Source organism: Coregonus clupeaformis, unplaced genomic scaffold, assembly GCF_020615455.1.
Source record: "Coregonus clupeaformis isolate EN_2021a unplaced genomic scaffold, ASM2061545v1 scaf0242, whole genome shotgun sequence".
Lineage (NCBI taxonomy): Eukaryota > Metazoa > Chordata > Actinopteri > Salmoniformes > Salmonidae > Coregonus > Coregonus clupeaformis.
The window spans coordinates 55015-127103 of NW_025533697.1; the positions used below are offsets into that span (position 1 = coordinate 55015).

The following is a 72089-nucleotide window of genomic DNA, read 5'->3' on the forward strand; positions in this document are numbered from 1 at the left end:
CGCCTCAAAAGAGGATATTCAACCCTAAGCTAACAAAACACACCAAAACTGACCAGGTGAACACTGATCAGTAAAGTAAAGAGAGGTTAACATTCTATAACACTCCCTTTCCTTTGCACAGTTCTCTCACAGTGAGAAACAATAGGATTACACTAGTGTCCTACGCTTTCTTCATTTGATCCAATTCAGCGTTGCTAATTATTTTATGAGATGAGAATTAAGTGGAGTGACTAATCTTAGCTGGTCTGAGAGAACTGATGAGGATTTCACCTTTATACATTGGTGTCGTTTTAAAATGGCCCAATCTGTAAAATCTCGTCTCACAGTCAGTGCAGTGATGAGGCTTCTCTCCAGTGTGTATCCGTTGGTGTGTTTTTACGTTGCCCAAATCAGGATAAACTCTTGCCACATTAAGATCAGTGGTAAGGCTTATCTCCTTTATGTTTACCTTGGTGTCTTTTTAAGTTGCCCAGTTGAGAGAAACTCGCCCCACAGTCAGAGCAGAAGTAAGGCTTCTCTCCTGTGTGTATATGTTCATGTTGTTTTAAGGTGCCCATTTGCGAGAAACTCTTTCCACAGTCTGAGCAGGAGTAAGGCTTCTCTCCTGTGTGTGTTCTCTGATGAACTTTTAGCTCAGTTGATGTTGTAAAGCATTTTACACAATCAGAGCAGGAGTAAGGCTTCTCTCCTGTATGTGTTCTCTGATTAACTTTTAGCTTAGTTGATGTTGTGAAGCATTTTACACACTCAGAGCAGGAGTAAGCCTTCTCTCCTGTATGTATACGTTCATGTGTTTTTAAGTGGTCCAGTCGAGAGAAACGCTTTCCACAGTCAGAGCAGGAGTAAGGCTTCTCTCCTGTGTGTTTTTCTTGGTGTCTTTTTAAGGTGGCCATTTGCGAGAAACTCTTTCCACAGTCTGAGCAGGAGTAAGGCTTCTCTCCTGTGTGTGTTCTCTGATGAGCTTTTAGATCAGTTGATGTTGTGAAGCGTTTTACACAGTCAGAGCAGGAGTAAGGCTTCTCTCCTGTATGTATATGTTGATGTTGTTTTAAGTTGCCCAGTCGAGAGAAACTTGCCCCGCAGTCAAAGCAGGAGTAAGGCTTTTCTCCTGTATGTATAGGTCCATGTTGTTTTAAGTGGCCCAGTTGAGAGAAACTTGCCCCACAGTCAGAGCAGGAGTAAGGCTTCTCTCCTGTGTGTGTTCTCTGATGAGCTTTTAGATCAGTTGATGTTGTGAAGCGTTTTACACAGTCAGAGCAGGAGTAAGGCTTCTCTCCTGTATGTATACGTTGATGTTGTTTTAAGTTGCCAGGTTGAGAGAAACTTGCCCCACAGTCAAAGCAGGAGTAAGGCTTCTCTCCTGTGTGTATCCTTTGGTGCGATTTTAAGCTTTCCTGTCGAGAGAAATTCTTCCCACAGTCAGAGCAGGAGTACGGCTTCTCTCCTGTGTGTATTCTCTGATGAACTTTTAGCTCAAATGATGTTTTGAAGCACTTTACACAGTCAGAGCAGGAGTAAGGCTTCTCTCCTGTGTGCAATCTCTGATGAACTGTCAGAGCCTTTGATGTTGTGAAATCTTTCACACAGTCAGTACAGGAATACAGATTCTCTCCTGTGTGTATTTGTAGGTGTATTTTTAACTTTGATAGAATTGAGAAAATCTCCTCACAATGTGGGCAGTGGTGAGACCTCTTAGCTCTGTGATCTTCCTGCTGTTGCTCTCTGGATGTAGAGAATGTCTCAACATGGTCTCCTGTGTGAACAACATCAGAAGAACCAGTCAGTTGGTGTGATATACATGTCAATCAAATGTATTTTATGAAGCCCTTTTTTACATCAGAACTTGTCACAAAGTGCTTTATAGAAACCCAGCCTAAAACCCCAAAGAGCAAGCAATGCAGATGTTAGAAGCCATATCATCCTCCACTCACTATCACAAGGGTTAGTAACTACACTGACTCCTTTAATAGAACTTTAAAACATTGGCAGTTTGTCTACTTCACTTCTTTAGTCTACTCTCTGATCACTCCAGATAGCCCAGTGAATAAAACAAATGCTGGCAATACTGGTGTCAAACCATGTAAGTGTCAGTAGCATGAAATAATATCTACCTTCTCATTGAAACAGTTAATCATGAAACAGTTCTACTGCAACTTTTCATGCACAGTGAGAAGTTGGAATGAATAACACAAACTTAGATAGATAGAACCTGCTCTTACCATGAGAAACAGATTTCCCAATCTTCTCCTCCTCTTCCTCTTCTTCATCTTTAATGTTGACATTCAGCTCCAGTGTTTGACTGCAGTCTTCCAGCTTCACTGATGCCATCTCTGGATCCTGCATAGCAAACTGGGCTCCACTGTCACAATCAGGACCAAATGACTGTAGGTTTGGACTCAGTGTGGAAGGAGAGAGGCTGGCTGGGTTTGTCCTCACTATTGATGATACCGGCATCAGATTTAATTCTAGTCGTCCTGTAGTAAAATTGAGAAACAGACACAAAAAGTTAGTGTCTTGACAGTTCTTGCACTTTCTTTATTCTCTAAAAATATATTATATTTCTTCTTGTTAAATTATCTAATTCAGTGCTTGACTTGGGCTGAAATAGGTGCCGGTACTCATTTTGGGTGCCGGTACTGTTTATATTTAGGTGCAGGAGCTCCACAATACTGTTGAGCTAACATTCTATTTAAGGAACAGGAGCTCAAGCGCTAGATATTTGAGGTGCCGGAACTTAACCTATAGCAGATTTTCCCAAATTCTTTATTTTTACTATTTTCTACATTGTAGAATACAAAGATTCTACAAAGCTGTCATCATGGCAAAGGATGGCTACTTTGAAGAATCTAAAATATATTTGATTTGTTTAACACCTTTATGGTTACTACATGACTCCATATGTGTTATTTCATACTTTAGATGTCTTCACTATTATTCTACAATGTAGAAAATAGTAAAAATTAAGAAAAACCCTTGAATGAGTAGGTGTCCAAACTTTTGACTGGTACTGTAAATGCATAAATGACAAAAGCCATTTAGTACAAGGTCACTGTTTGTTTTAGGCAGCACTATGTACTATTTTCCTGAATAACCGTGTCTTCACTGTATTACTTCAATCAAAAACCAATTGTATTTTCCGTTCACACAATAGTAACATTTATCGATAAATACAGAAACAACTGAATGTGTCTGAATATTAGTACACATGTCGGAAACTTATAATCATTACATTCAGCTTCAAAACAGTAGTGCAACCGTGAAATAGTCTCTCTGCTGCACTGAAATCCGTTGATGCTGACCGAGTGGGTGGCGCCATTTTACCAGCTCGTTAATTTGACACAAAACCAAAAATGCTAAACAAACTCGGAAATCTAAAATAAATTGATTCTTTATGAAATCACCTTGAGGAAATGATGTACATCCATTCAGACAAACCCAAAGTATCTAGCCATGTGACTTGTAAAATAGTTACCAGGTTTACTCAGTTTGACATAAAAATAACACATCAAACCTTTACCAAACATGATAATACCTTAATGGATTTGTTACCTAGCATGGTATGACATGTTCTTTCGATATTAGAACGTTTAAACATGTTATTACATACTGATATTACATATTTTATAAAGTATTAGTTAATGTTTGGAATATTGAGAGCTGCATAAGGATTTGGAGGATGACATACATTCCATGTATTTATTTCTGTCACTGGTGGGTGCCAGAAGGTATGCGGGCCAAGATAGCTGGAGGGCCACTGGTGCTAATCTTAGAAGGAGTACGTGATGGAATATCCTGACTAGGGTGCAACACGATACCATATAGGGTGATCCTATATGTGGCGAGGAGTGACACTCAATAATGGTTGGCAACTGTTGGATGGAATTAGCTCGGAAAAGCATTATATAAACTAAAAATTAGCTTTCTTTATACTGAAGAATGGTGTGTGCCTGCCTGGAACTTCCTGTTCCTCCACTACCACAGTGCAGCCACAGATAGAACAATAAGACAGATATTTCACTGGATGTATAATTGTGAAGCATCCGGTTGGTGTTTCCACTCACTACCAAATATGGTAGTGACAGGAAGCCCACTGGCCGGCAGTGGGAGAAGATGGAAGGAGATGGATTTTGGCCGACATTCTGCAAATGTTCTAATCGATGAAACATCTGATCTTAATACAGTTCTGTTCCCAAAACTAAAATCTGTTATGCACAGAGTGGACTAAGTTGTCGACTTACCTGTTGTAAATATTTTTTTAAATCACGTTATTTAGAAGGAACGCAACGGTGAATTGAGTTATTGCACACGAGCGCTTCACAGAGGAGGCAATCCCTAACAGAAATATGCAGATGTTTGCTAGAACACGCCAATAGGATCTCGCTAGCTCGTGCTTGGCTCTGCCCACTATGACTCATCTGTTCCCATTGGAAACGACCAGCTGTGGTCTATCTTGGTTTAGTTATAAAAAATATTTGGTGCGTTCAGGGATCCTTGGGATGGCCCTATCCCATTATATGAGAAGGGCGGTGCTTAATTTGAGCAGGATCCTCCGGTACCTCTCAGTTTTGTAGTCGTTCATTCCGGAACCCATTTGCCAGGATCAGGTAGCCTACCTCTTGTGGCATGAAAAATATTTTCCACTGTACAATGTAAAAATCCTAATAAAAGCAATCAGAGAAATTACATTTCGATTCCTCTGTAATTGTCATAACCCCTAAAAAAACAAGGCATGCCTAACGTGTGGCAAATCTGTCAGTTAACAGCATGCAGCCAAAACAGGCCTTTCGCAAATATTTATAATTCAATCGCTGGAAAACACAGGTTGTAAAGCAAATGGATCCTGCTGAAAATAAAATACTAATGTCTGTATGTTACTAAGTTAACAACTTCCAAATAGGCCTATTGAGCGAACAGCATTGTTTAAAAAAGTAAAGCAAGAGAGAGATAAGCTTTTGGCCGGTGAGTGAGCTGCACATCATTGGGTGAGTCAGTGAAACCGGAAAGCTTTTTTTAGGACTATATCTTCCTCCTCATATTGTACAATGTGTTTCTCTGCACACTTAGGGGCCTCGGCTATTGATGGATTCAAGACAAGGTCGTTTTTATTGATCTCAGATTCTCAGTGTCAAAGTAGCCTGTCATTTTGGTCATTTGTGAGGTATTAAAAAAGATTCTGCGAAAGTCTCCAGTCATCTAAAATTATGTAGAATTGCATGAAATCCATTTATAAAAAGAACACATTTTTCCCGGACTCTAGGCTACAAAAAATTGGTAACTTCTGCAAGCGGCTCCACACCACTGCTCTATGCCCGTACGCGAAAGCCATGATAATGCATGCAATGCTTTGTTATAAAGGTTGTTTGTTTTATCCGTTCTGGTACCTCAGAGCCCCCCAGGTCACCCCCTCTCGGGCTCACTTTTGGTTCCGCTCCGCCAATTTACAAATGAAGCACTGGAGAAGTGGGTAGCTGCCGCTGCCTCCTCCGGGACACTTCTCCTTTGCATAAAGTTAATCAGGCTGTTGATTGTGGAATGTTGTCCCACTCCTCTTCAATGGCTGTGCGAAATTCCTGGATATTGGTGGGAACTGGAAGAAGCTGTGGTAGACGTCGATCCAAACCATCCCAAACATGCTCAAAGGGTGACATGTCTCGTGAGTATACAGGCCATGGAAGAATTGGGACATTTTCAGCATGTTCAATTGTGTGCAGATCCTTGCGACATGGGGCCGTGCATTATCATGCTGAAACACGAGGTGATGGAGGTGAATGAATGGCAGGACAATGGGCCTCAGGATCTTGTCATGGCATCTCTGTGCATTCAAACTGCCATCGATAAAATGCAATTGTGTTAGTTGTCTGTAGCTTATGCCATCCCATTCCATAACCCCGATACCACCATGGGGCACTCTGTTCACAACATTGACATCAGCAAACCGCACGCCCACACAACACCATACACGGTGGTCAGCAGTTGTGAGGCTGGTTGGGCATACTGCAAAATTCGCTAAAACAACATTGGAGGCAGCTAATGGTAGAGAAATTAACCTAACATTCTCTGGCAACAGCTCTAGTGGACATTCCTGCAGTCAGCAGGCCAATTGCATGCACCCTCAAAACTTGAGACCTCTGTGGCATTGTGTTGTGTGAAAGAAACTGCACATTTTAGAGTGGCATTTTTGTATTCGTTAGGGATCCCCATTAGATGCTGCCAAGCACATACTCAGCTACTCTTGTCCCCAGCACAAGGTGCACCTGTGTAATGATGATCATGCTATTTAATCAGCTTCTTGATATGCCACACCTGTCAGGTGGATGGATTATCTTGGCAAAAGGAGAAATGCTCACTAACAGGGATGTAAACACATTTGTGCACAACATTTTAGAAATAAGTTTGTCTGGAACATTTCTGGGATCTTTTATTTCACCTCATGAAACATGGGACCAACACTTTACATGTTGCGTTTATATGTTTGTTCAGTGTATACAGTATATATTTTTTAAATCATACAAACTATCAATAACAACATTGAAATTAAATCAGCCTGCTTTTCTGTTCTAATCAGGTCCCTACACAGGCTCAGAAGGATCCTGTGACGGTGGAACATTTTCTGGCTACAGTAGACCTTGCAGGGCTTCTGCCGTGAAGTCTTGGAGGCCCAAAAACTTCTCAGCTGCAGATATAATTATGTCTAGCTTCTTGGACTTCTTGTGCAGTAAAATTATTAACTGTGGCTGTAAATACTAAAAAATCCACCTTCAAAATAAGTGTATCCAGATCACTTGATTGACGTACAACATTTGCAACTGGTTGCAGTGCATCCACCGCCATATCTTCTTCAGAACTGTGGCCTCTTGCTACTATAACTCTCTTCACCGCCTCCACATAGGAGATTTGCTGTACAGCCCTGATCCTTGACACCTCAACCTCTTTCACCCCTAACAGGGCACTCTGGGAATTCAGGAATATGACCCCCACCACAGTTACAACAGTTTACATTCACATGCTCTTCAATAACATATTCCTTCCAACTGCAAACACTTGACATGTGGCCAAACTTTTTACATTTCTTGCATTGCATCAGGTTTTACACAAACTCTCTTATGGGGTATATTATATATCCCAGCTTTACATAGGGTGGTAGATACTCTTCATCAAACATCAATAATAAAGATGAACTTTGCTCCTTTTTCACATTCTCCATATGGGTCAAGTGACGTGCATTTGCATCCTTCTTCTTCTTTGGGATTTGGTTGGCGGAGCGCATCCAACTTTTAGGTGCACACACCGCCACCTACTGTAATGGTGTGCGAGGCCAATCACAGACTACATACAATAAATTCATTGATACGGTAATTAATACAAAATTGCCCTGCCAAGTATTAGCCTGCTCTAAAAAATGTGAGGGAAAATGTTCTTGGTTCGTGCAGGTGACTGACCTTCTCAGACCAATTGGCAGTACGCCCAGAACATTGTTCTGGGAACCAAAAGGGATATCTCAGTTTCAAGGTCTCAGCTTGGAGAGAAGAAGCCTTGTGAGGTACTGGTCGGTCACATGCAGGAACCAAATGTTAATGATGAATTAATTATTAATAAAGCTAAAATCATGCAAATATAACTTGTCTGTGTAAGCAGTATATAGGACAACTAACGGGACTGCACCGGCAGAGCTTCCGACCGACGTGTACTATGGTGCTTTTAAGTTTGTTGGAACCTCTCCAGCTTGCTGATAAAAAATTATAATAATTGAGTCCCTTCGTGGCGATTTTCCACGACAAAAACCCACCACCCCATTCCACTATTTAACCCTATTTAGTCCTACGCCAGACCACTACCACTCAACACCCCCTGCAGCTGTTCTGCAGTAAATCCTCGCAATCCCAAGTACTTCTCTGCCGCTGTCTCGTGCAAGTTTTAAATTGACACAATACCTGTTAGCAAAGGTATCAGCTGGAAATGACGTGCTGGAGCTTGCAGTGATTTGTTGTTTTGCATAATGTCTACTTTGATGATAATTAGTGTTTTATAATCTGAGAGGAAATAGAGCCGAATATGTTGCTAAAAGTCACGCCAGGGTAAGCCTACACGATACACAGCCCTTATTTTAAGTGTTTCTAAAATGAATAAAAATGAAAAATGATTGGAACCATTTCCCTGTTTGACCGCTAGGTTTTATGACACCATTTTTGTTTCTCCTCTCATTCTCATGGTGTTATGGTTTTAATTCACTAATCTGTTCCGTTTCAAGTGGATACTATTATAACTGATAGAGCTGGCAGATACATTTTGATAGAGGAAACTATTTTGAATGAGCATATTAATCTGGTTAATGTTTATGGTCCTAATGATGATAATCCCAAATTCTTTGAGAATGTATTTATATTGATAGCCTCCATTCCTGGTAAGGTCCTAATGGCAGGGAACTTTAATTGCACTCTTGATCCTCATCTAGATCGCTCCTCTGGTTTAGACACTTCCCACTCGCAGAGTAGAAAAAATAACAGCATTTCATCATGTGAACCTTGGAGGACTCAGAACCCGAGTAAAAGGGAGTATTCATGTTACTCGTCAACATTTAAATAATATTCTCATGTAGACTACTTTTTAGTTTCTTGCTTATTGCTTCCCAATGTAGCAGGAAGTGGATATGATACTATTGTTTTGAATGGCCATTCCCTTGTGTGATTATTCTATAGGGATACAAAACTAGTAAAAGGATCCTCTTGATGGCGTTTTCATCTCAGATGGTTACAGGACCCAGACTTCTTACATTACGTTGGAGTGCCTATAGATGTTTATTTGACATTGAACACTGACCAAACGTCAGCGAGTACCAGATGGGAGGCTTTCATAGCACATATTTGGGGGCAAATTATACGTTTTACCAGTTTCAAATCAAATAAATCAGAAAAGGAGAGAGATGGACAGCAAAATCAGAGAATTGGAGAGGGAAGGTTTTTTGGATAACTCAGTAGAAGTAAACAAGGAATGATTTGGTCTTAAAGCTCAGTATGAAGAACTTCCCACCTCAAAGGCTGCAAACAGCTTAACTAGGCTGAAACAGTCCTATGATCAAGGTGATCATGGTTTAGACACTCGCAGAGTAGAAAGACATTTTGTAAATGTGATCGTTCAGTTTTTGCTTCATCATTATGGGGTATTGTGAGTAGATTGATGAGGGAAAAACAATTTAATCTATTTTACAATAAGGCTGTAACGTAACAAAATATCAAAAAAGTCCAGGGGTCTGAATACTTTCCGAATGCACTGTATATAGACAGGTGTGTGCCTTTCCAAATCATGTCCAACAAACTTAATTAGATAGAACCTGCTCTTACCCTGAGAAACAGATTTCCCAATCTTCTCCTCCTCTTCTTCATCTTTAATGTTGACATTCAGCTCCAGTGTTTGACTGCAGTCTTCCAGCTTCACTGATGCCATCTCTGGATATTGCGATGCAAACCGGGCTCCACTGTCACAATCAGGACCAAGTGACTGTAGGTGTAGCTCCTCCAGTGACAGGCATGAGGCAAGAGGTCTTGATTTGAATACAGGGCTTTAATGCTGGTCAACCCGTGAGAACTGGTTTAAAGAAAGAAAAAATACATTAACAAAATAATGCCATATGCATGTCTCACACATCTGGCGTTATAATCAAGCTCATACAGCTAGACACTTTATGTATATTTTACACCAAAAAATGACGCACGTAAACACAAACACCCTCATAGCAAAATAAATAGTCAACAAACCTCATTGCTGCTTATCACACAGAGGTGCTAAACATCCTTTTAAATGTCCTTTATCTTCTTCTGTATACTTTCTTTGTAAGTATGCACTTAAACACGATAACAGTGGAAAAATAATTCGCTTTTTGCGGTAAAGTTTCCTCGGTGCGTCGCTAAAGGCGCTCGGGTGACAACACTCGGGCGGAACCAATAATTAGTTCCGTCCTGCTGTAAACGTACAATTCAGAAGAAATTAAATAATAAATAGTGCAAATACATGAAATAACTAAAGTGCTAATACATGAAATAAACTGGCGACAGAGGCAGTTACAGTAGGTTTGGACTCAGTGCGGAAGGAGAGAGGCAGGCTGGGTTTGTCCTCACTGTTGATGTTACCGGCCTCAGACTGAATCGACCAGTAGTAATATAGAGAGCACAGACACAGAAGTTAGTGTTGACAGTTCTGGCACTTTCTTTATTCTCTAAAAATATTTTCACATTTTTCTTGTTCAATTATCTAATTCAGTGCTTGAATTGGACTGAAATAGGTGCTAATACTCATTTTGGGCGCGGTACTGTTTATATTAAGGTGCAGGAGCTCCACAATACTTTTGAGCGAATACCTAACCTATAGTAGATAAATGCATAAATGACTCAAAATCCATTTAGTACAAGGTTACAGTTTGTTTTAGACAGCACTGTGTGCTAATTTCCTTAAAACTTGTCTTCACTGTATTACTTCAATCAAAAACCAATTGTATTTCCTGGTCACACCATAGTAACATTTATTGATAAAGACAGAAACAACGTTATGTGTCTGAATATTAGTACACATGTAGAAAACTGATAATCATTACATTCTGCTTCAAAACAGTAGTCCGACCGTGAAATTGTCTCCGATGCACCCGCACTGTCCTCACTGAAGTCCGTTGACGCTGACCGAGAGTAGCCGCCATTTTACCAGCTTGGGAATTTTACACAAAACCAATAATATGCTAAACGAACACAGAAATCTCAAATAAATTGATTATTTATGAAATTACCATGAGAAAATTATGTACATCCACTCAGACAAACCCAAAGTCTCTAGCTATGTGACTTGTAAAATAGTTTTTATCACGTTCTCCACTTGGTTTGACACAAAAATAACACATCAAACCTTTACCAAACGTGATAATACCTTAACGGGTGTGTTACCTAGCATGGTATGACAGGTTCTTTCGACATTAGAAAGTTTAAACGTGCTATTACATACCTCTAGTAATAAATAGAAACGGACACAAAGGTTATCTTCTTGTCTGCACAGTTCAGACGCTTTCTTTATTGTGAAGAATGTTGCCCGCCTGCCCGGAACTTCCTGTTCCCCCACTACTAACGGTCCGTGCATTCCGAGATCAGATTACAACATTTCATTAAATTACTAAAAAAGTGTAAACTGTAGCAATTTATTTCCCTTTATAGTTTATTAGCCTAAGCATGACCTTCATCCAAATAATTTCTCTAGGGTTGGAACCGGTTCAGGGAACAGAACTGAAAAATAACGTTAAAAATAACCAGAAACTAAAGTGTTCTATACTTTTCAGGAACAGCAGTTATTTTAAAAGCATGTAATCCAGGTAATAACCTTATTTTACTTTCCGGGGATTTTTCTCCAGTCCCACAAAACCGCAACAAAGCTCACTCTAGAAACGTATTCCAGTTTCTGCCTGCCAGCTGGAATGGAAACCTTTGCCAGTGGGTGTGCGTGTGGAAACTACCGGCTCCTCCCCTCTGAAGCATAGGTTACTGTATCCTACTGACAACGTTACAAGCATGATTCAGAAATTAGGGAGATATGTTTAATTTGAGAAGAATGGATGAACTTTTTCAATGCTAGTTAAGGATACTATAGTCACCACGTTTTACATTGGATTTATTAACGACATAAAGGTAAGACCTGTTTTTAATTCTAGTGCTGCACTGCACAAACAAGGTTGTTAGCTAGCTAGCTAACATCTGCTCTTGTCCAACGTTAAACCAACTCTGAAGTTCAAAGACATTCAAAGTTCCTCCATAGAAGCCGCTCCTCCGTAGGTATAATTATGTGGGCCTAATTCAGTTAATGCAGGTCATAACACGATGCCCAGCTCTTCAATGCAAGCTTTCTCTATCCTCTAAGAGCTCTCCACACCCGCAAAATGTCGCACCTTACACTGTGATTGGCAGCACAGTTTGCTCTGAATGATTTTCTTATACAGATACTCTGTGGTGTGCTAGTGTATTTATTCTCCCACTTGGATGTCACTTCCACAAGCTTTAAATTGAGGGCCAGGTTGTCAGGATGGGTAATGTACTGTACACATTAATTACAAGTACTCCTAAAGAGACCTTCATTTTAACTAGCTAAATCCTGTGTAACAACTAGTAATTACATTGTACTTGGCTAACATTACATGTACTATGCTTTGAAATAGTGTCTTATTCTTCATCTGGGATTTGGATTTGTAAAATGTATTATAAAATGTATTTAATATATGTCTGATCAGGCTCAGGTAGCATCATGTTTGTATTTTCATGCTGATCAAAGCTCTAATCAAATCCAGACATTTATAAGCGTTATAATGCTTTTGAATGACACTTCCGGTTTTGGCGGGAAATGCCGGGTTACCCGGGAGAAGAGTGATTTATTCTCGGGATGGAACATTTGTATAATATCGAGGAAATATTAAACCCTGATGCGCATACCAGTTGATTCACAAGACACCAACTAAGTAACTTACATATACGGTATCTTCATTAGGCCTAATGGCATTTCATGTCCATGTAAAATAAAGACAGGCTATTTTTATTGTTCATATTATTTGCGTTGATGATGTATTGAAGTCAAGTGGTTCAACGTTCAAATGCGACGGTCAGTGGAACACTTGCGCCACCAAGTGGACAATTGCTCAGTTCCCTTGTGGCATCAACGCTACCAGAGATATTTGATATAAGATCAAATGTTATGTCAATATTATTATCTCTAAATTGATTCCCCCACCCGTATTTAATATATTATTATTACGATTTAGCTGTTAATCTGGATTTAATTTATAAACGCTTTCTGTCATTTCCGATTGGAGGGCAGATGACCACGTGACTTACGAACCTACAAATGTGTTACTTTGTAACAGTCAAAAGTGGTTATTCCCAACGTTGATCAACTCCCAATCTATGCCAAGATTTTTTTAAAGCATTATCTTTAAAGCATTATCACTGTACCATTTACACCCTGTATCCTGTGCATGTGACGAATAAACATTGATTTGATTAGATAATAATAATAATATGCCATTTAGCAGACGCTTTTATCCAAAGCGACTTACAGTCATGCGTGCATACATCTTTGTGTTTGGGTGGTCCCGGGGATCGAACCCACTACCTTGGCGTTACAAGCGCCGTGCTCTACCAGCTGAGCTACAGAGGACCACATAGATGATTAATGCACCATTCACATCAGCTATCATAGTCAATATAACAGTGACTGACTTCACCATCACTTTCTAGCCATCATTGCCATTGAGGATGGTCAAACGTGAAAATATAAAATACATCGTGATCCTAATGGAATATAACAAAGCAATTCTGTTGTCTTTGCCTGATTTATCTTTACAATGACAGGGGGTGCACCGTTCCTGGAGGTACTGCAATACCAGGTCGATGCGTGGAGTGGACGGAGCAAGCCCCTATTCCATCTCCCTGTTCCAAAAATCAATTTAATATATGGTCCCCAGATAGGGGACGTATCAGATATTAAACTGATAAGAACAGAATTTTTTTTTTTTTGTGGAAAAATAATGTTTATTTTCATTTCACATTCAAATACAAGTACAAATTCATTGCATAACGTTGTACATAACATGGATTTACAAAACAGTACCTTAACCATATCAAAATAGCAAAACTCTTTAAAAAAGTGCTGTTCTGAGGAACCTGACCAGCTAAAAGGCCTACATTCAAGAGAAGCATGTAAACAATTGCCTCTAACAATCTCCAAAAGCTGATCTTACAAAGGAATAAAAACAATTATAGAAATAAAAACATACACATATACCAAAGGGAACTCTGAACAAACCTCAGTGTATATCAAATATTTACAAAGGCTTAGCCTACATTTCAATTTACATGACAGAATACAGTTATACATAGGCCATATATAGGCTACAAAAACGTTTACAAAGAAGGGTATATCCCTTTCCATCTATGTTTAACAGATGTGATGCCCCACTTATCTATTTCGAATTGTATTTTTTTCCAAATTTCTTGTTTTATAAATTTAACCAATCCCGTCGGTGACCACTTGAGGGTGTCATTGACCGCACCACATCTGGCCTCCCAAAGTTTGGTCTTGATAAGGGACACCAGAGTCACTAATTCCAATAATTGCACTTTTTCCACATGTTTTAGTTCAAATTTTGCTACCCTTCATAATCAATGTTTTTTAAAATATTAAAATCCATTTTAATTTTCTTCCAAACTATTTGGGCAAAAGAGCATTCCCATAAAACATGGGGAATTGTTTCAATTACGAAACAGTTGTCCCTGGGACAAAATTTATTCAGGGTCAAATTATGATCATATAATGTTGAACGGACCGGAAGACGTCTGTGTAAAACAAGCCAATTAAAATCTTTCAGTCTGTTGTCTAAACCTTTTAATTGTGCCCGTAGCCAGGTGGAAGGTGATATTGGTAATCGGTCTCTAGGACAACAATTTTCTATCAATTTCACATATAGCAGTCTGTGGTTGATTACATTTTCTTTTACTTTGCAGACAGGGTTTTTCCTTGCCCATTCAACTATTTTCTTAAAAATGTAATGGGATAATTTCAGCTTTTGGCTTACTATTATCCCACTCCACCATAAACCTTAACGGTATGGACAGCTAGAATTTGATTAATATATGACATTTATGTACAGAAGACGACAAAAGACAACAAACGTTTGAGTAGAACAACGCATCTAGTTTGAGAGGAATATGAGGGGAAATCCCTTCCACCAGCCTCTATAGGCTGGTACATCCGATCTCTCCGGATGTACTCATATCCCCCCAAAAGAAATTAAACAGTACACGATGAACATTTTCCTTAGAGACACCGGCATGGGAAACACATATGCAAGGTGGAGTAATGAAGGCAGAATGTCCGCCTTCAGCACTAACACCTTGCCACTAAAAGATAGTCGCCTCACTTTCCACAGTCCCAATCTTTTATTAAAGCTAAAGTAGTTTTTCTTTCCAATTAACCATGTCATCTTTAATTTCATTTCCGAAAGATATCCCGAGCACTACCATTGGTCCTGTGCACACAGTCAAACCACATAACTGATCAGATCTCCATTTCCACTGTCCCATATATTTTATTTCAGTTTTATTCTTGTTAATCCTAGACCCGGAGGCAACAGAGAACTCATCAATGACTTTGATAACCTCTTTCAAGCTCAGGTCGTCTTGTAAATATAAAATGGTGTCGTCCGTGTATTGTGAAATTTTTTGAATATCCCCTCCAGGTAATAGAATGCCTTTGATGTTGTAATTTGTCCTAATTGCACATGCGAAAGGTTCAATATATAAAACATACAATAGCGCAGAGAGAGGGTCCCCCTGTCTGACACCTCGTAATTGCCTGATTACATTTCCAATATTCCCATTAATATTTACTCTGCTTCCCACATTACTATAAAGAATTTTTACCCATTTCATAAAATTATTTCCAAAACCACATTTTTTCAGAACTCTAAACAAAAACTCATGGTTTACCATGTCAAAGGCTTTTTCCTGGTCCAAATTTACAGTAATAGCTGGCAGGTGCCTTTCCTCTAAATATGCTTGAACGTCTCTGTGCAATTGCAAGTTCCAGGTTAACTTTCTCCCTACCACACCACATGTTTGGTCTAAACCAACAACATATGCCATGGCAGAAGACAGACGATTAGTTATGGCTTTACTTAATACTTTATAGTCTACACACAACATTGTTAAAGGTCTCCAATTTGCTAGTGTCTTGGGGTCTCCCTTTTTGTAAAGTAGCGAGATTACCCCTACGCACATTGAACCTCCCATATGCTCCAAACCAAAAATAACTCTAAATACTTCCAAAAGATGACATCCAATTAAATCCCCAAAAAACGATGTAAAACTCTTTAGAGAGCCCATCCACTCCTGGTACTTTGTTATCTTTCATGCTCTTCAGTGCCATATATATTTCATCTAAATTCAATTCCCCTTCTAATTGGTCTCTAATATCTAAAGGTATCTGCACATCCACACATTTTAAAAAAAGTAGTCCCCTTCTCATAATTAATTGTTTGCTTTTGGAATAGCTGAGAAAAGTGCTGGGTAGCGACACCAAGCATGCCATCTCCATCCTCAACCGTCTCCCGTCTTGATTCAATAAAGCCGAAATGGTCCTCCTCTTTCCCCGTGACTTAATTTGTTTGAAAAAATATGCAGAGCACTTCTCATCATTATCCCATTTATCTTGTTGACTTTTAAACATGAAATCTCGAGCTTTCTTTTCAAAAAAGGCCTGCTTTTTTCTGCAGGTTACACAATGTGTCTTTATCTAAACCACCACCATTCAAATTACCTTGGATGTGCATATCTTCTAGTTCGTTCTGCAACTTATAAAAATCTTTGTATTTTTACGTGCTTTATCTTTGCAATAATTCTGAATAAAAATCTTGATTCGTAATTTTGTGCTCTCCCACCAGTCTATGACAGTAGAATAAAAGGATTTCATGGTTACACAGCCCTGGAAAAAATACCTAAATCTAGTCTCAAATGTTTTGTCATGTAAAATACCATTATTAATTTTCCAATATCCTTTTCCAAATTCAATTGTTTTTAATTCTACTGTCACAGACAGGCAACTGTGGTCAGAATAAAAAACCGGAGTGACGCGTGCAGAGGACACACCGAGTCCACGCGGAACAAACACATAATCTATGCGGCTCCTCGCGCCCCTGCTGTTTCCCCAGGTGAAACCGGGATCATTTGCATGCGCCACTCTATAAGCATCAACCAAATTATATTTCTCTATTAGATTTTTTACAAGATGCCCTCCCAGATTACCTCGGTCATATGATACATTAAAATCTCCCCCCATAATAACCTGTCTGTTTGTCATAAAAAATAGCGTCTAGGTTGTTCAGCATTTCCCCTCCTTTCCTTGGGTGTCGATGGTGCATATACATTAATTAACCGAAGACATTTGCCCCTCCAATCAATATCTACTATTAAAACCCTCCCGTGTACTGCCGAAAAACGTCCCACTATTTTAAAATCCCTATTTCCACATTGAACACCAACCCCTGTAGAATGCACCCCGCCGACACTCCACCTTGACTCTCCCTGAACCCATTCCCTCGTAAATCTCTCCACATCATTTTGATCTTTTAAATGTACTTCTTGTAAAAAACACACAGAGAAGCAAATGGAGGACAAATGGGAAAAAACAGTCGCCCTTTTAACGGGGTTCCTAAGCCCTCTAGCGTTTATGCTAGCTATGTTAAAAAGGGACGACATGGGGAAAGGAGGGAAGCAGACAACTATCTAAATATGACATTAATTTCCAGACTCACTTTAAGTACAGTTCCTCGTTAGGAGGCCTGTCTGGGAAACGGTGGTCCCCAGGGGGAGGACAATCCACAAAGATAGGGGTCTGGAAAACACTTTCCTCCTCAATCAGTGTGGGTGCTGGAACACCGCTGGGTGCGAGACCGCTGCTGTCGGTAGAGCTCGCGCCTGACAGGGAAAGCAGAGTCTCCTCTGCGCTGCCCGGGTTTCCCGCGCTTTTCTCCTCAGACTCCCCGCTTGCAAAACAACTGAAACGATTCCCCCCCAGGGCGGACTCCTCCGTCGCCTCCATGCGGATGAGTGGGGAAACAGGGCTCATCTGCTTCCTCTTGACAGAGCACTTCCTCCTCTCTCCCACCGTGGTCCAGCTCTCCGGAGCAGAGGGCGCGGTGGGCTCTCCCGTGAGCCTCCTCCATTTGCTTGCTCCAGCTCCTGTCCCCCGCTCCGCTCTCTCATGAGGTGATGATGGCGCCTCACTCCCGCTCTCCTCAGACTCTCGCAGTTCTCTCTCCATCACTAGCTCCTTCACGACCTCCTCAATAGCGCGTAGCTCTATAACTTTTCCCTCATCTGCTCTTTTCCCGCTCAACGCTCTGGCGTAGGAGGGGGCTGCCTTTGGGCAGTGACGGAACAGGTGCTCCTCTGAGCTGCACAGACTGCAGCGCTTAGGCACGGTGCAATCCCTCATTACATGGCCGAGGGCCCCACAGTTTCTGCACCTTGTCTGGGTGCAGGCATCAGCGAGGTGCCCGTGTACGTGCTGCACTTCCTGCAAAAACGAGGCTGCCCAGCATACATGAGGTAACCCCTGTCTGCACCGATAGAAAAAGACGCGGGAGGATGGAGGTAGCCATCATGGCCGCTCTCGTCTTCCTTTAGCAGGACGCGAAACTGTCTCTTCCCTGTCCAGATGCCTAGGGCGTCCTTAATGTCTCTCACTCCTGGCAAGATGGTCACATACCGGCTGAGGTAGCACACTAGCGCTTCTTCAGTGACCCAGGGGTTGAACACGTGCACCGTTAGCACCCTCAGATTGTGCCTGCACAGGGACTCAACGATGACGACATCGCTCCACCTTTAGGATCGCCTTGGTACTGCACTTGATCTTGATTTTAGGCAAAAGGCCGAGAAGCGATACCGCAATGCTTTCGGGAGGAAGGTCCCGTTCTCGGACACGTCAAATTCGATGACGTTTACACAAAATGTAGCTCTGTAAACTGTCCGCCAAATATCAAAGATAATGATTTAAAGAAAATCTTGGCATAGATTGGGAGTTGATCAACGTTGGGAATAACCACTTTTGACTGTTACAAAGTAACAAATTGGTAAGATTGGAAGTCACGTGGTCATTTGACCTCCAATCGGAAATGACAGAAAGTGTTTATGAATTAAATCCAGATTAACAGCTAAATCGGAATAATAATATATAAAATATGGGTGGGGGTATCAATTTAGAGATAATAATATTGACATAACATTTGATCTTATATCACATATCTCTGGTAGCGTTGATGCCACAAGGGAACTGAAGCAATTGTCCACTTGGTAGCGCAAGTGTTCCACCGACCGTCTGCGTTTTCCAAGCAGTCCTGTGTGGTCCATCCAACTACATTTGAATGTTGAACCACTTGACTTCAATACATCATCAACGCAAATAATATGAACAATAAAAATAGCCTGTCTTTATTTTATATGTCTGTAGAGCCTTGTACGATAAGACCAGGGTGAATAGGCCTTCATAAAGTTGCCCTCCTAAATTACTAGAGGCCAAACTTCAAAGATGTCCATGGCACTGGACTGCAGTAAGAGCTAGGCCTACAGTGCGGCCTACGGAGCGGTCCTGGTGTATGGTCCTGGCTGCCTAAATGTTTCCTCCACATAATAAGCTGTACAAACATGGCACTTTAGAGGGTTACTTTTACAATTAGCCTTACTGAGTCACTACAACAAACTTCATATCATGGACATAAAATGCCATTAGGCCTAATGAAGATACCGTATATGTAAGTTACTTAGTTGGTGTCTTGTGAATAAACTGGTATGCGCATCAGGGTTTAATATTTCCACGGTGTTTTACAAATGTTCCATCCCGAGAATAAATCACTCTTCTCCCGTGTAACCCGATATTTTTCGCCAAAAAAGGAAGTGTCATTCAAAAGCATTATAACGCTTATAAATGTCTGGATTTGATTAGAGCTTTGATCAGCATGAAAATACAAACCTGATGCTACCGGAGCCTGATCAGACATATATTAAATACATTTTATAATACATTTTACAAATCCAAATCCCAGATGAAGAATAAGACACTATTTCAAAGCATAGTACATGTAATGTTAGCCAAGTACAATGTAATTACTAGTTGCTACACAGGATTTAGCTAGTTAAAATGAAGTGTATCTTTAGGAGTACTTGTAATTAATGTGTACAGTACATTACCCATCCTGACGAACTGGCCCTCAATTTAAAGCTTGTGGAAGTGACATCCAAGTGGGAGAATAAATACACTAGCACACCACAGAGTATCTGTATAGGAAAATCATTCAGAGCACACTGTGCTGCCAATCACAGTGTAAGGTGCGATATTTTGCGGGTGTGGAGAGCTCGTTAGAGGATGCTTGCATTGAAGAGCTGGGCATCGTGTTATGACCTGCATTATCTGAATTAGGCCCACATAATTATACCTACGGAGGAGCGGCTTCTATGGAGGAACTTTGAATGTCTTTAAACTTCAGAGTTGGTTTAACGTTGGAACAGAGCAGATGTTAGCTAGCTAGCTAACAACCTTGTTTGTGCAGTGTAGCACTATAATTAAAAACAGGTCGTACCTTTTTGTCGTTAATAAATCCAATGTGAAACGTGGTGACTATAGCATCCTTAACTAGCATTGAAAAAGTTCATCCATTCTTCTCAAATTAAACATATCTCCCTAATTTCTGAATCATGCTTGTAACGTTGTCAGTAGGATACAGTAACCTATGCTTCAGAGGAAAGGAGCAGGTAGTTTCCACACGCACACCCACTGGCAAAGATTTCCATTCCAGCTGGCAGGCAGAAACTGGAATACGTTTCTAGAGTGAGCTTTGTTGCGATTTTTGTGGGACTGGAGAAAAATACCCGGAAAGTAAAATAAGTACATGGAGGATTACATGCTTTTAAAATAACTGTGCTGTTCCTGAAAAGTATAGAGGTCTTTGCCTGAACCGGTTCCAATCCTGGTGAAATTATGTGGATGGAGGTTATGCTTAGGCTAATAAACTATAAAGGGAAATAAATTGCTATAGTTTACACTTTTTTTTAGTAATTTAATGAAATGTTGTAATCTGATCTCGGAATGCACGGACCGTTAGTAGTGGGGGAACAGGAAGTTCCGGGCAGGCGGGCACCATTCTTCACAATAAAGAAAGCGCCAGAACTGTGCAGTCAAGAAGATAACCTTTGTGTCCGTTTCTATTTATTACTAGAGGTATGTAATAGCACGTTTAAACTTTCTAATGTCGAAAGAACATGTCATACCATGCTAGGTAACACATCCGTTAAGGTATTATCACGTTTGGTAAAGGTTTGATGTGTTACTTTTGTGTCAAACCGAGTGAGTGAAAGAACGTGATAAAAACTATTTTACAAGTCACATAGCTAGAGATGTTGGGTTTGTCTGAGTGAATGTACATAATTTTCTCATGTTAGTTTAATAAATAATCAATTTATTTGAGATTTCTGAGTTCGTTTAGCATGTTATTGGTTTTGTGTAAAATTCCCAAGCTGGTAAAATGGCGGCTACTCTCGGTCAGCGTCAACGGACTTCAGTGAGGACAGTGCGGGTGCATCAGAGACAATTTCACGGTCGGACTACTGTTTTGAAGCAGAATGTAATGATTATCAGTTTTCTACATGTGTACTAATATTCAGACACATTCAGTAGTTTCTGTTTTTATCAATAAATGTTGCTATGGTGTGAACAGGAAATACAATTGTTTTTTGATTGAAGTAATACAGTGAAGACAAGGTTATTCAGGAAATTAGCACACAGTGCTGTCTAAAACAAACTGTAACCTTGTACTAAATGGATTTTGTGTCATTTATGCATTTATCTACTATAGGTTAGGTATTAGCTCAAAAGTATTGTGGAGCTCCTGCACCTTAATATAAACAGTACCGACTATTTCAGTCCAAGTCAAGCACTGAATTAGATGATTTAACAAGAAAAAAAATATTTTTAGAGAATAAAGTGCCAGAACTGTCAACACTAACTTTTGTGTCTGTGCTCTCTATATTACTACTGGCCGATTCAGATAAGTCTGAGGCCGGTAACATCAACAGTGAGGACAAACCCAGCCTGCCTCTCTCCTTCCACGCTGAGTCCAAACCTACAGTCACTGGGTCCTGATTGTGACAGTGGAGCCCAGTTTGCATCGCAATATCCAGAGATGGCATCAGTGAAGCTGGAAGACTGCATTCAAACACTGGAGCTGAATGTCATCATTAAAGATGAAGAAGAGGAGGAGAAGATTGGGAAATCTGTTTCTCAGGGTAAGAGCAGCTTCTATCTAATTAAGTTTGTTGGACATGATTTGGAAAGGCACACACCTGTCTATATACAGTGCATTCGGAAAGTATTCAGACCTCTGGACTTTTTTGATATTTTGTTACGTTACAGCCTTATTGTAAAATAGATTAAATAGTTTTTTTCCCCTCATCAATCTACTCACAATACCCCATAATGATAAAGCCAAAACTGTTTTTTGTTCAATTGTTGCAAAAACAACATCTGAACGATCACATTTCCAAAATGTCTTTCTACTCTGCGAGTGTCTAAACCATGATCCCCTTGATCATAGGACTGTTTGAGCCTAGTTAAGCTGTTTGCAGCCTTTGAGGTGGGAAGTTCTTCATACTGAGCTTTAAGACCAAATAATTCCTTGTTTACTTCGACTGAGTTATCCAAAAAAGCTTTCCTCTCCAACTCTCTCATTTTGCTGTCCATCTCTCTCATTTTCTGATTTATTTTATTTGAAACTGGTAAAACGTATAATTTGCCCCCAAATATGTGCTTTGAAAGCCTCCCATCTGGTACTGGTACCCATCTGGAACTCCAACGTAATGTAAGAAGTCTGGGTCCTGTAACCATCTGGGATGCAAACGCCATCTAGAGGATCCTTTTACTAGTTTTGTATCCCTATAGAATAATCACACAAGGGATTGGTCATTCAAAACAATAGTATCATATCCACTTCCTGCTACATTGGGAAACTAAAAAGACGTCTACATGAGAATATGACTTAAATGTTGATGAGTAACATGAATACTCCCTTTTACTCGGGTTCTGAGTCCTCCAAGGTTCACATAGATTTAAGTCCTGAATGAAATGCTGTAATTTCTTTCTACTCTGCGAGTGGGAAGTGTCTAAACCAGAGGAGCGATCTAGATGAGGATCAAGAGTGCAATTAAAGTCCCCTGCCATTAGGACCTTACCAGGAATGGAGGCTATCAATAGAAATACATTCTCATAGAATTTGGGATTATCATCATTAGGACCATAAACATTAACCAGATTAATATGCTCATTCAAAAGAGTTTCATGTATCAAAATGTATCTACCAGCTGTATCAGTTATAATAGTATCCACTTGAAACGGAACAGATTAGTGAATTAAAACCATAACACCATGAGAATGAGAGGAGAAGGGAGTAAAACAGGATGCTACTACTTGCCCTTGTCATCTCCTGCATACTTTAAGTAGCTCATCCTTCAACAAGTGAGTTTAATAATAATAATAATATATGATTTAGGTCGCTTTTAACGCATTTTTTTTTTTTCTTGTAGGAACACAATAGATGAAGTTGTTTAAGCCTAGTAATAACCTGTTTTAAGCTTGGATCGTTTACAAACTCCATGGACATTCCACAAAGTAAATTTAAGTTTTGCATTTGAAGTCATTTAACCAAAGATGTAAACATGGAATAAGCTATAGCATAAAGGCATATCTAAAATCTGTTTAGTAACCACAAGGACCGCATTAATATTTTGTAGTGAGGAAAATATGTAAAGATCTGTTGAAACAAGCATGGATATTTCCTAACAGTAAAACACTGAACCCCATTCCAATGTCTCCCTAACCGAGACCATCAACGCTTCCTCTCCCACCTCCCCCTAATCATAGTGTAGCCTGGTGGACGACTGATCCATTAAAGGGAGCAGTCTAACCTAAGCGACGCTAAACAAAACAAAGTGTATCCTGCCTTCTCTCTGCCATTCATTCTCACAATCAAAACAAAAGGCATATCTAGCAAGATGTTAAGTGAAATATCACGTAGTATTTGTTTGAAAAGTAGAAAATAATATTTCCACCTAAAACAGTAACGCTAGTTAGTGAAGCCTGAGACTAACGTTAACGTTACAGTATGGACCGTCCAAAATAGTGGTAGATGATCCACAACACAGGGTCTGTTGCTAGTAGCTACCAAGTAACAATATGGCCCATACGTATAGAGTTAATGTAGTATACCATGATACGTTTACAAACCAGAAAAAGGATTAAAGATCAGAAATGAACAGCCTACGTGAGAAAAATAGATATCATTGAATATGTGCTACGTTAACCAAAGGCCCTTTGCACATGATGCTAGGCTTGCACCTGAGTGTCAATCATTTTAGTCCAAGGATATGATCGAAAGGCCTCCATCATTCTTAAATGGAAGAAGTGTAGAACCACCAATACTTTTTCAAGAGCTGGCTGCCCGGACAAACTAAGCAATAGCGGGAGAAGGGCCTTGGTCAGGGAGGTCACCAAGAAGCCGGTGCTCACTGAGTTCCTCTGGTGATGGGAGAAACTTCCAGAAGGACAACCATCTCTGCAGCACTCCACCAATCAGGCCTTAAGTGGCTCGACGGAAGCCACTCCTCATGAAAAGGCACATGACTTCCCGCTGGAAGTTTGCCAAAAGACACCTTAAGGACTCTCAGACCATGAGAAACAAGATTCTCTGGTTTGATGAAACCAAGATTGAACTCTTTGGCCTGAATGCCAAGCGTCACGTCTGGAGGAATCCTGGCACCATCCCTACGGTGAAGCATGGTGGGGGCAGCATCATGCTGTGGTGGTGTTTTTTCAGTGGCAGGGACTGGGAGACTAGTCAGGATCGAGGGAAAGATGAACGGAGCAAAGTACAGAGAGACCTGAAAATAGCTGTGTGGCGACACTCCGCATCTAACATGACAAGCTTCAGAGGATCTGCAGAGAAACTCCTCAAATACAGGTATGCCATGCATGTAGCGTCATCCCCAAGAAGACTTGAGGCTGTAATCACTGCCAAAGGTGCTTCAAAAAAGTACTGAGTAAAGTCTGAATACAGTTTTTATTATTATTATGTTTGCAAAAATGGTGTCATAAAACCTAGCGGTCAAACAGGGAAATGGTTCCAATCATTTTCCCTTTTTATTCATTTTAGAAACACTTAAAATAAGGGCTGTTTTGTGTAGGCTTACCCTGGCGTGACTTTTAGCAATATATTCGGCTCTATTTCCTCTCAGATTATAAAACGCTAATTATCATCAAAGTAGACATCATGCAAAACAACAAATCACTGCAAGCTCCTGCATGTCATCTCTAGCTGACACCTTTGCTAACAGGTATTGCACAAGACAGTTCACAGAATTGACAATTTAAATATATGTAGCCTATTTATTAATTACTAAATTTAGCTAACATTAGATAGTTAACCCAGAGATCCTTACCTTTGACTCGATTCTGCAATTTTGTCCAGATCATCATGGCAATTGTAGTTCTTTATGATAGCCACATTAGCAGCTAATTAAATGTCATTTTTGTAGGGGTAAATACAGGCGAAAATATTGATAAGTCACCTTGTCCTAGAGAGATTGACATGGTTATCAAAACGCCACGCCAAGGTAAGCCTACACGAAACACAGCCCTTATTTTAAGTGTTTCTAAAATCCCCTATGGGAAAAATGAATGGTGGAAAAATGATTGGAACCATTTCCCTGTTATGACTGCTAGGTTTTATGGTTATTATCATTTATACTGTGGTACATAATTCGTGTGCAGCTACATGAAGCTAGTGGGGTGTGGATGAGCAGAGACACGTGGTAAGATGGCAGACAATAAAAAAAAGTGGAGTGGGGGATTGCAGTGGGGGATGCACAAATCTTCTGGAAGATCTGATGAAGGAGAAGATGGATGGATGAATTACCTGCGGTGAGGAACTCCGAGTTCGGGCCTCGTTCCGAGGATGATAAGGATGATTCTGGCCCAATGGGAGTGAGATTTGTAGAGAGAATGGATCCATATGTGGTGTCAGGTTAGGTGGAGAAGAGGTTGGGGACTGTTTAGTTGGTGAAAGTAACTCGGAGTGGATTCGTGATAATTTGTTTCTCCTCTGCCCAGAGGGAGCGGGTGCAATTTGAGACAGGAATTGTGACTTGAATTGCTCTCCGGAACAGGGTGGCATTGAAAGGAGTGATAACGGGGTTAGGTTTAAGTGTTGAGGATGAGCAGTTGAAATGGAAGATTCCAGGTGTCTGTGACGCCCTCCGTTTGGTGAGACGTAGATCTGGTGTAGAGCGTGGGGAAACAGAGAATACATTATCTGTCATGCTGGATTTTGATGCATAGTCTCTGCCAGATAAGGTCAAGGTAGGAAGTGTCAGTTATCCCTTGAGCGATTTTGTTCCGTAAATACTACAGTGTTTTAGGGGTGAAGTTTATGGGCCTGTTGCAGCAGTGTGTAGGCGTGAGATGCCTAGATGTGACAAGTGTGCAGGAGGGCATGAGATGAGAAATGTGTGGTATCAGTGGAGAAAGTTCTGTGTGTTAGTTATGGGGGTGCTAACGGGCTGGGGATCTGAGGTGTCAGGTGAGAGAAAGGCAGATTGAGGTTGCCAGGGTTACAGTAGTACAGAAAGTGTTGTATGCAGAAGCAGTGAAGAGAGTGGTAGAGGAAGATGGGTACAGGGTGATGGATCTTGAGAGGATTCCTGTGAGTAGGCAGAGACCAAGAGAGAGTGATGGGAAGAATATGTGCTTCAGTAAGGTGGGCTTTTTAGCATTTATAGCAATGGTTTTCAATTGTACGGCAGAAATGGATCAAAAGTACCAGAAAATAGAGGCTGTGGTGGCAGCGGCAGAGAAGTACTTGGGATTGCGAGGATTTACTGCAGAACAGCTGCAGGGGGTGTTGAGTGGTAGTGGTCTGGCGTAGGACTAGATGGTGTTAAATAGTGGAATGGGGTGGTTGGTTTTTGTCGTGAAAAATTGCCACGAAGGGACTCAAAGTCAAACTTAAATTAATAATTATTTTTTATCAGCAAGCTGGAGAGGTTCCAACAAACTTAAAAGCACCATAGTACACGTCGGTCGGGAGCTCTGCCGGGGAAGTCCCGTTAGTTGTCCTATATACTGCTTACACAGACAAGTTATATTTGCATGATTTAGCTTATTCATAATTAATTCATCATTAACATTTGGTTCCTGCATGTGACCGACCAATACCTCACAAGGCTTCTTCTCTCCAAGCTGAGACCTTGAAACTGAGATATCCCTTTTGGTTCCCAGAACAATGTTCTGGGCGTACTGCCAATTGGTCTGAGGAGGTCAGTCACCTGCACGAACCAAGAACATTTTCCCTCACATTTTTTAGAGTGGGCTAATACTTGGCAGGGCAATTTTGTATTAATTACAGTATCAATGAATGTAATGTATATAGGCTGTGAATGGCCTCACACACCAGTACAGTAGGTGGCGGTGTATGCACCTAAAAGTTGGATGCACTCCGCCAACCAAATCCCAAAGAAGAAGGATGATGCAAATGCACGTCACTTGACCCGTATGGAGAATGTGAAAAAGGAGCAAAGTTCATCTTTATTATTGATGTTTGATGAAGAGTATCTACCACCCTATGTAAAGCTGGGATATATAATATACCCCATAAGAGAGTTTGTGTAAAACCTGATGCAATGCAAGAAATGTAAAAAGTTTGGCCACATGTCAAGTGTTTGCAGACGGAAGGAATATGTTATTGAAGAGAATGTGAATGTAAAATGTTGTAACTGTGGTGGGGGTCATATTCTGAATTCCCAGAGTGCCCTGTTAGGGTGAAAGAGGTTGAGGTGTCAAGGATCAGGGCTGATTCAGCAAATCGCCTATGTGGAGGCATGGTGAAGAGAGTTGTAGGGGACAAGAGGAGCTGAGGAAGAATGGCGTGGATCCAACAAATGCAACCACTCTAAAATGTGCAGGTTTTTCACACAACACAATGGCACAGATGTCTCAAGTTTTGAGGGAGCATGCAATTGGCATGCTGACTGCAGGAATGTCCACCAGAGCTGTTGCCAGAGAATGTTAGGTTAATTTCTCTACCATTAGCTGCCTCCAATGTTGTTTTAGAGAATCTTGCAGTATGCCCAACCAGCCTCACAACTGCTGACCACCGTGTATGGCGTTGTGTGGGCGTGCGGTTTGCTGATGTCAATGTTGTGGACAGAGTGCCCCATGGTGGTATCGGGGTTATGGAATGGGATGGCATAAGCTACAGACAACTAACACAATTGCATTTTATCGATGGCAGTTTGAATGCACAGAGATGCCATGACAAGATCCTGAGGCCCATTGTCCTGCCATTCATCCACCTCCATCACCGAGTGTTTTAGCATGATAATGCATGGCCCCATGTCGCAAGGATCTGCACACAATTGAACATGCTGAAAATGTCCCAATTCTCCATGGCCTGCATACTCACCAGACATGTCACCCTTTGAGCATGTTTGGGATGGTCTGGATTGACGTGTACCACAGCTTGTTCCAGTTCCCCCCAATATCCAGGAATTTCACACAGCCATTGAAGAGGAGTGGGACAACATTCCACAGGCCACAATCAACAGCCTGATTAACTTTATGCAAAGGAGAAGTGTCCCGGAGGAGGCAGCGGCAGCTACCCACTTCTCCAGTGCTTCATTTGTAAATTGGGCGGTGCCGGAACCAAAAGTGAGCCCGAGAGGGGGGTGACCTGGGGGGCTCTGAGGTACCAGAACGGATAAAAACAAACAACCTTTATAACAAAGCATTGCATGCATTATCATGGCTTTCGCGTACGGGCATAGAGCAGTGGTGTGGAGCCACTTGCAGAAGTTACACACATGGAATATATTTTTTGTAGCCTAGAGTCTGGGAAAAATGTGTTATTTTTATAAATGGATTTCATGCAGTTCTACATAATTTTAGATGACTGGAGACTTTTGCAGAATCTTTTTTAATACCTCACAAATGACCAAAATGACAGGCTACTTTGACACTGAGAATCTGAGATCAATAAAAACGACCTTGTCTTGAATCCATCAATAGCCGAGGCCCCTAAGTGTGCAGAGAAACACATTGTACAATATGAGGAGGAAGATATAGTCCTAAAAAAGCTTTCCAGTTTCACTGCCTCACCCAATGATGTGCAGCTCACTCACCCGCCAAAAGCTTATCTCTCTCTTGCTTTACTTTTTTAAACAATGCTGGTCATTCAATAGGCCTATTTGGAAGTTGTTAACTTGGTAACATACAGACATTAGTATTTTATTTTCAGCAGGATCCATTTGCTTTACAACTTGTGTTTTCCAGCGATTGTATTAGAAATATTTGTGAAACGCCTGTTTTGGCTGCATGCTGTTAACTGACAGATTTGCCACACGTTAGGCATGCCTTGTGATTTGGCTACACACAATCCACAGCTAGGCTATTTTAAAAAATTAGCTATGGATCCTCTGTGGTGAAGTTCTAACCTTACTCCTGGTGTAGTATTGGGAGAGAGATCATAGAAAGTGAATGTCATTGTATTTCTGTGAGAGATACAGGCGTGCTTCTCTCTCTCACCACAGCAATGGCCACGCCTTGGTCTAGGCTACAATGTTGCGCAAACCATAAACCCGGGACGGCCCAACATTAACCAATTCTTAGAATATCATGCACGTTTTCACATTATGTTTTTTTAGGGGGCATGACACTTACAGAGGAATCGAAATGTAATTACTCTGATTGCTTTTATTAGGATCTTTACATTGCAAACAGTGGAATTTTTTTTTCTTGCCACAAGAGGTAGGCTACCTGATTCTGGCAAATGCGTTCCGGAACGAAAGACTACAAAACTGAGAGGTACTGGAGGATCCAGCTCAAATTAAGCACCGCCCTTCTCATATAATGGGGTAGGGCCATCCCAAGGATCCCTGAACGCACGGACGGTTGCACCAATGATTTTTGATAACTAAACCAAGATAGACCACAGCTGGTCGTTTCCAATGGGAACAGATGAGTCATAGTGGGCAGAGCCAAGCACGAGCTAGCGAGATCCTATTGGCGTGTTCTAGCACACATCTGCATATTTCTGTTAGGGAACGCCTCCTCTGTGAAGCGCATGTGTGCAATAACTCAATTCGCCTTTGCGTTCCTTCAAAATAACGTGATTTTAAGAAACATTTGCAACAGATAAGTCCACAAAACTTAGTCCACTCTGTGCATAACAGATTTTAGTTTTGGGAACAGAACTGTATTAAGATCAGATGTTTCATCGATTAGAACATTTGCAGAATATCGGTCAAAATCCATCTCCTTCCATCTTCTCCCACTGCCGGCCAGTGGGCTTCCTCTCACTACCATATTTGGTAGTGAGTGGAAACGCCAAACGGATGCTTCACATTTATACATCCAGTGAAATATCTGTCTCATTGTTCTATCTGTGGCTGCACTGTGGTAGTGGGGGAACAGGAAGTTCCAGGCAGGCACGCACCATTCCTCAGTATAAAGAAAGCGCCAGAACTGTGATGTCAAGAAGATAAACTTTGTATCCGTTTCTATTTATTACTGTAGTTATGTGTTATGATGATAAAGCACTTTGTGACAACTTCTGATGTAAAAAGGGCTTCATAAAATACATTTGATTGACATGTATATCACACCAACTGACTGGTTCTTCTGATGTTGTTCACACAGGAGACCATGTTGAGACATTCTCTACATCCAGCGAGCAACAGCAGGAAGATCACAGAGCTAAGAGGTCTCACCACTGCCCACATTGTGAGGAGATTTTCCCAATTCTATCAAAGTTAGAAATACACCTACAAATACACACAGGAGAGAATCTGAATTCCTGTACTGACTTTGGGAAGACTTTCACAACATCAAAGGCTCTGACAGTTCATCAGAGAGTGCACATAGGAGAGAAGCCTTACTCCTGCTCTGACTGTGGGAAGAGTTTCTCTCAACGGGGCCACTTAAAACAACATGAACGTATACATACAGGAGAAAAGCCTTACTCCTGCTCTGACTGTGGGGCAAGTTTCTCTCAACTGTGCAACTTAAAAACACATGAACGTATACATACGGGAGAGAAGCCTTACTCCTGCTCTGACTGTGTAAAATGCTTCATAACATCAACTGAGCTAAAACGTCATCAGAGAACACACACAGGAGAGAAGCCTTACTCCTGCTCTGACTGTGGGAAGAGTTTCTTTCGACTGGGCCTCTTTAAAATGCATGAACGTATACATACAGGAGAGAAGCCTTACTCCTGCTCTGACTGTGGTAAGAATTTCTAACATCAAAGCTAAACGTTGCATCAAAGGATGCACACAGGAGAGAAGCCTTACTCCTGCTCTGACTGTGGGGCAGGTTTCTTTCAATGGTGCAAATTAAAAATACATGAACGTATACATACAGGAGAGAAGCCTTACTCCTGCTCTGACTGTGTAAAATGCTTCACAACATCAACTGACCTAAAACTTCATCGGAGAACACACACAGGAGAGAAGCCTTACTCCTGCTCTGACTGTGGGGCAAGTTTCTCTAAACTGTCCAACTTAAAAACACATGAACGTATACATACAGGAGAGAAGCCTTATTCCTGCTCAGACTGTGTAAAATGCTTCATAACATCAACTGAGCTAAAACGTCATCAGAGAACACACACAGGAGAGAAGCCTTACTCCTGCTCTGGCTGTGGGAAGAGTTTCTCTCGACCTGGCAAGTTAAAACAACATGAACGTATGCATACAGGAGATAATTCTTACTCCTGCTCTGACTGTGGAAAAAGTTTCTCTCAAATAGGCCATTTAAAAAGACACCAAGGTAAACATAAAATGAGAGAAGGCTTACCACTGATCTAAAAACAACAGCACTGGACAAGCCCTGGATGGCTGAAAGAATAAAGGCTGCCTTCAGGAAAATACAGAATATTTTCAACAGATGGGGAGAAACAATGACATGGAGAAAAAACAGAAACACAGTGCAAATGCTTATCAAGGAAGCAAAGACAAGCTACTACAAAATTGAAATCCATGACCTAAAGAAGAAAAACCCTAATGAATGGTGGGACTTCATTAACAAAGGACTGGGACCAAAGAAAACGACATCAGGAGGGAGAATACAGGTCGAGGGAATTGAAGACGACGACGTGGCTTTTGTTTTGAATGGCTTCTTTGCTGAGGCATGGACAAGCACCACACCTCTTGCCATCTTCCCCCTGCCCATGTCTACAAGGCAGGTTGAGCTGTGCAGCATTGGCCAGTTAAAGCAAGCTCTGACCAGACTCAGCCCACGTAAAGCATGTGGGCCTGATGGCATTCCAGCCCTGCTACTAAAAGAGCATGCAGAAGATCTAGGCCCTGTCATCAAACACATTGTTAACACCTCCTACTGGCAGGGGACAGTTTTATCTAAGTGCCAGTAATGTCCTACTGAAGATCTGGTCACAGTCTATACTACACTGGCCAGGCCTTGTCTGGAATACGGTGGAGTGCTGTTAGTTGGATGCAGTAAAAAGCAGCAGGCCCAACTAGACAGGGTGCAGAGGAGGGCCTTGAGGATCATCTCCAGAGGTGGAGCAGTCCAACCACAGCTCCCGTCACTGCAGAGCAGGCGAGAACAGGCTGCAGTGCACCTGGTGAAGGACATGCACACTCTTGACCATCCACTGAATGACCTGCTCCCTCCAAGAAGAGGTAACTGCACCAACAGGCTCCTGAGAAACAGCCACAAACTGTCCTGTCTAACTGCCCGTACAAACCGCCTGCGAAACGCCACTCTACCCACTGCTATCAGACTGCATAATAACTCCCAAAATCTTTTTTTTAAATCACATTTTAACATTTCAATTTCCATCAAGCGTTCTGTATTCTACTTATGTCACGTATTGTGTTATGTATTTTTAAACAAGTGTTTTGTAGTTATTAGTCATGTAAATTCTGCATTTATTCCGTTTTATCGGTGAGCAAGAATAAATCAACTCAAACTCAAAGGGGGGTTGCAACTCAATATTAGGAAGGTGTTCCTAATGTTTTGTGCACTCAGTGTACATCAGATAAAGATGTGTGATGATCAGTTTTCAGCATTAGTTTGGGTGGATTATTTTTTATTACTAAACATATTTTGTTTAATGATAAACAGGCTATGAATCGACTACTTGTGTTTATGAAATTGTCTTTTAATACCAGATTAATTATTTTAGTAATTGATGATGAATGTATTTGAATAACTGTATTGAAGTTAATTGATCTGGCTGGAGGTAGCCTAGCGGTTAAGAGTGTTGGGCCAGTAACTAAAAGGTCGCTGGTTTGAATCCCGTTCCAATTAGGTCCAAAATCTGTCATTGTGGCCTTGTGCAAGGCAATTAACCCCAATTGGTCCTATAAGTCGCTCTGGATAAGAGCATCTGCTAAATTACAAATATGTAATGAAAATTCATGTTTGTACATGAGTTTGTGCTGGGCAACCTCTTCTTCTCTTGTGCATAAATAAAATAAAGTGTTTAAAGTGAAATAGTTAGTCTATACAGTGCATTCTGAAAGTATTCAGACCCCTTGACTTTTTCAACAAGAAAATACGTTACAGCCTTATTGTAAAATTGATTAAAAAATAAAAATTCCCTCATCAATCTACACACAATACCCCATAATGACAAAGCAAAAACAGGTTTAGACATTTTTGCAAATTTATTAGAAATAAAATGAATCTCGAAATTTAGCTCAGGTGCATCCTGTTTCCATTGATCTTCCTTTAGATGTTTCTACAACTTGATTGGAGTCCACCTGAGATAAATTCAATTGATTGGACATGGTTTGAAAAGGCACACACCTGTCTATATAACATCCCACAGTTGACATTGCATGTCAGAGCAAAAACCAAGCCATGAGGTCGAAGGAATTGACCGTAGAGCTCAGAGACAGGATTGTGTCGAGGCACAGATCTGGGGAAGGGTACCAAAAAATGTCTGCAGCATTGAAGGTCCCCAAGAACACCGTGGCCTCCATCATTCTTAAATGGAAGAAGTTTGGAACCACCAAGACTCTTCCTAGAGCTGTCCGCCCTGCAAACCTGAGCAATCGGGGGAGAAGGGCCTTGGTCAGGAAGGTGACCAAGAACCCGATGATCACTTTGACAGAGCTCCAGAGTTCAGCCCGCTTGGAGTTTGCCAAGAGGCACCTAAAGGACTCTGACCATGACAAACAAGATTCTCTGGTCTGATGTTACCAAGATTGAACTCTTTGGCCTGAATGTCAAGCGTCACGTCTGGAGGAAACCAGGCACCATGCCTACGGTGAAGCATGATCGTGGCAGTATCATGCTGTGCAGATGTTTTTCAGAGGCAGGGAGACTAGTCAGGATCGAGGGAATAATGAACGGAGCAAAGTACAGAGAGATCCTTGATGAAAACCTACTCGAGAGCGCTCAGGACTTCAGACTGGGACGAAGGTTCACCTGGCCCAGCCAGAGCCCAGACTTGAACACAATTTAACATCTCTGGAGAGACCAGAAAAGAGCTGTGCAGCAACGCTCCCCATCCAACCTGACAGAGCTTGAGAGGATCTGCAGAGAAGAATTGAAGAAACTCCCCAAATACAGGTGTGCCAAGCTTGTAGCGTCATACCCAAGACGACTTGATGCTATAATCACTGCCAAAGGTGCTTCAAGAAAGTACTGAGTAAAGGGTCTGAATACTTATGTAAATTTGATATTTCAGTTTTTTATTAATAAATTAGGAAAAACATCTAAAAACCTGTCTTTTGCTTTGACATTATGGGGTATTGTGTGTAGGTTGATGAGGGGAAAACACTGTTAAATCAATTTTAGAATATGGCTGTAACGTAATAAAATGTGGAAAAAGTCAAGGGGTCTGAATACTTTCAGAAGGCATAGCCAAGCTATCATTGACTAGGTATTGGCACCCCATGTATATCTACCATTGCTCATCGTGTATTAATTCCTTGTGCTACAATATTTGTTCCTATTATTATAATTGTTGTATTGTGTTCTCTATTGTTGGTCAACATTTCACTGTTAGTCTACACCTGTTGTTTACCAAGCATGTGACAATTAAAATGAAATGACTACGTGTTTAGTAAATTGTCTTCTAAACTAAAATAGAACCTTGACATGTGAAGTGTTGGTCCCATGTTTCATGAGCGGTAATAAAAGATCCCAGAAATTTTCCATACGCATAAAAAGCTTAATAATCTCAAATTTGTGTGCACACATTTTTTTCCATCCCTGTTAGTGAGGATTTCCCCTTTGCCAAGATAATCCATCCACCTGACAGGTGTGGCATATCAAGAAGCTGATTAAACAGCATGATCATTACACAGGTGCACCTTGTACAATAAAAGGCCACTCTGAAATGAGAAGTTTTGTCGCACAACACAATGCCACAGATGTCTACATTTTGAGGGAGTGCGTAATTGGCATGCTGACTGCAGGAATGTTCACCAGAGCTGTTGCCAGAGAATTGAATGTACATTTCTCTACCGAGAATTTGGCAGAACATCCAACTGGCTTCACAGCCACAGACCACGTGTAACCGTGCAAGCCCAGGACCTCCACATCTGGCTTCTTCACCTGCAGGATAATCTGAGACCAGCCACCCGGACAGCTGATGAAACTGAGGAGTATTTCTATCTGTAATAAAGCCCTTAAGTGGGGAAAAATCATTCTTATTGGCTGATGGGTGGGCCCCTGTCATGTGAAATCCATAGATTAGGGCCTAATGAATGTATTTCAATTGACTGATTTCCTTATATGAACTGTACCCTAGTAAAATTGTTGAATGTTGTGTTTATATTTTTGTTCAGTTAGTTAAAATCTTACAAAAAAACTGATGATGAATATGTTTGGAAAACTGCATTGATCTGCCAATGAAAATTAACGTTTGTACATGAATTTGTACTGGTCAACCTCCTTCTCTTTTGTATTCAGTTCTTCCATATTAGATCTGACAGTATGAATGGTTCTTATGGTTGTATTCAGTTCTTCCATATTAGATCTGACAGTATGAATGGTTCTTATGGTTGTATTCAGTTCTTCCATATTAGATCTGACAGTATGAATGGTTCTTATGGTTGTATTCAGTTCTTCCATATTAGATCTGACAGTATGAATGGTTCTTATGATTGTATTCAGTTCTTCCGTATTAGATCTGACAGTATGAATGGTTCTTATGGTTGTATTCAGTTCTTCCATATTAGATCTGACAGTATGAATGGTTCTTATGGTTGTATTCAGTTCTTCCATATTAGATCTGACAGTATGAATGGCTCATATGGGCTGAGTGCCTGGAGTGTTTTGGTATGACCACAGTCAGGAATTTTCTTTGACCCTGTGATCTCACCAGGACAGAACCACATGTCTCTATCACACTCCAGCCCAGAAGGTGGCAGTGATGCACCTTTAACGTTGGTCTGAACACCACCAATAAACACCATAGAAGAAGAATGCCTGCTTAGCAACAACCAAGGGGCCATGCAGCTTTCCACTGTTCCAAAGACTGTCTATTATATGGAACAGATTGGCATGTGACCACTCTAACAATGTAGACACGAATCTGTGTTGGTCAAACTATTCTCTTCTCTATCATTAAATACAACAAAACTATGTTTTAAGTGAAATATTTAGTGTTTGTCTAAAGCTGGAAAAAATACCTGAAATGAGCATCACAAAGATACATTTGACCTATGCACTAACAAGCTTTTTCAATATACGCAGCTTTATCACTGGAGAAAACCAACCTTAAGAAAAAAAGGGTAGAGAAGGAAGTCAATGACAATGAAAGTGGATCTAGTCTCATCAGCCAATCTGACGCCTAGAGTGAAGATACCAGTTCTACTGAATCTGACAGCAAAATTGAGTCAGACAGTGAAGTTGAGGCAGTGGAAGGTACTCCTCCAAGACTGCCAACACACGCTGAGGAAGAGTCAGATGGTGAACTCCAGGCAGTAGGTGGTACTCCTCCAAGACTGCCAACACACGCTGAGGAAGAGTCAGATGGTGAACTCCAGACAGTAGGTGGTACTCCTCCAAGACTGCCAACACACACTGAGGAAGAGTCAGATGGTGAACTCCAGACAGTAGGTGGTACTAAGCCAAGACTGCCAACACACACTGAGGAAGAGTCAGATGGTGAACTCCAGGCAGTAGGTGGTACTCCTCCAAGACTGCCAACACACGCTGAGGAAGAGTCAGATGGTGAACTCCAGACAGTAGGTGGTACTCCTCCAAGACTGCCAACACACGCTGAGGAAGAGTCAGATGGTGAACTCCAGACAGTAGGTGGTACTCCTCCAAGACTGCCAACACACGCTGAGGAAGAGTCAGATGGTGAACTCCAGACAGTAGGTGGTACTCCTCCAAGACTGCCAACACACACTGAGGAAGAGTCAGATGGTGAACTCCAGGCAGTAGGTGGTACTAAGCCAAGACTGCCAACACACGCTGAGGAAGAGTCAGATGGTGAACTCCAGACAGTAGGTGGTACTCCTCCAAGACTGCCAACACACGCTGAGGAAGAGTCAGATGGTGAACTCCAGGCAGTAGGTGGTACTAAGCCAAGACTGCCATCACACAGTGACATAGATTCAGAGACTGAAGCCAATGCTGGTTGTGCAATTCAGGAGACAACTGACTCTGACAATGATGATGTTGAAAACGATTCTACCTTCAGAGAGGACCTGGCAACCTGGATAAGTGATTCCCAAGTGAAACACAATGCTGTTGATGCACTTCTGAAGATGCTGCAGTCTAATGGTCACCCAGATTTGCCTTCCACTGCTAGAACTCTCCTAGAAACCACCAATGTTTTTGTTGAAGTCAAGTCTAATGTGGAGTTTGTCAGATTTAAAGTAGAAGGTGGAGTTAGTGAAACATCTAAGCATCTATCCTAAATCAGTGGTTGGAGATTTGAATCTTTTAGAAATATCCCTTTAATCTGGATGGTCTCCCTTTGTTCAAAAGTACCAATATGTCGTTATGGCCACTTTTGTGCTCTATCAATCTATCACCACCCACAGTGTTTCCTCTGTCACTTGCAATGGCATCATGGAAACCAAGCTCCCTGGAATTCCTCAATGACACTTTGCTGGAGTTTAAAGAGTTGATGCAGACCGGCTTGAAGTGGGGAGACACAACACTGCAAGTGAAAGTTTTTCTGTAACATGTGATGCACCTGCAAAAGCCGTGGTAAAATGCATAAAGATGTATTCCGGCTACTATGGCTGTGACAGGTGCACACAAAAAGGCAGGTATGATGGGAGGATGACGTACCCACAGGTAAATAACCTGTGTCTCAGAACTGACAAATCCTTTAGGGAATTGGTACAGCCAGAACATCACCATGAAGGGAAAACCTCTCCTTTTTGCATCCTCCCCATTGATATGGTGAATTCATTCCCAATTGACTATATGCACCTTTGTTGCCTCGGAGTAACCCGGAAGCTCTTGATGATGTGGACTAGGGGAAAGACTGGGGCCAGGTTGGCGTTGGTGCAAGTCAAGGAGGTCAGTCAACAGCTAAACCGACTAAAGGATTCAATTCCAGACTGTTTTGCTCGCAAACAACGGCGATTGGATGACCTTGACCGTTGGAAGGCCACAGAATTGAGACAGTTTCTACTCTATACTGGGAAAGTAGTGCTGAGAAGAATCTGGTCTAAAGAACAGTACACACACTTCATGGCCTTCAGTGTGGCCATGTGCATTTTGGTTTCTCCTCAACTTTCTTCAATCCACAGTGCCTAGTGATCATGCTTTACTGAACTTCTTTGTGGAGCAGGGAAGGGTTTTGTATGGAGACACATTTTCTCGGGTGTATAATGTTCACTCCCTCCTACACCTCACTGCTGATGCTGAAGAACTTGGCTGCCTTGACAACTGTAGTGCTTTCAAGTTTGAGAACTACTTGCAACATCTAAAGAAGATGGTCCGTTCAGGGAGGCGGCCACTTGTGCAAGAACGCACAGTTAGTGCTTCTCCCCGCCAACAGGTCATCAACATGAGACGGCCAAACAATGCCTACATACTTAATGATAGGTCATGCTGTGAGGTCGTGAGCCAAGAAGATGCCTCTGATACTTTACCTCTGCAGGGGTGTTTCAGCATCTGGAATCTTACACGCTGAGTCCTTGTGACTCAAGACTGTATTGGACTTTTCCGCACCACTACGAGGAGCACACAAATGCATCTCATTGCAAAGAGCAGTCTTCTAGCAAGCTATTATACTTGAGGGAGGACCATGGCACTCGTGTTGTGCTTACCATCTTGCACAGCCTGTAGCAAGCCCCATTTAGCTACAGCCAAGTTCACAAGCTGTATTAGTTATGCAAACTATCTTGGCTGGTAAATCAAGAGACTGAACAGTGTGGAATTGGTGTTTAGTTTTTCTGCACAGGGCATACAGCATTATTATGTTGTACATTTAGTCAAAGAGAACAATGTTGAAGTTGTACCAGAGCAGTGGGTGGAGAAGAGAGATGGGGTGAGTTGATCAGTTAAACGTTTTACCCTTTTTAGGCAAAGAGATGGATAAATAGTTCACTTTAAACAGTGTCTCATATCCTGCAGGTCCTGTGTTGCTACTGGCCAAGAAATGCCATTAAGAGAGGAGACCGGCCTGAAAATATTATGGGAGTAGTACAGAATTTCCATCTTTTCATCAACTGGTAAAATAATATTTGACTGTCCATCCACTCCCGTTTATATTGCCATGTATGCTTGGTTGTGTGGCTCTGGAGCAGGTTGCATCAGTTGAACATACTCCTACACGTAAGGCTAGTTACAACGTAGAATACAGTGCCCTCCACTATTATTGGCACCCCTGTTTAAGATGTGGTCGAGGACTTCCAAAAATTCTCTTTTTTTTTTAAACAACATAGAACCCAAATGCACAAAAAGAGAAAAATCCAACCTTTTATTTAAGTACATTACTTTGGTGGTAAAAAAAAATCACACATTTAGAAAAGAAAAACTTGAAATCATGTGTCCCACAATTATGTGGCACCCCTAACAATTCCGCTGAAAATTTTAATTGATTTTTTAAAAATATATTTTTCTGTAGTTGCTAAAGTTGGTCAGAATTATCTAATTAATTTAATTAGTAATTCGCGACTTCCTGTTTCCTGGGGTATAAATATGACGTGACACAGAGGCCTAAATTCTCTTACCCATCTGTCAACATGGCAAAGACAAGAGAACACACCATTCAAGTAAGGCAGATTTGTGTCGACCATAAGGTCAGGCAATGGCTATGAGAAAATAGCCACTCGCCTTAACTTGCCCGTATCTACAGTCAGAGGAATCATTAAGAAGATTAAAACAACTGGAACAGTGACAAACAAGGCTGGAAGAGGTCCCATGTTTATCTTGCCAAAACGCACAGTGAGGAGGATGGTAAGAGAAGTAAAAAAAAGTCCTAAGCTCACTGTCACAGAATTGCATCAAAGAGTGGCATCTTGGGGTCACAAAGTCTCCAAAATAACCATCAGACGCTCTACATGCCAACAAGCTGTTTGGGAGGCATGCAAGGGAAAAAAGCCTTTTCTCACTAACATCACAAACGTAAATGTCTGGAGTTTGCTAAGCGGCACTGGGACTTCAACTGGGATCGTGTGCTTTGGTCAGATGAGACTAAGATTGAGCTTTTTGGCAAACAAACACTCTAAGTGGGTCTGGCGTAAAACAAAAGATGAGTATGCCGAAAAGCACCTCATGCCCACCGTGAAGTATGGTGGAGGATCTGTGATGCTGTGGGCCTGTTTCTCTTCCAAAGGCCCTGGGAACCTTGTTAGGGGTGCATGGCATTATGAACGCTTTGAACTACAAGGACATTTTAAATAAAAACCTGATGGCCTCTGCCAGAAAGCTGAAGATGGGTCGTCATTGGGTCTTTCAGCAGGATAATGATCCAAAACATGTGGCAAAATCTACACAAAAATGGTTCAGCAGTCACAATCTCAAGGTCCTCCCATGGCCATCTCAGTCCCCAGACCTCAACCCAATGGAAAACCTGTGGGCGAGCTAAAGAGGAGAGTGCATAAGAGAGGACCCAGGACACTGGATGATCTAGAAAGATTGTGCAAAAGAAGAATGGTCAAAGATCCCTCTCTCTGTGTTCTCCAATCTTGTGAAATGTTATAGGAGGAGATTAAGTGCTGTATTGTTGTCAAAAGGGGTTGTACAAAGTATTAACATCAGGGGTGCCAATAATTGTGGGACACATGATTTCAAGTTTTTTCTTTTCTAAATGTGTTGATTTTTTTTTTAAACCAAAGTAATGTATTTTAATAAAAGGTTGGATTTTTCTCTTTTTTTTGCATTTGGGTTCTATGTTGTTTAAAAAAAAGGAGAATTTTTGGAAGTCTCGACCACATCTTAAACAGAAGTGCCAATAATTGTGGGAGGGGCACTGTAGTTTCTAAGCCAGGCGTAAACCTGTGTCACCACCTGGTTGTGGCATAGCTTTTGCTTACGCCAGGTGTAAAAAACTAAGTGTAATGTGGGGTAGACGATAGTATATATCTATAACTAGTTTCCAAGGGAAGTGTTTCATGACTAGTCATGTCGCATCTTGTTCAATTTTCTAAATCATTACGTCGGGCGTAGGTAGGTCCAACTTATCTCTTCCACCTTATCGTCTAACTGGTGCAACCCACTCCTGGTCAGTAGAGTCAGGAACTTCCCCCTCTTAAGTACTATATGTATTGGCTGAAAGTATTACTAGTATGAATTACAAATACTCAATAGCTCGGTTTGCCAGTGTTAATAGGAAACTACTTATGACAATGTTTATTGCACGTACAGACAATTACTCTGTGGCAGAGCAACGAGTCAAACAGGGGTTGACACCTCCAATGTTGAATCTGGCGAGGAACCAGCGAAGAGGGCGGTGACTAAACCAATCAGATTCCGTGTAGAGCCACCTGGTGAGGATTTCTTAACTGCTCTTATTCCATTGTGTATTACATGCATCAGGAAGTAGATGAAATAAATGAGTATTTATTTGTATTGTCCTTTCGTAAGATGATGATGGAAGTGAAGCACTCCAGAAAAAGACAAATGAACCCAGACAAGCCCAGCGTACAGTGCACAGCTTCCACCAGCTCCTAGTGGTAAGATTCTGCCTTAGGCTACTAGAGTCATTGAATGTATAATCAGCAAGTTGATGGTAAGTTTTACACACATTCAAGTATGTGGGTGAAGAAAAGCTTACAGTTAATGCAAGTACTAGTCTTACATTGAGACGGCATGAAATCATGACCTAATGACAGTTGATATGACAAGAAATGACCACACCCATCTGATCTTGACATACTTGATTATTTAGTGACCAAAAGTGTAACAGTTCTTTATTTTTTTATTTTTAGTAACTTCAAGAGCCAGTGTCTTTGAAAAGACCCTACAACAAGGTACATAATGTTTCAAGTCTGATAAACAAGCCTACTTTCTCAAAGTTCTGTTCCTACCAACTGTATGGGATGAACAGGAAAATCTGTTAACGGTTTGACATCTGTGATATTCTCTGAAGTTGCAGATGCAGAGGACTTGAGGCCATGTGCCACCTCAAGCCAGAGCGACAGTAAGTGTCTGGTTGTAGTTTTAGGGTAAACAATTAGTTTTAGGGTAAACAATTGAATTGTATGAAGTATTATAGCTTTACAAACCTTTCAAAGCCACTCAAAAGAATACAATTACCATTATATTTTTGCATATTAGGTTATTTAAAGTCATATTACTACTTTGTGCATACTGTTAGAATTTTCCAAATACTTGTGGTGCTGTGTATGGGTGAAACTTGTATTTCCAAAAGTAGTGAAATCACCCTATTCTTCTGGGGTAAAACACAAGTGTGATGCCATGTTTGTAAATATCTCTATGTATTTGCCATCAAACTAAAAGCATAATATAAATATAAAAAAATTATGCTTAGCATTTATTTTTGTTGGGATTCATTAACCTTCGAACTGAGCTCCTGACTGACATCCCTTCACGTTTGGTTCTGTGCCAGTTTCAAAAGCAAAGTATGTCTTCATGTTTTTCCTTCTGTTTTCTCAGTTAGTCCAAGTGGCAGCCAGGAAGAAGCTGGCCAAGACAGAGCATCAGAACCAGGTTTCTTTAGCCATCAAGATATTGATCTCGAAATCGTAAATGTAGAATGGTTAAATAACAGCATGATTTGTTCTTATATTTTAAACCAAGAGCTGCCATCCCTGCTTGATGATCCTGTGGCTTCTGAGATGCCTGCTGGATACATTAAAGGTATATTATGCTAGCCTATATGTTACAATATGTTGCTTCTCTTGTAATGTCAACATCAATTCCAAATTGTTTGGCTGTCAGCAGATACATGGTTATCAATACTACTAATATATATGAAGGGTGGATATTTTGATAGAGGTATTTCACATGGCCTTGATACACGTCCTGCCTGGTACTCATGGCTTGTATTTTCACGCTGCTTGCAGCAAAACTGTTGATTCTTTATTATTTTGCAGATCTTCAAGCAGTGGAGATGAGGATAATGGTGAAACTGGAGATGATCCGTACAGAGTTCAGTACTGCTCTGAACCAAGTTATGGAGGCCATAGAGGATAATGGTGAAACTGGAGATGATCCATACAGAGTTCAGGACTGCTCTGAACCAAGTTATGGAGGCCATAGAGGATAATGGTGGAACTGGAGATGATCCGACAGAGTTGAGAACTGTTCTGAACCCGGGTTATGGAGGCCATAGAGGATAATGGTGGAACTGGAGATGATCCAGTACAGAGTTCAGGACTGCTCTGAACCAAGTTATGGAGGCCATAGAGGATAATGGTGGAACTGGAGATGATCCGTACAGAGTTCAGGACTGCTCTGAACCAAGTTATGGAGGCCATAGAGGATAATGGTGAAACTGGAGATGATCCATACAGAGTTCAGGACTGCTCTGAACCAAGTTATGGAGGCCATAGAGGATAATGGTGAAACTGGAGATGATCCATACAGAGTTCAGGACTGCTCTGAACCAAGTTATGGAGGCCATAGAGGCCCGGCAGCCAAAGGAGTCAGAGTCCTTGGGGCAACTTGAAATTAGGATATCTGTGAAACACTTAAAGACTCCCACTATCGAAGGGAAATGGTAGGGATGGCCATTTAAAATGTATCTGTTTGTAAAAAAATGGGAAATCTATTTCAAGTATTTTGAAAGCAATTGACTAAAATAAGTTAGCTGTTTATCAAGAGCCCCTTGAATGCGTCAAGATTTGAGAGAAAATTGCAACCTGCAATATTATTGAATCCAAATATCTTAATTACATTTACATTTTAGTCATTTAGCAGACGCTCTTATCCAGAGCAACTTACAGTTAGTGAGTGCATAATTTTTTTGTTTTCATACTAGGCCCCCGTGGGAATCAAACCCACAACCCTGGCGTTGCAAACACCATGCTCTACCAACTGAGCTACATCCCTGCCGGCCATTCCCTCCCCTACCCTGGACGACGCTGGGCCAATTGTGCGCCGCCCCATGGGTCTCCCAGTCACGGCCGGCTATGACAGAGCCTGGATGTCAACGAAATGCAGTTGTCATATATGCCATATGCCTATTTAGTGTTTGGACTGATTTCCCAATTAACACTTAACTTATCTTAAGAAGAAACGATCAGCCCTCTGCCTGTTTACACAAGTTTTAGCCCATGATTACATGATACACTACAAAAATGATTTCTCATTACTATCAATCAGAACTGTATGGCCAGCTGTTTTAGCTGAGGAACACACAAATGAGTGGGATTTCTTTTATTTTTTTATCAGATCCGATACCTGACCCTCTGCTGTGGCCTGGACCTGGGCTCAGGAATCAGACGAATGATGAGAAAAATTAGAACAGAGGAGCTGTGGACAGGCTACTCCTTGAAGGACAGGAAGGGGAAGAGGGCCTTTAATGAGCTATCAATCTATGATACTGTCACAAGTAAGTAAATGCACAAGTTTAGATCCTTATTTATTATTATTTAGTAGATAGTATTATTGGTCAAGTGATGGTAAGTCAAATGTGTTTTTATTAACATTTCAAATGAATTAAAATCAGTAACAAGGCAGTTACCAATGAATGTGAAATCCTACCACCTGTTAAGATCGGAGAGAGAGGACAAAGGAAAGATGAAGGAGAGAGGTCTCATGGCCAAAACTGCCTATGGGGGACGAGAGGGACAATACCCAATCTCTGTCTCAGCCAGCATAGGTGGAAAAGTAATGATATGACATGGAATGTACCATTTACAATTCTTTTTCACAACATAGGAGCGTCCCTGAAAGCACACCCCAAGGCTACCTACCAAGAGGTAGATGACAAAATAGCAGACGCTCTCAAACATGCACCAGCTCGGCTCAAGAGTAAGAGAAAGGTATGATAAAAAATAACACTTTATGATTGTTTAGATTTTTTTTACTTCACTTTAATCCAGTCGGTCAATTTAACTAAATTATTGTGCTAGTAAAAAAGGAATGTAGTAGGGAGTCGACGTTAAACATTAACATTCAAATGTAGTTGGATGGACCACACAGGACTGCTTGGAAAACGCGATGGTCGGTGGAACACTTGCGCCACCAAGTGAACAATTGCTTCAGTTCCCTTGTGGCATCAACGCTACTAGAGATATGTGATATAAGATCAAATGTTATGTCAATATTATTATCTCTAAATTGATTCCCCCACCTGTATTTCATATATTATTATTCCGATTTAGCTGTTAATCTGGATTTAATTTATAAACACTTTCTGTCATTTCCGATTGGAGGTCAGATGACCACGTGACTTCCGATCATACCAATTTGTTACTTTGTAACAGTCAAAAGTGGTTATTCCCAACGTTGATCAACTCCCAATCTATGCCAAGATTTTCTTTAAATCATTATCTTTGATATTTGGCGGACAGTTTACAGAGCTACGTTTTGTGTAAACGTCATCGAATATGACGTGCCCGAGAACGGCACCTTCCTCCCGAAAGCATTGCGGTATCGCTTCTCGGCCTTTTGGCTAAGATCAAGTGTAGTAAACTTCGACTATAAACTTTTTACCAAGGTTTTAACACTCAGAATGTCTTCTGTTTTAGGGGAGGTGATCCACCCGGATCAAGCCTGTGCCATTCCGGGAAGGAAGATCACGGACAGCCTAGTACTGATCAGAGATGCCATCTGTTATGCGAGAGACAGAAACATGCGGCTTATAGTCCTAAATTTAGACTTTGAGAAAGCTTTTGATCGGGTCTCGCACCAGTACCTCTTCAAGGTACTGCAAAAAATGGGATTTCCTGAAAGGTTTCTAGCTTGGGTGGGATTGCTGTATGGGGACATCACCAGCAGAATCCTTGTAAATGGGCATTTGTCAAGAGCAGTGGGAGTACACTGCGGCGTCCGTCAGGGATGTCCATTATCTCCCCTCCTGTTTGTGGCCTGCATAGAACCACTGGCACAGGTCTTGAGAAGGGACCAACGGATCAGTGGGGTGGGTATCCCGGGGAGTGGGGGGATGACCGCCAAGTGCGTTTTTTACATGGACGACGTCAACATTTTATGCACTGACCTTTTATCTGTTGACAGGACTCTGGACAGGACTGACTGGTACGGACGAGCCTCTGGGGCGAGACTGAACAGAGACAAGACGGAGGCCCAATTTTTCGGACCGTGGGCAGACTCAGACTTGACCAGACTACCACTGACTATTAGAATGACGGACATAAGGGTTCTAGGGGTTAAATTTGACAAGGAGGGAGGAGGTAGTGCTAATTGGACCGGGATGTTAGGGACCGTTAGACAGAGACTAGGGTTTTGGGGACTGAGACAGCTGACTTTTGAGGGCAAGGTTTTAATCATAAAGGCTGTGATTTTACCTGTCCTTTTACTAATCAGTTCTGTTTTTATTCCCCCTAGGAAAACATTATTAGCTCTGGACCGGATGTTGTTTTATTTTCTGTGGGGAAGCAAGTGGGAGAGACTGAGGAGGGAGGTGGTGAAGAGGCCCAGGTTCAAGGGGGGGAAAGGCTTGCCTGACCTCTACTTGTTCCTGGGCAGCTGCTATACAGCGTTACATCTTACTCTTGCCACCTCCCCGGTCAGCAACAAGACCCAGGCCCTCGCACGGTTCTGGCTGGGGTCTTACCTCAGGTCTCTGAGGCTGATCCCAGTCGACCTGCGAGCCCCAGTCTCTTTCCTGCTCCCCACGCATTATGTACAGCTCAAAACGTTTTTAAGACATTTTAAACTGGAAAAGGAGCCTGTCACTGTTTTAACTAAACACCGCTCTCTTCTCTCTCTTGTGCAGGAACGGGAACCGGTGTGTCCAGTGCGCGGGCTTGCTATAGGCGAGCCCACAATGGTTTGGCGCAACGTGTCCCATCCTGCTCTGCTGAATTGGCACCGTGACCTGTCCTGGATGGTCGCCCATGAGATCCTTCCGGTCAGGGCCGTTATGCACTCCCGGGGCATGGTGAGGACATCCGCGTGCCCCCGACCAGGCTGCGGCCAGGAGGAGTCGGTGAGGCACTTGCTCTGGGAGTGCAGAGCCGCACAGGACCTGTGGAAGGAAGCAGGCCCCCTGATCTCCCCACGCCTGCCAGCAGGGGGAGGACCCTAACGCCCCAGCTCGTGCTGTATGGGGTGGGCCGAAGGCCTATAACAACAAAGGCCTTCACACAACTCTGGCCCACCCTCACGTGTCTGAAGGATGCACTGTGGTCCTCCCGCAACCTGCTGGTAGGGAAACTGGTAGAGACCACCCCCAGGCAGTGGCTCGGTAGCCACGAAGCCCTGGGGTGGTACGAACGACAGGGGCCTCAACCCCAGGCGAAGGGTCCCCCACAACACCCAAGGTCCCGGCGGCCACGGCCTGACAGTGCTGCGGCGCCTAGGGCGATGCGCCTAGGGGAGGAGTCTCCTCTGGGCCCCGACGGACGGGTACGGAGTCGATTCAGGAAGAGCAGGAGGAGGCTTTTTTAATAAGGACTCACCCCGTTTTTGTACAAAGGACCGAAGACAGCTTTTTTAACAAAGTGACTTTTTGACAGGCTTTTTATGTCTTAAAAATGTTTTACTTTGTTGAATCATTTATACACATTTTAAAATGGCTGTTATTAATTGGCTTTTACAGGAATGGGTACTTTTATGTAGGATTGTTTTAAATAAACAACATGTACCTTTTAAATTTAAATGTAATTGTAATGCTGGTTTTTATGCACTTTTATTACGTTTTTATGTGTGTAAATGTATTTTTAAAATGTGAGCTGTTTTAAAGGAATTGTACAATAAAAACTTTTCCAAAAGAAAAAAAGTGGTCACCGACGGGATTGGTTAAATTTATAAAACAAGAAATTTGGAAAAAAATACAATTCAAAACAGATAAGTGGGGCATCACATCTGTTAAACATAGATGGAAAGGGATATACCCTTCTTTGTAAACGTTTTTTTTGTAGCCTATTATAGGCCTATGTATAACTGTATTCTGGCATGTAAATTGAAATGTAGGCTTTGTAAATATTTGATATACACTGAGCACAGGATACAGGGTGTAAATGGTACAGTGATAATGCTTTAAAGATAATGCTTTTAAAAAATCTTGGCATAGATTGGGAGTTGATCAACGTTGGGAATAACCACTTTTGACTGTTACAAAGTAACACAATTGTAGGTTCGTAAGTCACGTGGTCATCTGACCTCCAATCGGAAATGACAGAAAGTGTTTATTAATTAAATCCAGATTAACAGCTAAATCTGAATAATAATATATGAAATACGGGTGGGGGAATCAATTTAGAGATAATAATATTGACATAACATTTGATCTTATATCACATATCTCTGGTAGCGTTGATGCCACAAGAGAACTGAAGCAATTGTCCACTTGGTGGCGCAAGTGTTCCACCGACTGTCGCATTTTCCAAGCAGTCCTTGTGGTCCATCCAACTATATTTTAATGTTGAACCACTTGACTTCAATACATATTCAACGCAAATAACGTGAACAATAAAAATTGCCTGTCTTTATTTTTACATGTCTGTAGAGGCCTTGTACGATAAGACCAGGGTGAGGAGGCCTTCATAAAGTTGCCGTCCTAAATTACTTAGAGGCCAAACTTCAAAGATGTCCATGGCACTGGACTGCAGTAAGAGCTAGGCCTACAGTGCGGCCTACGGAGCGGTCCTGGTGTATGGTCCTGGCTGCCTAAATGTTTCCTCCACATAATAAACTGTACAAACATGGCACTTTAGAGGGTTACTTTTACAATTAGCCTTACTGAGTCACTACAACAAACTTCCTATCATGGACATGACATGCCATTAGGCCTAATGAAGATACCGTATATGTAAGTTACTTAGTTGGTGTCTTGTGAATCAACTGGTATGCGCAATAGGGTTTAATATTTCCCCGGTGTTTTACAAATGTTCCATCCCGAGAATAAATCACTCTTCTCCCGGGTAACCCGGTATTTTCCGCAAAAAAACCGGAAGTGTCATTCAAAAGCATTATAACGCTTATAAATGTCTGGATTTGATTAGAGCTTTGATCAGCATGAAAATACAAACCTGATGCTACCTGAGCCTGATCAGACATATATTAAATACATTTTATAATACATTTTACAAATCCAAATCCCAGATGAAGAATAAGACACTATTTCAAAGCATAGTACATGTAATGTTAGCCAAGTACAATGTAATTACTAGTTGTTACACAGGATTTAGCTAGTTAAAATGAAGTGTATCTTTAGGAGTACTTGTAATTAATGTGTACAGTACATTACCCATCCTGACAACCTGGCCCTCAATTTAAAGCTTGTGGAAGTGACATCCAAGTGGGAGAATAAATACACTAGTACACCACATCTATATGTATCTGTATAAGAAAATCATTCAGAGCACACTTTGCTGCCAATCACAGTGTAAGGCGCGACATTTTGCGGGTGTGGAGAGCTCGTTAGAGGATAGAGAAAGCTTGCATTGAAGAGCTGGTCATCGTGTTATGACCTGCATTATCTGAATTAGGCCCACAGAATTATACCTACGGAGGAGCGGCTTTTATGTGGGAAATTTGAATGTCTTTGAACTTCAGAGTTGGTTTAACGTTGGACCAGAGCAGATGTTAGCTAGCTAGCTAACAACCTTGTTTGTGCAGTGCAGCACTAGAATTAAAAACAGGTCGTACCTTTTTGTCGTTAATAAATCCAATGTGAAACGTGGTGACTATAGTATCCTTAACTAGCATTGAAAAAGTTCATCCATTCTTCTCAAATTAAACATATCTCCCTAATTTCTGAATCATGCTTGTAACGATGTCAGTAGGATACAGTAACCTATGCTTCAGAGTGGAGGAGCAGGTAGTTTCCACACGCACACCCACTGGCAAAGGTTTCCATTCCAGCTGGCAGGCAGAAAAGGGAATATGTTCCTAGAGTGAGCTTTCCCAGCTAACAAAATTACGTTCCAGGACGTGACCAAAGTTATTTTAGTCCCTAAATAAGTCATGATAACTTTATTGTGAAACGTTCCTTCTACGTAGCTGTGGTGTCCGCTGACATACAGTGAGGGAAAAAAGTATTTGATCCCCTGCTGATTTTGTACATTTGCCCACTGACAAAGACATGATAAGTCTATAATTTTAATGGTAGGTTTATTTGAACAGTGAGAGACAGAATAACAACAACAAACATCCAGAAAAACGCATGTTAAAAATGTTATAAATTGATTTGCATTTTAATGAGGGAAATAAGTATTTGACCCCTCTGCAAAACATGACTTAGTACTTGGTGGCAAAACCCTTGTTGGCAATCACAGAGGTCAGACGTTTCTTGTAGTTGGCCACCAGGTTTGCACACATATCAGGAGGGATTTTGTCCCACTCCTTTTTGCAGATCTTCTACAAGTCATTAAGGTTTCGAGCCTGACGTTTGGCAACTCGAACCTTCAGCTCCCTCCACAGATTTTCTATGGGATTAAGGTCTGGAGACTGGCTAGGCCACTCCAGGACCTTAATGTGCTTCTTCTTGAGCCACTCCTTTGTTGCCTTGGCCGTGTGTTTTGGGTCATTGTCATGCTGGAATACCCCATCCACGACCCATTTTAAATGCCCTGGCTGAGGGAAGGAGGTTCTCACCCAAGATTTGACGGTACATGGCCCCGTCCATCGTCCCTTTGATGCGGTGAAGTTGTCCTGTCCCCTTAGCAGAAAAACACCCCCAAAGCATAATGTTTCCACCTCCATGTTTGACGGTGGGGATGGTGTTCTTGGGGTCATAGGCAGCATTCCTCCTCCTCCAAACACGGTGAGTTGAGTTGATGCCAAAGAGCTCGATTTTGGTCTCATCTGACGACAACACTTTCACCCAGTTCTCCTCCGCCACACAAACACAAGAGGGTAGGGGCCGGGTGGGCATTCCGCCTCGGAGGCGGATCCGGCTCCGGGCGTGACCACCACCTTTTCTCCACCTCCCCGTTGCGCCCCTGGTCTGGTCCCGACGACGGTGGACCAAACCTTACCGGCTCCGGACTGGAGCCGCTGGCCGGAGCTGGACTGGACAACCGGTGGAGCGGAGTGCGCTCTGGCTCCGGAGTGGATCCGCTGACTGGAGTTGGACCGGACCCCGGTGGAGCGGATTGCTCTGACTCCGGAGTGGAGCAGCTGACCGGTGCCGGACCAGGCACCGGTGGAACAGGCACGCGCCATGCCGGACTGGACACACGCACCACTGGCTTGCGCGGGGAGCAGGAACGGGCCGGACGGGCTGACGCACGCGCACCACTGGCTTGGTGCGGGAGCAGGGACAGGCCGGACCGGGCTGACGGCACGCACCACAGGCTTGGTGCGGGGAGCAGGAACCGGCCGGACCGGGCTGGCGACGCGCACCACTGGCCTGGTGCGGGAGCAGGAACAGGCCGGACCGGATCTGTGAACATGCACCACTGGCTTGGTGCGGGGGAGAAGGAACAGGCCGGGCTGGACTGGGAACACGCACCACTGGCTTGGTGCGGGAGCCGAACGGCCGGGCCGGACTGTGGAGGCGGACAGGAGGTCTGGAGCGGAGAGCTGACACAACCCGTCCTGGCTGAATGCCTATTTCCACACAATATGTGTGAGGCATCAGCACAGGACGTACAGGGCTGTGCACTCGTACTGGCGCTACAGCACGTGGCACTGGCGCAGGATATACGGGACAGAGGAGGCGTACTGGAGGCCACGAGCATTGAGCCGGCACACCCCGTCCTGGCTGCATGCCCATCTTAGCATGACACGTGCGTGGTGCTAGCACCAGACGTACAGGACTGTGCCGGAACACTCGCGGCACAGTACGTGGCTCCGCATTAACACGGAGCCTGCCCAGTCTCACGCTTCCTAGCCTGAGTACGGGGAGTTGGCTCTGCTCTAACTCTAGGCTCCGCCAACCACCCTTTTAGCCCCCCCAAACATTTTTCTTGGGGCTGTCTATTGGGCTTCCTCCTCGGCCGGTACCCTCTGTGTTGCCACTGCTCCTCTCTGTAGTGTATCTCCACAGTCTCCTCCCAAGGACGGCGATCCATTCCGGCCTGAATCTCTTCCCAAGTCCAGGATCCCTTCCCGTCCAGGATCTCCTCCCAAGTCCAGGCTGTCTGTTCCTGGACACGCTGCTTGGTCCTCTTTAGGTGGGATCTTCTGTCACGCACGTTGACTGATGACTCGTGGAACCAAGGCGCAGCGTGATAAGCGTACATCTTTATTGATACACAACACACGAACAAAACAACAAAACGAAACGATACGTGAAGTCCTGAGGTTACATACACCAAACCTTTACGGATCAAGATCCCACAAACTAACTGGTGCCAACAGGCTGCCTAAGTATGGTCCCCAATCAGAGACAACGAGCTACAGCTGCCTCTGATTGGGAACCACCCTGGCCAACATAGATCTAAACGATCTAGAACAAAAAACATAGAAAACTAAACATAGAAAAATCCACACCCTGGCTCAACATTTAAGAGTCCCCAGAGCCAGGGCGTGACATCATGGGCTAAAACTTGTGTAAACAGGCAGAGGGCTGATAGTTTCTTCTCAAGATAAGTTAAGTGTTAATTGGGAAATCAATCCAAACACTAAATAGGCATATGGCATATATGACAACTGCATTTCGTTGACATTAAGATATTTTGATTCAATAATATTGCAGGTTGCAATTTTCCCTCAAATCTGGACGCATTCAAGGGGCTCTTGATAAACAGCTAACTTATTTTTGTCAATTGCTTTCAAAATACTTGAAATAAATTTCCCATTTTTTACAAACAGATACATTTTAAATGACCATCCCTACCAATTCCCTTCGATAGTGGGAGTCTTTAAGTGTTTCACAGATATCCTTTAGTTCCTCATTTGTTTCTGCAGGGTTTTGCAGCATTTCAAGTTGCCCCAAGGACTCTGACTCCTTTGGCTGCCGGGCCTCTATGGCCTCCATAACTTGGTTCAGAGCAGTCCTGAACTCTGTACGGATCATCTCCAGTTCCACCATTATCCTCTATGGCCTCCATAACTTGGTTCAGAGCAGTCCTGAACTCTGTACGGATCATCTCCAGTTCCACCATTATCCTCTATGGCCTCCATAACTTGGTTCAGAGCAGTCCTGAACTCTGTACGGATCATCTCCAGTTCCACCATTATCCTCTATGGCCTCCGTAACTTGGTTCAGAGCAGTCCTGAACTCTGTACGGATCATCTCCAGTTCCACCATTATCCTCTATGGCCTCCGTAACTTGGTTCAGAGCAGTCCTGAACTCTGTATGGATCATCTCCAGTTTCACCATTATCCTCATCTCCACTGCTTAAATCTGCAAAATAATAAAGACTCAACAGTTTTGCTGCAAGTAGCGTGACAATACAAGCCATGAGTACCAGGCAGGACATGGATCAAGGCCATGTGAAATACCTCGATCAAAATATCCACCCTTCATATATATTAGTAGTATTGATAACCATATATCTGCTGACAGCCAAACAATTTGGAATTGATGTTGACAATACAAGAGAAGCAACATGTTGTAACATATAGGCTAGCATAATATACCTTTAATGTATCCAGCAGGCATCTCAGAAGCCACAGGCTCATCAAGCAGGGATGGCAGCTCTTGGTCTAAAATATAAGAACAAATCATGCTGTTATTTAAACTTTCTACATTTACAATTTCGAGATCAATATCTTGATGGCTAAAGAAACCTGATTCTGATGCTCTGTCTTGGCCAGCTTCTTCCTGGCTGCCACTTGGACTAACTGAGAAAACAGAAGGAAAAACATGAAGACATACTTTGCTTTTGAAACTGGCACAGAACCAAACGTGAAGGGATGTCAGTCAGGAGCTCAGTGGGAAGGTTAATGAATCCCAACAAAAATAAATGCTAAGGATAATTTTTATTTTTTTATTATGCTTTTAGTTTGATGGCAAATACATACAGATATTTACAAACATGGCATCACACTTGTGTTTTACCCCAGAAGAATAGGGTGATTTCACTACTGTTGTAAATACAAGTTTCACCCATACACAGCACCACAACTATTTGGAAAGTTCTAACAGTATGCACAAAGTAGTAATACGACTTTAAATAAAGGTTTGTAAAGCTATAATACTTCATACAATTCAATTGTTTACCCTAAAACTAATTGTTTACCCTAAAACTACAACCAGACACTTACTGTCGCTCTGGCTTGAGGTGGCACATGGCCTCAAGTCCTCTGCATCTGCAACTTCAGAGAATCTCACAGATGTCAAACCGTTACCACATTTATAGTACACACTTAACAGATTTTCCTGTTCATCCCATACAGTTGGTAGGAACAGAACTTTGAGAAAGTAGGCTTGTTTATCAGACTTGAAACATTATGTACCTTGTTGTAGGGTCTTTTCAAAGACACTGGCTCTTGAAGTTACTAAAAATAAAAAAATAAAGAACTGTTACACTTTTGGTCACTAAATAATCAAGTATGTCAAGATCAGATGGGTGTGGTAATTTCTTGTCATATCAACTGTCATTAGGTTATGATTTCATGCCGTCTCAATTTAAGACTAGTACTTGCATTAACTGTAAGCTTTTCTTCACCTACATACTTGAATGTGTGTAAAACTTACCATCAACTTGCTGATTATACATTCAATGACCTAGTAGCCTAATGCAGGATCTTACCACTAGGGGGCTGGTGGAAGCTGTGGCACTGTACGCTGGGCTTGTCTGGGTTCATTTGTCTTTTTCTGGAGTGCTTCACTTCCATCATCATCTTACGAAGGACAATACAAAAAAATACTCATTTATTTCATCTACTTCCTGATGCATGTAATACACACAATGGAATAAGAGCAGTTAAGAAATCCTCACCAGGTGGCTCTACAGGAATCTGATTGGTTTAGTCACCGCCCTCTTCACTGGTTCCTCGTCAGATTCAACATTGGAGGTGTCAACCCCCGTTTGGCTCGTTGCTCTGCCACAGAGTAATTGTCTGTACGTGCAATAAACATTGTCATAAATAGTTTCCTATTAACACTGGCAAACCGGCTATTGAGTATTTGTAATTCACAGAGTAATACTTTCAGCCAATACATATAGTACTTAAGAGGGGAAGTTCCTGACTCTACTGACCAGGAGTGGGTTGCACCAGTTAGACGATAAGGTGGAAGAGAGAAGTTGGACCTACCTACGCCCGACGTAATGATTTAGAAAATTGAACAAGATGCGACATGACTAGTCATGAAACACTTACCTTGGAAACTAGTTATAGATATATACTATACGTCTACCCCACATTACACTTAGTTTTTACACCCTGGCGTAGCAAAAGCTATTACTTACAACCAGGTGGTGACACAGGTTTACGCCTGGCTTAGAACATATTCTACGTTGTAACTAGCCTTACGTGTAGGAGTATGTTCAACTGATGCAACCTGCTCCAGAGCCACACAACCAAGCATACATGGCAATATAAACGGGAGTGGATGGACAGTCAAATATTATTTTACCAGTTGATGAAAAGATGGAAATTCTGTACTACTCCCATAATATTTTGTCAGGCCGGTCTCCTCTCTTAATGGCATTTCTTGGCCAGTAGCAACAAAGGACCTGCAAGATATGAGACACTGTTTGGTCCTCCTCAAGTATAATAGCTTGCTTAACAAGACTGTGGATTGAAGAAAGTTGAGGAGAAACCAAAATGCACATGGCCACACTGAAGGTCATGAAGTGTGTGTACTGTTCTTTAGACAAGATTCTTCTCAGCACTACTTTCCCAGTATAGAGTAGAAACTGTCTAAATTCTGTGGCCTTCCAACGGTCAAGGTCATCCAATCGCTGTTGTTTGCGAGCAAAGCAGTCTGGAATTGAATCCTTTAGTCGGTTTAGCTGTTGACTGACCTCCTTGACTTGCACCAACGCCAACCTGGCCCCAGTCTTTCCCCTAGTCCACATCATCAAAAGCTTCCGAGTTACTCCGAGGCAACAAAGGTGCATATAGTCAATTGGGAATGAATTCACCATATCAATGGGGAGGATGCAAAAAGGGAGAGGTTTTCCCTTCCCATTCAGTCTCTGAATCTATGTCACTGTGTGATGGCAGTCTTGGAGGAGTACCACCTACTGCCTGGTGTTCACCATCTGACTCTTCCTCAGCATGTGTTGGCAGTCTTGGCTTAGTACCACCTACTGTCTGGAGTTCACCATCTGACTCTTCCTCAGCGTGTGTTGGCAGTCTTGGAGGAGTACCTTCCACTGCCTGGAGTTCACCATCTGACTCTTCCTCAGCATGTGTTGGCAGTCTTGGCGGAGTACCTCCCACTGTCTCAAGTTCACCGTCTGACTCTTCATCAGCGTGTGTTGGCAGTCTTGGAGGAGTACCACCTACTGCCTCGAGTTCACCATCTGACTCAATTTTCCTCTCAGATTCAGTAGAACTGGTATCTTCACTCTTGGTGTCAGACTGGCTGATGAGACTAGATCCACTTTCATTGTCATTGTCTTCCTTCTCTGCCCTTTTGTTCTTAAGGTTGGTTTTCTCCCTTGACGATTTAGTCCAGATTCTATTGTATTCTCTCTTTCTTGAAGTACTCGACATCCGTGTTACACCAGAGGATTTAACAGTCTGAAAATGATTAAACAATGATATGACAATGGCTCTACACATACAGTACAAAATGAAATTGGACTGCCTTACTTGTCCATTTAAAATGAATAACCAGTTAGACAACACATAGGTTTACCTTTTTTGAAGACATTTTCAATCTTTAGAACACTAAGTAAAGAAATGGAAAGAACATTAATCTCTACTACCCAAGACGTTATCCATAATATCCATCTTTAATCAGAACTTAAATGAGGAAAGAGATGACTACAGCTTCTCAGGCTATCGTGACACTGCAAGGCATTTGAATAATGTTGGTGTTATAGAACGAATAAATTGCACTTTCTCATTATCTGGATTGTTTAAATTTAGTCAGCCCTTTAGTAAAAATGTATCAAGCCGTAGCATGCATTATATATGTTTTACGTGCTTATGCTAGTAATAGACCAATGTTGTTCTTCATCAGGACCTAAGAACACGATTACTCAACCCTGTAACACAGGCTGTGGTTACACGCGGCACTATCCAAGTAACGTAGCTAGGCTAAACTATCTATTAGCCAACTGGCTAATTAGCTAACTGGCAAGCTTCCTCGCTAGTTAGATAGCCTGACATCATCAAAATGTCTTTATCTGGGGGAGCTGGGAGTACACTAAGTTACTTGGTTTAAATAGTACACGCCGGATAACTTACCTTTCGTAAAAACTTCCAAGAGGTGAACTGTGTTCGGTCAGTTGGAGTCAATGGCGTCTTCGCTGTTCAGCTGTGTTGTTTCACTTTTACCAATTAGTACGGTAGGTGTTTCTTTCTGGCTCCAGCCTCAGTATTGTTAGTTGCCACACCCACTTCTATATTTGCAATGACGGATAATGGAGTCAAAAGGAATATTCAGGATGAACCGTCGTCAGGCCACCACTACTGCTAGCTGCTTTATAATGATTTGTAAAAATTATTATTATTGTTATAGGCTACATTCATAAATTAATATAATAAAAATATATTATTTGTAGGTATCGTTCCCTCTTCCATAGGCCTATACTGAGGTCAAAATGACATTATTAATTTCCATACATTTATTACATCGGTAGAATTATGGAAAAATATATTGCGGAGGGGAAGAGCTGGATCCACTTCCTTTACTCAAAGCACAAGTATGCTGGCCCCAATATCTTGGGATCTAAAGGACTTATTTAGAACGTAACAAATGTTCCTAAACACTTAGAAAGACAACGTTACCAGTGTACCACCACTTGACTTACAGACGACGTTACAAAATGTATTTCTATTATTCTGATTGTAACGTTATATGAAGACAAAAACCATAGCTCTAAATGTAACGTTATGAAATGCTCCTAGGATATCTCCAAAATAACATGATATTCAGAACCTTTCATGGACTACCAAGGAATGTTTTTAAAGGTCCCATGATGTCCGTATAGCGACCAGCATGGACGGCTTGTTCAATAGGGCGATATGGGCGACGCACTGCCAAACGGGAAAAGGAAGGGATTTTTTTTCTAATCAATTATATCACGGCAACAGCATTTATCAGTGTTCACGTCTGATCTGCCAGCCACTAAATGTCAAATCAGGCTAAAGTCGTGCTTCAAATGGCCCTGCCCGTTTTTTTGGGCGATTTCAGTCAGGTTGAAAATCGCCCAGAAGTCTCTGTCATGTAAAATCTATTTTTTTCACATTTCAAAGCTTTCAATACATTCTCTATGGGTGTCTGTGTGCATGCACTTACGCTCTTTCGTCACTACGTGACGTAACGTTGAACGTAACTAAGACAATGGCGGCTACCAGCGTCTATGTTGCGACCTGCAGTGTGGCGTTATTTTATGTTTTTAATTTGTAGACTTAGTTTACAAACATTCTGCAAACATTCTGCTTTGGACTGATCTTCGGTTTTGGACTGATCTTGTTGATCGTGTACATACCCGCTCACGAACGGACTAAATAATGAAAACGCTGCTGGCAGCGGAATCCCAATACAGCTGGGAGACTTGACTGGATGACAGAGTCCCGGACAGAGAGGTGGAGCCGCCACCTTCACCCTGGTCAGAGCGGACCGCGATCCTGGTAAGAGAGCGACTCTGTACCCCGACATTGAACTGCTTTCTGTGTCATTGAACCTTACTATTGTTGATAAAACAAGTTTACTGGAGAACGGAGAAAAAGTAGAGACTTTTGGACAAGGTGGATAATTGTATAATATAAGGCAGTTTATTCAGAGGTAAAGATATCTGGAATCGCGTGCACGGACCCGTTCGTCAAACTCGTAGGGGAGTTTATCAGAAGAGCCCCTAAACATTGTGTGCTGACATTTTATACAATAAAATGAAGTAGGTTGAATCTAGTAGTTCTGATCTTCTGATTGGTCCTGATGAGTTGGGCGATGTCACCTCCAGGCTAGTGTCACTGTTGCATTGGCTCTGAGTCGGGTTCTCTGTCTTCAGATGTTCAGCCTAAGAGAAGAGGATTTGTGTGTGTGTGTGTGTGTGTTTGTTATCAGTGTGTGTGTGTGTGTGTGTGTTTGTTATCAGTGATGATGTGTGTGTGTGTGTGTGTGTGTGTGTTTATCAGTGATGATGTGTGTGTGTGTGTGTGTGTGTGTGTGTGTGTGTGTGTGTGTGTCCTCAGGGCAAGAACTTCGTGAGTTGGAAGAACTGAGAGACCTATGGCGTGGGGTGTTATCCTTAGCCACCTGCTGACAAGGCTGACAAGATAGGACTCTTGTTCATTTATTTGAATACAAAGGCCCAACACAAAATGGGTCATGCACAAGATTTTAGTCAGACCAAGCTATAACATTATATATTTACTACGACAGTACATTCAACCAAAAGCTAATATAACAAAGGCATCAGAGATTATTTATAATCTGTCACAGAAACTGGAATCCATCTCCCCAGATCAGTCAATAAATGCTTCTGGTATTGACTTATATGCTGCCCCTGTCTTCATGTTGTTGCTGGACATATCTTTTTTAAAATGTGTGTAGGTCACCTAAATCATCAGAAAAATTGCCCCTCCTGAGAATTTTTTCAGGAGCCGCCACTGGCGACCAGATATTTATAACCTCTATAATACTTATTAGAAACGTTATGAATGTGCCTGTAATGTCCCAAACAGGCTATGACATTCAGTACCTCTGGAAGACTTAAGGGGAATGTTACAAATGTCTCAGTTACGGTCCTTGTTACCTGGGTTGTTGCGATTTTTGTGGGACTGGAGAACAATTTTACATTTACATTTTATGCCAGGAAAGTAAAATAACGTTATTACCTGGATTCCATGCTTTTAAAATGACTGCTATTCCTGAAAAGTATAGAACACTTTAGTTTCCGGTTCTTTTTGACTTTCTTTTTCGGTTGAACAGGTTTCAACCCTAGATTACAACACATGTAGAAAACTGCTGGACATTACATTCAGGCAGCTTCAAAATAGTAATGCAACCGTCAACTTCTCTCTCTCTCTAATGTATCCGCACTGTCTGCAGTGAAGTATGTTGATGTAAACGAACTCAGAAATCTCAAATAAATTGATTATTTATTAAATTATCTTGATGAAATTATGTACATTCAATCACGCAGACAAACCCAAAGTCTCTAGTTAGCTATGTGACTTGTAAAATAGTTTTTATCACGTTCTTCACTCACTCGGTTTGACACAAAAATAACACATAGCTAAAACCTTTACCAAACTTGATAATACCTTGACGTATTTGTGACCTAGCATGTTATGAAATGTTCTTTCTAAATTAGAAAGTTGAAACGTGCTATTACATAACTGTAGTAATACATTTGAAACGGACACAACAGCTATTGTCTTTACAGCACAGTTTTAGCGCTTTTTTCTTTATCTGAAGAATGGTGCCCGCCTGACCGCTGAGGTATAAGAGGTAGAGACTGTCTCCAAGATGGCCGACCGTTGTTTTCAACGTAATCTACTCACGTTCGCATCAGGCCAGGGTTCTGGTGGGGAAGTAGCCATCCTATGTACCTAGAGGAGACTGGCGGTAGGGTACTATGGGGTAACTAAGAACAATGTCTAATAGGCCCTTTTCACGATGACGTCATCTAACTTCCGCCTTTCCGCGTAGCAGGTTAACTTCACTTCCGTTCGCCCGTAACCTGTTTACGTATATGCAATGGTTTGTAACTTGCTAACGTTATTGTTAATTCATAATTGTTCACTGCCTTAGTTACTTAAAAGTGGGCTAACGTTAGCTAACAACAACTTAGTACCAGATACCGATAACGTTAAAAGGTAGCGTTACATTGCTGCCTGGCTGTAATGTAACAAGTTTACTTAGCTAGCTATCTAACCCTTTGTTAGGCAGTTAGTTTATTCATGAATGTATAGTAACTCACCTATTCAAATACTGTTGTGCATGATAGCTAGATAAATATTGATTCCTGGTCAAAGCTGAATGTTAATTTAGCTGTTTCTTTTCTCCCGGTGTCTGTATCGCAACAGTATCCCATCCAACACCGAAGCATGGCACAATCTTCGAGAAGATGCTATTGCAGTGTACCATTTTGTTCAAACAACAAACAGAAATTCCCGTATCTGAGTTTTCACGATTTCCCTGTTGATGGAGAAATACGTGCCCGTTGGGTGAGGGCGATCAGGAGAGATGAGGGACCAAGTGTCACGGTTAACTAAGCCAGAACCCAGAAGCAGACCAGGACACGGTACGTGAGACAAAGGTGAGTGTTTATTAATAGAGTCCGAGTGAAGCTGAATAATCCAGGGAACAGAGCGGGTGGCGTGGATGGGTTGTTGAGGGTGCAGTGGTTGGTCCGGTACTGGCTCGGCAGCCGCCGACCATCAGGCAGAGGTTGGGTGAAGGTTCCGGGTGAGAGACTGCAGACAGAACAAAACGGAGGTCAGTACACAGCAAGTCAAAAAGGAGCAAAACAACAAAACTAACACTACTGGCTCAGAGACTGATACGCTGACAACATACTGTTCATGGCTAACGATCCGGCAGGAACTGGATGTTGGGCCAGAGCCTAAGAAGGGTGATGATCAGGACCAGGTGTGCAGATTGCTGATGGGATGCAGGTGCGGAAAACCAGAGCGCTCCCCGGAGCGTTCCCGAACCCTCGGGAAACTGGAGAATACGAGCAGGAACACTAGTCACCAGACAGGACCCGACTCAGACAGCCGGGATCGTCACACCAAGTTTTAAGATTCTTCGTGGGAGCACCTTTGTTTGCAGTCAGCACTTTCCCCCTGAGGATAGATACACATCGGCCAGTGGACGGATCCGTATTAAACAGGGATCAGTGCCGTCTAGATTCCACTGGAATGATTGGGGTAAGGATAGGTAGACAGCGTTAAACGTAATACTACTGTAATCCAATAATATATTACTTGTACAAAATGTTTAATAATTTAATCCTGATGCAATATAGCTGCTACATTTTGTCATTTTAGGGACTGAAAAGTGATTACCAAAATGTATCATGACAAGCATATGGTTAATTTCACACATATAGGAGGCGGCTCACAAGCTCGGGAGTCAGTTTACCAGCGAGCAAGAAAGCGTCTTGGTGTTGCTGTCCTGGATGATTCTGATCATGAGATGCCTGACAGCACAGAGGGTGCTTTGCCTGCAGTGACAAACGATCACGACTATGCCTGCCGTCCTTCTCCTGGTTAGTATTACAAATAAGAGTAACCATGTATCTGTTTGGCAAAAAAAGTAAAAGTATATGGCAGTTAAGTAAAAATACTATTTTATACTACGATTTGGAGTAACTGGTCTCTCTGTGAAAAGACTTGGCGTTTTAAACCTCATCCATCTTAGAAGCTTCTTCAGTTTTATTTATTGAAAATGGGATGGGATAGATGAGTAATAACTAACCTACCAACATGTATGCTTTTTTCTTCCCCATAAGGTAAACTGGACAGTGCTACTCAAAGAATTCGAGAGTTGGAGCTGCAAGTGTTGTCCCTAGAAATTGAGATCCAGCACCTGACAGTTAAGAAGCAGCATCCACTCCTTTTTAATTTTTGTGTCACAGATGAGGACTATCGCTACTACACACGATTCAGCTCAAAGGAGGTCTTCACTGTGTTTTGGGATTCTGTTTATCCCTCTGCTTCACGGCTTGTATACTGGTCTAAGGCACAGCAAACGGCACATGTGACACCTAGCCCTCACCGAAAACTTCCACTTATTGATGAACTATTTATGTTTCTGTGTCGTGTTGCAGCTGGGCTTCAGGAGAAAACCTTGTCTACCATCTTTGAGGTCAGCCTGTCCACAGTTAGCCGCATCATTTTAACATGGACTAGCTACCTTTACCAGGTTCTTGGCTCACTGCCGGTGTGGATGACAAGAGAGCAGGTGCAGGCCACAATGCCTGATAAGTTCAAGCTCTACTGCCCTCAGGTGAGAGTTATAGTAGACTGCACCGAGATCCGCTGTGAAACACCATCCTCCCTCTCACTACAGTCAGAAACCTTTTCGAGCTACAAAAATCACACCACCTTTAAAGGGCTGATTGGTGTAGCTCCATGTGTGTTATCACATTTGTATCAAAGCTCTACACAGGCTCCATCTCCGACATGGAAATAACACGGAAATGTCAGATCTTGCATTTACTTCAGCCCGGAGATGAATTAATGGCGGACAAGGGTTTCCTGATCGAGAGGATGTTGTCAGAAGTGGGGGCAACACTCGTCATCCCTCCACTGAAAAAAATCTCCTCAGCTCAGCAGGGAGGACACTCTTAAGACCCAGGCCATCGCCCGGCTGAGGATTTTAGTCAAGAGGGCCATACGGAGGGTGAAGGAGTACCATATCTGGGATGGGCTTGTTCCTCTTTCCACAGTGGGTTCAGTGAATCAGCTGTGGGCCATCTGCTGCCTCATGTCGAACTATCAGGGACCTCTTGACATTAAAGGAGACAAACCAGTCTGATGTTTTTGTCAACTGGAAGTTGTATATTTCCTGAGTAAGCTAGATGGGCTGTAAATAGAAGTACTTTTATATTACTGTATTGTATGTACAAAAAAATTTAAATATGAATTAACTTTGTTGGTAATTTAATTGATCTAATGTTATACTGTATGTTTTTGTTAAGGGTAATAACTTTTTCATAGCTATTAATGAACCTAATGTGATATATTGTAAAAATATCCAACTATTAACCATGTTATGTGCTTATGTGTCATGGCACTGATGGAACTATTAAATATATGTTTGCAAGCAACTGCTTCCAATCCTTTTGATTTTGGTAAGAGCATTTACAACATCGCAATCCTTTTCAAAATTTGTATTTCAATACATAGATATACAGTATATAACACAATTAAGTTCATTTGCAGTTAAAGAAAAACATGTCGACATTTACATCACAATCCTTTTCAAAATGTGTGTTTCAGTACATAGGAGATATACAGTATATGACAAGTTAATTTGCAGTTAAAGAAAAAAAATGTCAAAGGTTCACCTTCCACATTTACCTTAACACTATTTACACATAAAATTCTGCCTTATGTTTTATAACTTAAGAAGACATCCATGTAGATGTTATAATAGAAATGATCAAGCTTCTGTCGCATTGAGTGGATAATCTCCTCATCCCTAAAGATTCTCTCAACTGTGAAGTCAGTGCGGGTATCTGTAATGAAGTCACACCACTGAAGTCCGCTTAAGGCGAGTTGGCCTTGAACCTGATAGTAGTATTTGTGGCTCTTCTTAAGGCAGGCCTGGCCTTTAACTGTGATCAGGTGTTTAACTTGGGTAACATTTTCAACATCGCAACTCTTAACCTCAGCAAGACCAAATGGTGGTGCTTCTGTTGGGCAGAAGACTTTAGCATCCGGGCTGGCTGCAAGGTGAGGTGAATCAGGGTGGATGATGACCCCGCATTGTTTCAGAGAGACATCACAAAAATCAGAATATTGCCTCAGTATCTCAGGTTCCAGATCCAACCCTCTTCTCATAGCAGCTGTCTGAGGAGTTCCTCTCAGAATGCGGGTTGCCAAAGCCTTGGCAGACAACTCCCCACGAACATGGCATATTTCACGGAATCTGCTGGCTGTCAGTCGGGGTTTGCGTACCTGGCTCCACAGCTGGCATTCTGACTGCATTCTTGTTTCTGCTTCAATAGCAGCAGACATCTCCTCTGACACAATCAGGCTGTCCAAATGACATTGTTGTATGTAGTTGGGCTCAAAATCAATGGGAAATTTAAAGTTGTAACCTTCAATAGGCAACTGAGGAAACTCACTGGCACCAGGGTGTTTAATAATATCTCTACTTAATTCTAGAGGGCACTGGTAAGAAAGCACAGACCCAAATGGCACAGGGCCAAATTTAGAGTCCACCAAATTAAGGCCCTCAAGCCTGTGCAGCAATTTGCAAATCCCTGGTTGTGGACGGATGTCTTTCAGTTTCTCAGCACTGGCCATGACGTGAGGATCCGGAATAGGCCCTGGCATGAAAGTGAGATATGTCAAGTTTAGATTTCATTAAATGCCACCTTATCTTTTTCACTAAAAAAGACAACCACACTCATCCAGTCTCGTACATGCTTCTAATACAAATAAAAAAATATCCACTGAAAGTCTATATAAAAAGTAACAAATAATAATCACTTTTATGTTTGTATTATTTTAGAAATGCACTAAAGTCTTTGTGCTCTAGTACAGGCGGGGGCTCATTCAGACTCACCATCATAGGCTCGGTACAGTGTGCACTTCACACCAGCTCTGACACTTGTTTTTTTCTTAGCCGCTGGTTTACACACCGCCATATCATTGGTGGCCTCTGGTACAATTCCCTGTGATATAATAATGATGAACAATACATTGTCAAAAGTCAATACAAACTGCAAAGTTCTGCATCAGTGTAACAAATAATATCTGACCTGTGTCCTAGGCCGGTGCCAGGTCTGCAGTGCGCTGGTGCATGACAGAGGCAATGGCACTGTCTTAAAGCCCATGGTAACATAGTGAGCACTTTGAAAAAGAAGTGCTACTATGTGATTACATAGTGCTTTCCCAGCAGAGCAGGAACATGACATGTGATTGAGTACCACAGGAACCTCTGCAGAGTCTAGTGTAACCTGTTCATAGAGACATAACAATTAGTGCTGTACTTACAAAACATTTTTTCTGCGTTTCATTATAAACTACTGTACACAATTTTCAAAACCCAATTTCTTTTTTTAATTAAGAAAAAATTGGCTGTTCTGAAACCTTTGACAAGTAGTGCCAACACTTATCGAAAATTTGAACATTTTGAGTTATCACAGAATCTTTCCCAGTCTTTATTGCCGTCAACAACCCACATCGGTTTGTAAGAATTTCGTTGTGTATTAAGTTTAATGATACAAAATCAGAGCTCAGACTGAGAAACAAACTGATCCACAGTGGAACTTTGTGGAATCATTCTTATTAAATCTGCAACCGCAGCAAAACACAACAAAAAGGAAAAAACGTATCTATCTTAACCTATCTTATCATAATGTTAGAGAACTGTTTATCTGAGAAACCTGAAGCCGATGAGCCTCCTCATTTTTCTTCATGGACCTGTAACATCGCCCTCTCACTGTCACCTCACCGTTAACTACACTTGAGACTGTTTCAATACAGTGATTGGGAGAAAGGGCGCAGCATTAGCCATTAATACATTACTGACTCTTATCTTACGGTCGATACAAACAGCAGTAATATTAAAAAGAGGCTGCAAAACAGAAACTCGTCAGCTCATAACCTTCGCTAGCATAGGGCTAATTTAAGCTAAATAAAGATAAACACGTACCTTCATAATCAAACAGGTAACCTTCAACGAAGAACTTGTAGCCTTTATCAAGCTTCGATCTTGAAGTAAGGGACCACTTGTCAGCAAGTCGTTCTACGTCGTTAAGTCGTATTGGTGGCAGATGTGAAAGGGACTGGGTGAACTCCATAATGATGTGCTACTAGCTAAGCGTTCCTAAGCGACACCGGATGTAAACATAACCTGCATCGCGGCAGAACGGAAGTTGTCTGACGTCACGTGAAAAGGGCCTATTGCTGAAGCAACATTTTGGGGGTGGGGATTATGTGGATGAAGGTCATGCTTAGGCTAATAAACTATAAAGGGAAATAAATTGCTACAGTTTACACTTTTTGAGTTATTTAATTAAATGTTTTTTTTTTAGAAAAGGGCCGTTTTTTTAAAAGTCGTGGGGTAAGTGCCCCCCATCAGAATTGTCCATTTAAATGAATGTAGCCTATTTATTAATTACTACATTTAGCTAACATTATATAGTTAATCCAGAGATCCTTACCTTTGCCTCGATTTGGCAGTCTTGTCCAGATCATCATGGCATTTGTAGTTCTTTAGGATAGCCACATTAGCAGCTAATTAGCATTTCATTTTTGGGGGGTAAATGCAGGTGAATATATTGATCAAAGTCACCTTGTCCTAGAGAGATTTACACTGTTATCAAAACGTTACACCAGGGTAAGCCTATCTTCCACCCTATGTAAAGCTGGGATATATAAGATACCCCGTAAAAAAAAAAAAAACTCTAAAATGTGAAGTTTTGTCACACAACACAATGCCCAGAGGTGTAAAGTACTGAAGTAAAAATAATTTAAAGTACTACTTAAGTCGTTTTTGGGGTTATCTGTACTTTACTATTTATATTTTGGACAACTTTTACTTCACTACATTCCGAAAGAAAAATATTACATTTACATTTTAGTCATTTACAGTTAGTGATTGCATACATTTTCATACTATCCCCCCGTGGGAAACGAACCCACAACCCTGGCGTTGCAAACGCCATGCTGTACCAACTGAGCTACACGGGACATACATCCCTGGTCATCCCTACTGCCTCTGATCTGGCGGACTCACTAAACACGTTTAATTTGTAAATGATGTCTGAGTGTTGGAGTGTGCCCATGGCTATCCATTAATAAAAAATAAAATAAAAAATGGTGTCATCTGGTTTACTTAATATAAGGAATTTGAAATGATTCATACGTTTACTTTTACTTTTGATAGTGAAGTATATTTAAAACCAAATACTTATAGACATTTACTCAAGTAGTATTTTACTGGGTGACTTTCAGTTTTACTTGAGTCATTTTCTATTAAGGTATCTTTACTTTTACTCAAGTATGACAATTGGGTGCTTTTTCTACCACTGACAATGCAACAGATGTCTCAAGTTTTGAGGGAGCATGCAACTGGCATGCTGACTGCAGGAATGTCCACCAGAGCTGTTGCCAGATAATTTAATGGTAATTTCTCTACCATAAGCCGCCTCCAACTTTGTTTTAGAGAATTTGGCAGTATGCCCAACCACCCTCACAACTGTAGACCATGTGTATGGTGGTGTTCTCCTGAGTGGCGCAGTGGTCTAAGGCACTGCATTGCAGTGCTAGCTGTGCCACTAGAGATCCTGGTTCGAATCCAGGCTCTGTCATAGCCGGCCGTGACTGGGAGACCCATGGGGCGGCGCACAAGTCGTCCAGGGTAGGGGAGGGAATGGCCGCCAGGGTTGTGGGTTTGATTCCCATGGGGGGCCAGTATGAAAAAATATATATATAATGTATGCACTAACTGTAAGTCGCTCTGGATAAGAGTGTCTGCTAAATGACTTAAATGTAAAAATGTGTGTGGGTGAGTGGTTTGCTGATGTCAATGTCATGAACACAGTACCCCATGTTAGTGTCAGGGTTATGGTATGGGCAGGCATAAGCTACGGAGAAGGAACAAAATTGCATTTTATCAATGGCAAATGTAATGCACAGAGATACCATGACAAGGTCCTGCCGACGTCATGTTTCAGCATGATAATGCACGGCCCAATGTCGCAAGGATCTGTCCACAATTCCTGGAGGCTGAAAATGTCCCAGTTCTTCCATGTCCTGCATTCTCACCAGACATGTCACCCATTGAGCATGTTTGGGAGGGCTGGATCGACGTGTACCACAGCTTGTTCCAATTCCCGCCAATATACAGCAACTTCGCACAGCCCCTGAAGAGGAATGGGACAACATTCCACAGGCCACAATCAACAGATTGATCAACTCTATGCAAAGTAGAAGTGTCCTGGAGGAGGAGGAGGCAGCGGCAGATACCCCCGTTCTCATGTAATGGGGTAGGGCCCAGTGATGCCAACTTAGCTATTTTGTTGCTAGATTTAGCAACTTTTCAGACTACCCTGGCAACTTTTTTTTCAAACAGCACCTAGCAACAAATTGAGCTACTTTTAAAAACTTATTTGGAACTTTTAGCAACTTTTGAAAAGTGACTCAAACACTAAAATGCACACATTTTCCCTCTAAATGACACTAAAACGATTTTATCTGTCACACACTCAGTCACAACACACATGGCTGGCTGCAAAAGTGCATTGTGAGTGACGTCAGCAGCAGGCGCTCAGCTCGTGCACAGGCAGCAGCAGGCCAGCCAAGCAGCACAACAACCTGGAGAGAGCTGGAGAGAGATGCCTAGCGCACACATCATTATTTGAGTTAAGTTGCTTGTTCAATAAGATAGCATATATACCTTGTTATTAGCTTGTACCTATAATTGTTGATCAGTCAGTTAGCATGTTAACTAACTACCAATACACTGATTGAAACTATAATTGTTCAGAATGTGTAGGTTTACTAGTTAATAAGAAAATAAATCAAATATAATTGTTCAATAATGTGTAATGTGTAATTGTTCAATAATTCAATGTGTTATGTTTAAAAATAAAAATATCTGATCATATAAAATGTGTTGTGTTTATATTACCTTTACAAATACAAATATGTGATAATAAACAAACAAATCTAAACTTACAAATGTCAAATCATATTTGTCGCTGAGATGGCCAGTCAATAGGCCCTTTTCACGTGACGTCAGACAACTTCCGTTCTGCCGCGATGCAGGTTATGTTTACATCCGGTGTCGCTTAGGAACGCTTAGCTAGTAGCACATCATTATGGAGTTCACCCAGTCCCTTTCACATCTGCCACCAATACGACTTAACGACGTAGAACGACTTGCTGACAAGTGGTCCCTTACTTCAAGATCGAAGCTTGATAAAGGCTACAAGTTATTCGTTGAAGGTTACCTGTTTGATTATGAAGGTACGTGTTTATCTTTATTTAGCTTAAATTGGCCCTATGCTAGCGAAGGTTATGAGCTGACGAGTTTCTGTTTTGCAGCCTCTTTTTAATATTACTGCTGTTTGTATCGACCGTAAGATAAGAGTCAGTAATGTATTAATGGCTAATGCTGCGCCCTTTCTCCCAATCACTGTATTGAAACAGTCTCAAGTGTAGTTAACGGTGATATATATATATATGTTGCGATACAGACACCGGGAGAAAAGAAACAGCTAAATTAACATTCAGCTTTGACCAGGAATCAATATTTATCTAGCTATCATGCACAACAGTATTTGAATAGGTGAGTTACTATACATTCATGAATAAACTAACTGCCTAACAAAGGGTTAGATAGCTAGCTAAGTAAACTTGTTACATTACAGCCAGGCAGCAATGTAACGCTACCTTTTAACGTTATCGGTATCTGGTACTAAGTTGTTGTTAGCTAACGTTAGCCCACTTTTAAGTAACTAAGGCAGTGAACAATTATGAATTAACAATAACGTTAGCAAGTTACAAACCATTGCATATACGTAAACATTATTACTCTTAACTTTACTAATTTAACTTAAACGTACCTTTTGGAATTTCTTCAAGTAGCTAGCTTGCTAGTTAGTGGTCAACAGTTGTATTTTCGTTGAGAAGTCTCAGGTTATGGGCGAACGGAAGTGAAGTTAACCTGCTACGCGGAAAGGCGGAAGTTAGATGACGTCATCGTGAAAAGGGCCTATTTGAGTAACGTTATTGTTATCTACGTTGAAAACGTTATTTTGAATTTCACGTAATGATGCATTTTTACGTTATTACGTAATGACTTCATCACGCGCACCATTCTTCACAATACATCTGTTGTCAAGAAGATAACCTTTGTGTCCGTTTCTATGTATTACTAGAGGTATGTAATAGCACGTTTAAACTTTCTAATGTCGAAAGAACATGTCATACAATGCTAGGTAACACATCCGTTAAGGTATTATCACGTTTGGTAAAGGTTTGATGTGTTATTTTTGTGTCAAACCGAGTGAGTGAGAAAGAACGTGATAAAAACGATTTTTCAAGTCACATAGCTAGAGATTTTGGGTTTGTCTGAGTGAATGTACATAATTGTATCATGTTAGTTTAATAAATAATCAATTTATTTGAGATTTCTGAGTTCGTTTTCCATATTATTGGTTTAGTGTAAAATTCCCAAGCTGGTAAAATGGCGGCTACTCTCGGTCAGCGTCAACGGACTTCAGTGAGGACAGTGCGGGTGCATCAGATATAGACAATTTCACGGTCGCACTACTGTTTTGAAGCTGAATGTAATGATTATCAGTTTTCTACATGTGTACTAATATTCAGACACATTCTGTTGTTTCTGTCTTTATCAATAAATGTTGCTATGGTGTGAACAGGAAATACAATTGGTTTTTGATTGAAGTAATACAGTGAAGGCAAGGTTATTACATTTACATTTTAGTCATTTAGCAGACGCTCTTATCCAGAGCGACTTACAGTTAGTGAGTGCATACATTATTTTGTAATTTTTTTTATACTGGCCCCCCGTGGGAATCGAACCCACAACCCTGGCGTTGCAAACGCCATGCTCTACCAACTGAGCTACATCCCTGCCGGCCATTCCCTCCCCTACCCTGGACGACACTGGGCCAATTGTGCGCCGCCCCATGGGTCTCCCGGTCACGGCCGGCTACGACAGAGCCTGGATTCAGGAAAATAGCACACAGTGCTGTCTAAAACAAACTGTAACCTTGTACTAAATGGTTTTTGAGTCATTTATGCATTTATCTACTATAGGTTAGGTATTAGCTCAAAAGTATTGTGGTGCTCCTGCACCTTAATATAAACAGTACCGGCACCCAAAATGAGTATTGGCACCTATTTCAGTCCAAGTCAAGCACTGAATTAGATAATTGAACAAGAAAAAGTGAAAATATTTGTAGAGAATAAAGAAAGTGCCAGAACTGTCAACACTAACTTTTGTGTCTGTGCTCTCTATATTACTACTGTCCGATTCAGATAAGTCTGAGGCCGGTAACATCAACAGTGACGACAAACCCAACCTGCCTCCCTCCTTCCACACTGAGTCCAAACCTACAGTCACTGGGTCCTGATTGTGACAGTGGAGCCCAGTTTGCATCGCAATATCCAGAGATGGCATCAGTGAAGCTGGAAGACTGCAGTCAAACACTGGAGCTGAATGTCAACATTAAAGATGAAGAAGAGGAGGAGA

At 41.7% G+C, this 72089-nt stretch overlaps 2 pseudogenes; one reads left to right on the forward strand and one right to left on the reverse strand.

Annotated features, from left to right (window-relative positions):
• Nucleotides 1–13365: 13365 nt before the first annotated feature.
• LOC121558759 lies at nucleotides 13366–13545 on the reverse strand (annotated as a pseudogene).
• A 32081-nt stretch (nucleotides 13546–45626) lies between these two features.
• On the forward strand, nucleotides 45627–45704 carry LOC123484241 (annotated as a pseudogene).
• Nucleotides 45705–72089: the final 26385 nt, after the last annotated feature.